The sequence below is a fragment of the Triticum urartu genome, chromosome 1 (assembly GCF_003073215.2).
Source record: "Triticum urartu cultivar G1812 chromosome 1, Tu2.1, whole genome shotgun sequence".
Taxonomy (NCBI): domain Eukaryota; kingdom Viridiplantae; phylum Streptophyta; class Magnoliopsida; order Poales; family Poaceae; genus Triticum; species Triticum urartu.
The window spans coordinates 484,257,439-484,329,527 of record NC_053022.1 but is presented as its reverse complement, the minus strand read 5'-3'; the positions used below and the strand labels follow the sequence as shown (position 1 = coordinate 484,329,527).

The 72,089-nt window shown below is 45.1% G+C and overlaps 1 protein-coding gene across 2 annotated transcripts; it reads left to right on the top strand.

The window, feature by feature from the left end:
- Positions 1 to 45,950: 45,950 nt before the first annotated feature.
- LOC125536033 (coiled-coil domain-containing protein 115-like) lies at positions 45,951 to 48,295 on the top strand. 2 transcript variants are annotated; one of them, XM_048699120.1, is made up of 6 exons: positions 45,951 to 46,226; positions 46,847 to 46,979; positions 47,113 to 47,238; positions 47,318 to 47,382; positions 47,896 to 47,983; positions 48,066 to 48,295. In XM_048699120.1, the coding sequence occupies exons 1-6, from the start codon at positions 45,960 to 45,962 to the stop codon at positions 48,143 to 48,145; spliced, it is 759 nt and encodes a 252-aa protein (XP_048555077.1). In that variant the 5' UTR covers positions 45,951 to 45,959; the 3' UTR covers positions 48,146 to 48,295. The 2 variants fall into 2 exon arrangements, with proteins under 2 accessions (XP_048555077.1, XP_048555067.1); XM_048699110.1 differs by having other exon boundaries at positions 45,952 to 46,226; positions 47,315 to 47,382.
- Positions 48,296 to 72,089: the final 23,794 nt, after the last annotated feature.

Sequence of the window (72,089 nt, the reverse complement as noted above, 5' to 3'; positions counted from 1 at the left end):
AGAAAGCAACCGTGAGTACTCATCCAAAGTACTCGCAAGCAAGGAGCTACACTACATATGTATGCATTGGTATCAACTAGAATAAGACTATTATATGTGGACTGAACTGCAGAAAGCCGGGATAAGGGGGGATAGCTAGTCCTTTCGAAGACTACGCTTCTGGCAGCCTCCGTCTTGCAGCATGTAGAAGAGAGTAGACTGAAGACCTCCAAGTAGCATCGTATAGCATAATCCTAACCGATGATCCTCCCCTCGTCGCCCTGTGAGAGAGCGATCACCGGTTGTATCTGGCACTTGGAAGGGTGTGTTTTATTAAGTATTCGATTCTAGTTGTCATAAGGTCAAGGTACAACTCCAAGTTATCCTGTTACCGAAGATCACGGCTATTCGAATAGATTAACTTCCCTGCAGGGGTGCACCACATATCCCAACACGCTCGATCCCATTTGGCCGGACACACTTTTCTGGGTCATGCCCGGCCTCGGAAGATCAACACGTCGCAGCCCTACCTAGGCACAACAGAGAGGTCAGCACGCTGGTCTAAATCCTATGGCGCAGGGGTCTGGGCCCATCGCCCTTTGCACACCTGCACGTTGCGAACGCGGCCGGAAGCAGAACTAGCCCCCTTAATACAAGAGCAGGCTTACGGTCCAATCCGGCGCGCGCCACTCAGTCGCTGACGTCACGAAGGCTTCGGCTGATACCACGACGTCGAGTGCCCATAATTGTCCCCGCGTAGATGGTTAGTGCGTATAGGCCAGTGGCCAGACTCAGATCAAATACCAAGATCTCGTTAAGCGTGTTATTTTGAAATAACCGCGAACGCCGACCAGGCCCAGGCCCACCTCTTTCCTAGGTGGTCTCAACCTGCCCTGTCACTTCGCCACAAAGATCCACACAGAGGGCCGTTGGGACAAAGGTCCTTTCAGCCCCCAATCCGTGAATCACTCGCGGGTGCTCCACAAGCCGACCCGTCTTTAGTCACCACATGTATCCTGTATAAAGTATATAGTATATACCCGTGATCACCTCCCGAGTGATCACGGCCCGATAATATAGCATGGCAGACGGACAAGAATGTATGGCCACTGATGATAAACTAGCATCCTATACTAAGCATTAGGATTGCAGGTAAAGGTATCAATAGTAGTGGCAAGGACAGGCTATGCATCAGAATAGGATTAACGGAAAGCAGTAACATGTTACACTACTCTAATGCAAGCAGTAGGGAGAAGAGTAGGCGATATCTGGTGATCAAAGGGGGGGCTTGCCTGGTTGCTCTGGCAAGAGAGAGGGGTCGTCAACACCGTAGTCGTACTGGGTAGCAGCGGCGTCGGTCTCGATGTCTAGCGAGAGAAGAGGGGGAAGAAACAATAAATATAATGCAAACAGAAGCATGACGATGCATGACATGACAAAGCGTGATGCTAGGTGTGTCCTAACGTGGTACGAGGTGGTACCGGTGAAGGGGAGGAACATCCGGGAAATTATCCCCGGTGTTTCGCGTTTTCGGGCAGAGGAGTCGGAGGGGGAAAGTTGCGTGTTCGCTATGCTAGGGATGCGTGGCGGACGAACAGACTGTGTATTCGGATTCGTCTCGTCATTCTGAGCAACTTTCATGTACAAAGTTTTTCCATCCGAGTTACGGATTATTTAATATTAATTTTCAAAGTTTTAATTCATTTTTAGAATTAACAGAATTAAGTTAATTAGGAAATGCCATTATGACGTCAGCATGACATCAGGGGGATGTCAGCAGTCAACAGTTAGTTGACTTGGTCAAACTGAAGCATGGGTCCCGGTTGTCATTTTCTAAGACTAACTAATCAGGTTTAGTTAGTCTAACTAAATTGATTAGGTTTATTAAATACAATTAATTAGGTTAACTAATTTAATTAATTAATTAAATTATTAATTAATTCTTTTTTATATTTTTTTATCTTCTTTTTTTCTAAAAGGTTCCAGGGGCGGGCCCCATGTGTCATAGGCACAGGGGCCATAGTGGATTCAGGCAGTGGTTAACGGGGCGGGCGCTGGTTGCGGGCGCTCGTGCCCGAGGGAGCGCGGCGGTGCAAGGCCAACGGGGCGCGGTGGCAGATCAAGGCCGCGGCGCAGCAGCGGCTGAGGCGGGACGGTGCGATAGTAGCGGCCAGAGGGAGCGGCGGGCACCCGCGGCAAGCTGCGTTGGGCGGCGCAGGGCCGACGAGCTAGGCGAGTAGCGCGGGGTGCGGGACGGCGAGGTCCGGCTGGCAAGCAGGGCAGCGGGGCAAGCGATGGGCGCATCGAGCGCCACAGGGGCGAGCAGCAAAGCGCACGGAAGATGGAGGGCGCACGCGCAGTCCGAGCGTGGCGGAGGTCGATCTGCAGCAGCACGCAAGGGGGAGAGAGGAGAGGAGCAGAGCTCACATTGGAGCGTGTAGGGGAGCCAGAGGGACCCCTGCCGGCGAGGTCCGGCGGTCGGACGGGCCGGTCATTCTCGAGGGCGATGCAGAGGTGCAGGTTGAGGGAGGCCTTCGCGTGGAGGAAGAGTCGCAGGGGCGGAGCTGATGAGGGGAGGCGCTGGAGGCAGGGAGCCGCGAGGAGGAGGCAAGGGGTGGCGGTGCTCGGCGCCGCTGGGTGGCGCCCTCTGAGAAGCGGCGGCTTGGGTGTCGGGTGCCCGCTTCACTGAGCGAGTGTGCGTGCGTGTGGCGGCGCGGGTGAGGGGACGAGGGGAACGGTGGGGGATCGAGAGAGAGATAGAGTGGATCGGGTTAGGGTTAGGTTGGGTGAGGCCATATAGGCTATGGGGTGGCCGGCTGGGTAGTTTGGCTGGGCCGCTTGGCCATCTGGCCAAGGCCCAGCGGGGAGGGGGGGCTTCTTTTCATTTGATTTTTTTGTTTTGTTTAATTACCTTTTGTCTTATTTTAATTTAGTTTTATAAAACTTAAACCTAGTCCCTAAATTAACGATTTAGTTTACTCTACTGCTACAAAGTGTTTGGTACACATTCAAAATAGTTTACATGTTTACAATTCTTAAAAGGGCATTTAATTTAATTGTTTCACCGATGTTTTATTTATTTTACAGCATCTTAGCATTTTCCTAAACATTTGTTTTCTTCACTATAATTACCTATGTAATATTTGGCACCATCCGAACATTTTTGTTTTAATGTTTCAAAAACCTTGTTGTTTGCCATATTTTGAATTTGAATTAGAATCGGTTTTGTACTAACGCTAGATTAGCAACAGTAATTGAGGTGACGTGGCATCATTAGCAGAGGTTCACTGTAGCTTAATTACCCGGGTGTCACAGCCCTAGAGGCAATAATAAAGTTATTATTTATTTCCTTATATCATGATAAATGTTTATTATTCATGCTAGAATTGTATTAACCAGAAACTTAGTACATGTGTGAATACATAGACAAACTAAGTGTTACTAGTATGCCTCTACTTGACTAGCTCGTTGAATCAAAGATGGTTAAGTTTCCTAGCCATAGACATGAGTTGTCATTTGATTAACGGGATCACATCATTAGAGAATGATGTGATTGACTTGACCCATTCCGTTATCTTAGCACTTGATCATTTTAGTTTACTGCTATTGCTTTCTTCATGACTTATACATGTTCCTATAACTATGAGATTATGCAACTCCCGATTACCGAAGGAACACTTTGTGTGCTACCAAACGTCACAACGTAACTGGGTGATTATAAAGGTGCTCTACAGGTGTCTCCGATGGTACTTGTTGAGTTGGCATGAATCGAGATTAGGATTTGTCACTCCGATTGTCGGAGAGGTATCTCTGGGCCCTCTCGGTAATGCACATCGCTATAAGCCTTGCAAGCAATGCAGCTAATGAGTTAGTTGCGGGATAGTGCATTACGGAATGAGTAAAGAGACTTGCCGGTAACGAGATTGAACTAGGTATTGAGATACCGACGATCGAATCTCGGGCAAGTAACATACCGATGACAAAGGGAACAACGTATGTTGTTATGCGGTTTGACCGATAAAGATCTTCATAGAATATGTAGGAGCCAATATGAATATCCAGGTTCCGCTATTGGTTATTGACCGGAGACGTGTATCTGTCATGTCTACATAGTTCTCGAACCCGTAGGGTCCGCACGCTTAACGTTCGGTGACGGTCGATATTATGAATTTATGCGATTTGATGTACCGAAGGTAGTTCGGAGTCTCGGATGAGATCAGGGACATGACGAGGAGTCTCGAAATGGTCAAGACGTAAAGATCGATATATTGGACAACTATATTTGGACATCGGAAAGGTTCCGAGTGATTCAGGTATTTTTCGGAGTACCGGGGAGTTATGGGAATACGGGGAAGAAGTATTGGGCCTCATGGGCCAAGTGGTGGAAGAGAGGAGGCAGGGTGCGCGGCCCCCCTAGCCCAAACCGAATTGGACTAGGGGGCCGGCCCCCTTTCCTCCTTTCCTCCCTCTCCTTCCTTCTCCCTTTCCCCCTTCCTTTCCTCCTCCTAGTAGGAGTAGGAAAGGGGAGTCCTACTCCTACTAGGAGGAGGACTCCTCCTCCTGGCGCGCCCTAGGAGGGCGGGCCGGCCTCCCCCCTTGCTCCTTTATATACGGGGGCAGGGGGGCACCCTAGAACACACAAGTTGATCATTGATCCCTTAGCCGTGTGCAGTGCCCCCCTCCATCATAATCCACCTCGATCATATCGTAGCGGTGCTTAGGCGAAGCCCTGAGTGGGTAGCAACATCATCACCGTCATCATGCAGTCGTGCTGACAGAACTCTTCCGTGAAGCTTTGCTGGATCGGAGTTCGTGGGACGTCATCGAGCTGAATGTGTGCTGAACTCGGAGGTGTCGTGCGTTCGGTACTTGGATCAGTCGGATCATGAAAACGTTCGACTACATCAGCCGCGTTCTCACAACGCTTCCGCTTATGGTCTACGAGGGTACGTGGACGATAGTCTTCCCTCTCGTTGCTATGCATCACCATGATCTTGCGTGTGCGTAGGAATTTTTTTGAAATTACTACGTTCCCCAACAGTGGCATCCGAGCCAGGTTTATGCGTAGATGTTATATGCACGAGTAGAACACAAGTGAGTTGTGGGCGATACAAGTCATACTGCTTACCAGCATGTCATACTTTGGTTCGGCGGTATTGTTGGATGAAGCGGCCCGGACCGACATTACGCGTACGCTTACGCGAGACTGGTTCTACCCACGTGCTTCGCACACAGGTGGCTGGCGGGTGTCAGTTTCTCCAACTTTCGTTGAACCGAGTGTGACTACGCCCGGTCCTTGTTGAAGGTTAAAACAACACTAACTTGACGAAATATCGTTGTGGTTTTGATGCGTAGGTAAGAAAGGTTCTTGCTCAGCCCGTAGCAGCCACGTAAAACTTGCAACAACAAAGTAGAGGATGTCTAACTTGTTTTTGCAGGGCATGTTGTGATGTGATATGGTCAAGACGAGATGAGATATAAATTGTTGCATGAGATAATCATGTTTGTTAAAGTTATCGGCAACTGGCTGAAGCCTTATGGTTGTCTCTTTATTGCATAAGATGCAAGCGTCATACAATTACTTTACTTTATCACTATGCGATAGCAATAGTTGCAAAAGCAATAGTTGGCGAGACGACCATATGACGACATGTTGATAGAGATCAAGATGATGGAGATCATGGTGTCATGCCGGTGATGATAGAGATCATGACAGTACTTTGGAGATGGAGATCAAAGGTGCAAGATGATCATGGCCATATCATGTCACATATATTGGTTGCATGTGATGTTTATCTTTTATGCATCTTATTCTACTTTGATTGACGGTAGCATTATAAGATGATCTCTCACTAAAAATTTCAAGGTACAAGTGTTCTCCCTGAGTATGCACCGTTGCAAAAGTTCGTCGTGCCGAGACACCACGTGATGATCGGGTGTGATAAGCTTGACGTTCTTATACAACAGGTGCAGGCTAGTTTTGCACATGTAGAATACTCGGGTTAAACTTCATATACAGATATGTCCTTGGAACACTGAGACCGAAAGGTCGAGCATGAATCATATAGTAGATATGATCAACATAGTGATGTTCACCATTGAAAACTACTCCATTTCACGTGATGATCGGTTATGGTTTAGTTGATTTGGATCACGTGATCATTTAGATGACTAGAGGGATGTCTATCTAAGTGGGAGTTCTTAAGTAATATGATTAATTGAACTTTAATTTATCATGAACTTAGTCCTGATAGTATTTGCATAACTATGTTGTAGATCAATAGCTCAAGATGTAGCTCCTAGTTTATTTTTGATATGTTCCTAGAGAAAAACTAAGTTGAAAGATGTTAGTAGCAATGATGCGGATTGGATCCGTGATCTGAGGATTATCCTCATTGCTGCACAGAAGAATTATGTCCTTGATGCACCTCTAGGTGACAGACCCATTGCAGGAGCAGATACAAACGTTATGAACGTTTGGCGAGCTCAATATGATGACTACTTGATAATTTAGTGCACAATGCTTTAGGTCTTAGAATCGGGGATTCAAAGACGTTTTGAATGCCACAGAGCATATGAGATGTTCCAAGAGTTGAAATTAGTATTTCAGACTCATGCCCATGTCGAAAGGTATGAGACCTTTGACAAGTACTTTGCCTACAAAGATGGAGGAGAATAGCTCAACCAGTGAGCATGTGCTCAGATTGTCTGGGTACTGCAATTGCTTGAATCAAGTGGGAGTTAATCTTCTAGATAAGATAGTAATTGACAAAGTTCTCTAGTCACTATCACCAAGTTACTAGAACTTAGTGATGAACTATAATATGCAAGGGATAACGGAAACGATTCCCAAGCTCTTCGTGATGCTGAAATTGACGAAGGTAGAAATCAAGAAAAGCATCAAGTGTTGATGGTTGACAAGACCACTAGTTTCAAGAAAAGGGAAAAGGGAAGAAGGGGAACTTCAAGAAGAACGACAAGCAAGTTGCTGCTGAAGTGAAGAAGCCCAAGTCTAGACCTAAGCCTGAGACTAAGTGCTTCTACTACAAAGGGACTGGTCACTGGAAGCAGAACTGCCCAAGTATTTGGCGGATAAGAAGGATGGCAAAGCGAACAAAGGTATATTTGATATACATGTTATTGATGTGTACTTTACTAGTGTTTATAGCAACCCCTTAGTATTTGATACTAGTTCAGTTGTTGAGATTAGTAACTCGAAACGGGAGTTGCAGAATGAATAGAGACTAGTTAAGGGTGAAGTGACGATGTGTGTTGGAAGTGGTTCCAAGATTGATATGATCATTGTAAGTGCATCTAGTGCCACCCCTAGTTGGTTTTGGAGTATTGACGATAAACCTGGTTGAGGGACTAATGTGTTTGTGAGAATTGCAGGATAACACAGGTAGAAGTCCCTCATTGATTCGGTTTTCCTACTAGAGATGACCCCTAAAAATGTATGAAGACATTGAAGTCAAAGGTGGTATGTAAAGACATTCACATTGAAGACTGTGACAAGAGAAGACATTGTGTGAAGACTATGGAGCGCGAAGACTTAGTTGTTTCGTCATTCTTTTTTCTTCTTTGTTGAGTCATAGGAACCACCGTACTGTTAAGTGGGGTCCAAGTGAACCAGTCAGAATGACTGAAGTGATGCTTAACTAAAATCCTATGTCTTCGAGCGAAGACAATGAGAGCAAATCTTATCCAGAGCTGGATAAGTCAACTTTGCTTGTAGCCCAAGTAAAGTTGCCGTGTGTGTTTGAAATCTGACCGTTGGAACATGTGTCAGTTCCTTAGTGACCCAGGGCCATTTTGGACAAATCAGGTTGGGTTGCCTAGTGGCTATAAATAGCCCACCCCCTACACCATAAATTGGTTGGCTGCTCAGAGTTAGTGTACGGCTTTTGTCGTTTGAGAGCAACCCACCTCGAAGCCTTTGAGAGAGAAATCCTTGCGAGGACAAAGCCCTAAACACCCAGAGCCAAATAGTGTTAGGCATCACTGAAGTCTTCTTGTCTGTGTGATCTGAAGACTTATTACACTTGAGGACTGTGAATCATCCAGCCGGTTAGGCGTCGCGTTCTAAGCATCCAAGAGTCATTGTGGATCGCCGGTGAACGAAGTCTTGAAGGTTTGGAAGCCTACCTTGAAGAATTACCAGAGTGATTGGGCGAGGACTGGGTGTCCTTAGCTCAAGGGGAATAAGGTGAAGACGAGGTCTTCTGAGTTGAATCTCAGCCTCCCTAACCAGACGTACAATTGTCACAACAACTGGAACTGGTCCAACAAATCATTGTCTTCAACGAGCCACTGTTCTATCCTTCCCATCTCTTTATTTGTAGATTGGTCCTTGTGAAGTCATTGCCTGTTTGCATTATCTATTTGTCTTCACTGTGTGACTGCTTGTTCTGATTGGCTTCATACTATCTTCCGTCCTGATCTATACTGCCTAGCTGCTATTAGTCCTTGTGCTTTCATTTCATTGAATACTTGACTATGGCTTGCTTAGTGCAGTCTACCTTCCGCTTCATGGTAATAGGTTTATTTCTATCGTTTGTCTTCGAAACTTCCATGTTTTGAAGACTTTCATAAAAATCGCCTATTCACCCCCCTCTAGCCGATCACTAGCACTTTCAATTGGTATCAGAGCAAGGTACTCCCTTGTTCTATGTGATTCGGTTTAACAACCTGGAGTTTTAGCTATGTCGACTGCAGGGATAATCAAAGTCTCCCATGCGTGCCCAGTCTTCGATGGAACTAAATATCCTACTGGATGAATAAGATGCGCATGCATCTGGAAGCCATTGATGTCGACCTCTGGTATGTCGTCAAGAATGGCGTTCCCAAGGCTGGTGAAGGTTTCACCGCTGCTGATGTCAAGAAGTTCGTTCAACTGGATTCCACTGCCAAGAACATCATCTGTGGTCATCTGACCAAAGGACAGTATGACCGTGTGAGTGCTCTGGAAACATCCAAGCTAGTCTGGGACTGGCTCTCCAAGGTCAACGAAGGCGTCTCAACCCAGAGAGGTCAAAGAATCAGTGTCCTTCGCAACCTCTTCAACCGCTTCAAGAGAAAAGACAATGAGAATGTTCAGCTCACGTTTGATCGACTCACTTACATCACAAATGAGCTTCAAGCCCTCGGCGCTACTGAGATCACCAAGCATGAAGTCGTCAAGACACTCCTGAGATCACTTGACAACTCGTTTGACACCCTAGCCCTGATGATACAAGAACGCCCTGACTTCAAGACACTCGATCCGTCTGACATACTTGAAAGGCTCAACACACATGAGTTTCAGCTTTCTGAGAAAAGAGACATCTACGGTCCCAACTATGGACGAACTCGTGCTTTGAAGGCAAAAGTTGTTTCCTCATCTGAAGAAGAATCTGATTGTAGTTCTGATGATCCTGAAGACATTGGAAAGGAGCTTGCTATGCTTGTGAAGAAGTTCCATAAATTCACCAAGAAGAAAGGCTTCAGAAAGTCCTCACGATCCAGCTCAAGGAATGATGAAGTTTCTGCTCATGACTACAAGAAGAGAACATGCCACAAGTGCAAGAAACCTGGTCACTACATCTCTGAGTGTCCGCAGTGGGACAATGAGAACAAGAAGAAGAAGAAGAAGAAGAGCAAGGAATATGATTCTGACGACAAGAAGAAGAAGAAATACTCAAAGTCTTCTTCCAAGTCTTCATCAAAGTCTTCATCACACAAGAAGAGCTCATCTGGCAAGGCTCGTGCGTTTGTTGGCAAGGAAATGGATTCAGAGGAGGAGTTTGCTTCTGAGGAGGCGGAGGTGGAGTCTGAGGAGGAGTCCGATTCTGGCGTTGCAAGTCTAGCTACAGCCTACGTTGTCAAGTCCATCTTCAACACTGAAGACAATGACTTCATCACCGACGCCGATGCTAATTACCAGGACAACTCTGCTCCCACCTACTGCTTCATGGCATGCGGTGCCAAGGTAAACTCACACACTACTCACTATCAAACATCCAGTGAAGATGACTCTGATTGTGGTTCCAAACCCAGCTATAAAACACTTGCTAAAATTGCAACTGAACAACAAAAAGCTATGGAACATATTCAAAAACTGTTAGACAAAAGCGATGACCTGTTAGACGCTGAAATGACTCGATCTCAGTCCTTAATTGAAGACATAAAAAATCTTCATGTTAAGTATGAGGAACTTGATAGTCGTCATGAAACGCTCTCAACAACTCATGAAAAGCTTTCCTATGATTATCTTCAAAGGAAGCAAGATCATGAGAAATTGAGAGCGGCTCATGAAGATCTTCAAAAGGAAAATGAGTCACTTTGCACCAAACAGATCAGTTCCGCTCAGGAAGGATTTGAATCACCATGTCTTAAATGCATTGAGTGTGACAATGCTACTTCTGTTGCTGGTTGTTCTACTGCTGCTACTGTTGCAATATCTTCAACTGTTGATGTGGTAACTAACCCCTCTACTGAGGATGCCACTGCTATTGCTGATGAAAATGCTAGGTTGAAGACATTGCTTGAAACAGGGATGTACAAAAGTCTCAAAGGGCATCAGACACTATGTGATGTCCTCAAAAGGCAGATCCTGAACCGAAACCCTAGGAAAGAGGGTGTTGGGTTCGGAAGGAAAATGAATGCTGATGGCTCTTACTGGAAACCTGAGCAGTACCCCAAAACCACATGGGTTGCTGCAAAGGAACCTTCAGTGGATCCATCCACCCTATCTGGCTTCACTTGTACTAATCCCATTGTCATTGATGAATCCTTTGATGCAAACTATAAACTGTTTAAGAATCAGAATGGTGAAGTGTTTGCTAGGTATATTGGTACTAACTGCAGGAATGGGCCACCTATGAAGAAAGTCTGGGTGCCGAAAAAGTGTCTAGAGAATCTTCCTGTGCATGTCGTCATGACACCACAAGTGAAGAAGACAAACCCCAGACCACAGGCTTCATATGGTCCAAAGGCTTCATACAGACAGAGGACTCACCTGAGTTGCACTAATGCAAATGTCTTGCTGGGAAACCATTCTCAGGCCTATGAATATGAGCGCGTTTCATCAAACCGCCATGTTCATAAGACCAAGAACTACTCTGCGTATTCTTATGAGTACTATTGTCCACCTGCAAGACTATTTGCTAGGGCTCCAAAGCCGAAGTTCTCAGATGCTGCACTTAGACTCATTGCTTCGAAGCCACCCTTGAAGATGTGGGTGGCTAAGAAAGCTTAACTTTTTTCTGCAGGGAAGGGTCTCCAGCCGAAAATCAAATGCGTCTGAAGCTATTGCTGGGGACCTTAAACATCTTGTAGGGCGCAAGATCAAATGCCCAAATGGTCTTATTATGTATTTTGTTCCTGAGTCGCTTGCTACTTGCCCTATCAGTCCTAACCTCGATCTAAGCTTTCATAATCCACTTGCTCGTCAAATGTTTATGCTTCACAATTCTCTTCGTGAAGCCTATCCCCCTAACTGCACTGTAGGGTAGGACACCAGCTGCTTCAGAATGGATTATTGATAGTGGATGTACTAATCACATGATTGGCAAGCGAAGTCTTCTCATGGACTCAACCTTACGTCCATCTGACAAGAGTCACATCACATTTGCTGATACTGGTAAAAGCAAGGTATTGGGTCTAGGTAGAGTTGCAATCTCAAGGGATCAACACATGGATAAAGTGATGCTTGTTGAATCCCTTGGTTTCAACTTAATGTCTGTCTCAATGCTTTGCGATTTAAACATGATTGTGATGTTTGGAAAATATCGTTGCCTTGTTCTAATGGAATCTAACAAGTCCCTAGTCTTTGAAGGGTATCGGAAAGATGATTTGTACATGGTAGATTTCTCAGCAGGACCACAACTTGCCGTATGTCTTCTTGCAAAAGCTTCAGAATGTTCGCTCTGGCATCGGAGGCTAGGGCATGCTGGCATGAGGAACTTGCACACTCTTGCAAAGAAGAAGCATATCATAGGCATCGAGGGCGTCAAGTTCAAGAAGGATCACTTATGCGGTGCCTGCGAAGCTGGAAAGATGACGAGGGCCAAGCATCCCTCGAAGACAATCATGACAGCGACTCAACCCTTCGAACTACTACACATGGACCTCTTCGGTCCCACTCACTACTCAACTCTTACTACTACTGCTTGTCTCTATGGCTTTGTCATTGTTGATGATTATTCAAGATATACATGGGTGCATATAATCCTCTACAAGACTGAAGTGCAGGATGTCTTCAGACGCTTCGCCAATCGAGCCATGGACAACTATGGCGTCAAGATCAAGCACATCAGAAGTGACAATGGCACTGAATTCAAAAACACTGGCCTCGACACTTATCTTGATACTTTGGGCATCACTCGTGAGTTCTCAGCTCCGTACACGCCGCAGCAGAATGGCATCGTGGAACGCAAGAACAGAACACTCATTGAGATGGCCCGGATGATGCTCGATGAATACAAGACTCTAAGAAAGTTCTATCCTGAAGCCATTGATACTGCATGCCATATCATCAATCGTGTTTATCTTTAGAAGCTTCTGAACAAAACATCCTATGAGCTCCTCACTGGTAAGAAGCCAAATGTTAGTTACTTCAGAGTATTTGGTTCCAGGTGCTGGATCAAGGATCCACATCACACTTCAAAATTTGCACCGAAAGCACATGAAGGTTTTATGCTTGGATACGGAAAGGATTCACACTCCTACAGAGTCTTCAACCTCTTTCACTATAAAGTGGTTGAAATTGTGGATGTGTGGTTCGATGAGACTAACGGCTCACAAAGAGAGCACCTGCCAAATGTGCTAGATGAAGTTACATCCAGTGAATCCATCAAGCTTATGGGAACTGGAGAGATCATACCGTCTGAAGCACAGCCCGAAGAGGAACTCATCATCTCTGCACCTGATCAACCTGAAGACTATACTCAGCCTGAAGACAATCCTTCTAAAGACGACAATGATCAGCAAGAGCAAAATCTTCGTCCTGTTCATCCTCGTGCTGCAAATGAAGTACAGATTGAGAGAATAATTGACAGCATCAATGCACCTGGTCCACTCACTCGTTCAAGGGCAACACAACTAGCAACTTTATGTGGGCACTTCGCATTCGTCTCAATATCTGAACCCAAGAAAGTTGATGAAGCCTTCATGGAACTTGAATGGATTCAAGCTATGCAAGAAGAGCTTCAACAGTTTGGGCTGAATAATGTATGGGAACTGGTCAAGCGTCCTGATCCTTGTAAGCACAATATCATAGGCACTAAATGGATATATCGCAACAAGCAAGATGAGCATGGTAAAGTTGTCAGAAACAAAGCTCGTCTTGTTTCTCAAGGATACACTCAAGTTGAAGGAATTGACTTCGATGAAACATTTGCTCATGTGGCTAGGCTTGAATCTATACACATACTGCTGGCCTATGCAAATTATCATAACATTCTTCTGTATCAAATGGATGTGAAGAGCGCTTTTCTCAATGGCAAGATTGAAGAAGAAGTGTATATTGCACAACCGCCCGGCTTTGAAGATCCAAAACATCCTGACATGGTGTATAAGCTCAACAAGGCACTGTATGGCCTCAAACAAGCCCCTCGTGCTTGGTATGACACACTCAAAGACTTCCTGAAGAGCAAAGGCTTCAAACCTGGTTCCCTAGATCCCACACTCTTCACGAAGACATATGATGGTGAACTGTTTGTGTGCCAAATATATGTGGATGACATTATCTTCGGCTGCACTAATCAGAAATACAGTGATGAGTTTGGATACATGATGCAAGAGCAATATTAGATGTCCATGATGGGAGAGTTGAAGTTATTCCTTGGTCTTCAAATACGACAGCAACACAATGGCATCTTCATATCTCAAGAGAAATACCTCAAAGATAGCCTGAAGAAGTTTGGAATGCAAGACTGCAAAGGTTACACGACGCCAGTGCCAGCTAAACACCATCTGGGTCCCAACGACAATGGTAAAGAGTTCGATCAAAAGGTATACCGCTCCATGATTGGTTCTTTGCTTTATTTATGTGCATCTAGGCCAGATATCATGCTTAGTGTTTGCATGTGTGCCCGATTCCAAGCGGCACCACAAGAATCGCATCACTTAGCTGTGAAGCGAATTCTTTGATATTTGGCTCACACCCCAACACTAGGATTATGGTATCCAAAGGGCTCAGAGTTTGATCTAGTTGGATTCTCGGATGCTGATTATGCTGGTGACAAGGTGGATCGCAAGTCTACATCAGGCACATGTCACTTTCTGGGACGATCACTTGTATGTTGGTCTTCAAAGAAGCAGAACTGTGTATCTCTCTCCACTGCTGAATCTGAATACATTGCCGCTGGATCTTGCTGCGCTCAGCTTCTATGGATGAAGAAAACACTCAAAGACTATGGCATTCATCTAAAGCAAGTGCCACTCTACTACGACAACGAAAGTGTCATCAAGATTGCTAACAACCCAGTTCAGCACTCGAAGACAAAGCACATTGAAATTCGTCATCACTTTCTCAGAGATCATGTCATGAAGGAAGATATTGATATCATACACGTCAACACTGAAGAGCAACTGGCAGATATCTTCACAAAGCCCATGGATGACAAAATGTTTTGCAAGTTACGGTGTGAGCTAAATATCTTGGAATCCTCAAATGTCTTGTGATCAGGCACACATCCTAACACTTATGCATGTTGATGACTTAGATGTGCAACACTCGAAGTAAAGTATATATTCAATCAATGAAGACTTACATTCTGAGTGTGAATACATTAACGTGGAGTTTGACTTCGGAGCGCCACGATAATTGTGCGTCGTGTCTGGGTCTAATACTTCCTATACGGTGGGTAACGCCACCACCAAATTCTTCCCTTAGAAGTGTTTTTCTCATGGCGTTACATTTGCAAGTATTCACATTTTGTTTGTCTTCAATGTTAACATGGCCTCATGTTTATCTTCAATGTACTGATTTGGTTTCTGCCCTCTACAGCATTCACTTATAGCTATGTCTTCACGTTGAATCTTTTAAACTAAGTGAATGTGATCGTGTTGGGGATTGTAGCAGAAATTTAAAATTTTCTACGCATCACCAAGATCAATCTATGGAGTCATCTAGCAATGAGGGGAAGAGGAGTGCATCTACATACCCTTGTAGATCGCGAGCGGAAGCGTTCAAGAGAACGGGGATGATGGAGTCGTACTCGTCGTGATCCGAATCACCGATGATCCTAGCGCCAAACGGATGACACCTCCGCATTCAACACACTACAGAGCGAGGACGTCTCCCGCGCCTTGATCCAGCAAGGACGAGGGACAGGTTGAGGAAGAGGGCTCCAACAGCAGCACGACGGCGTGGTGGTGGTGGAGCAGCAATACTCCGGCAGGGCTTCGCCAAGCTCTTGCAGAGGAGGAGAGGTGTTGGGGAGGGGAGGGGCTGCACCTTGGATGTTGTATGCAGCCCTCCCCTTTCCCCTCTATTTATAGGGGAAGGAGGAAGGGGGCCGGCCCCCTCTAGATGAGATCTAGAGGGGGGCGGAGGCCAAGGGGAGGGGGCTTGCCCCCAAAGCAAGGGGGCGCCCCCCTTAGGGTTCCCCCCCAACCCTAGGCGCATGGGCCCAAGGGGGGATGCGCCCAGCCCATGTAGGGCTGGTTCCCATTCCTCTACGGCCCATTAGGCCCTCCGAGAGAGGTGGCCCCTCCCAGTGGACCCTCGGAACCCCTCCGGTGGCCCCAGTACAATACCGATATGCCCCTGAACCTTTCCGGTGATCGTATGACAACTTCCTACATATAAATCCTCACCTCCGGACCATTCCGGAACTCCTCGTGACGTCCGGGATCTCATCCGGGACTCCGAACAACATTCGGTAATCACATACAAGTCTTCCTAATAACCCTAGCATCATCGAACCTTAAGTGTGTAGACCCTACGGGTTCGGGAACCATGCATACATGACCGAGACAACTCTCCGGCCAATAACCAACAGCGGGATCTGGATACCCATGTTGGCTCCCACATGTTCCACGATGATCTCATCGGATGAACCACGATGTCGAGGATTCAAGCAATCCCGTATACAATTCCCTTTGTCAATCGGTATGTTACTTGCCCGAGATTCGATCGTCGGTATCCCAATACCTCGTTCAATCTCGTTACCGGCAAGTCACTTTACTCGTTCCGTAATGCATGATCCCGTGACCAACTACTTAGTCACACTGAGCTCATTATGATGATGCATTACCGAGTGGGCCCAGAGATACCTCTTCGTCATACAGAGTGACAAATCCCAGTCTCGATTCATGCCAACCCAACAGACACTTTCGGAGATACCTATAGTGCACCTTTATAGCCACCTAGTTACGTTGTGACGTTTGGTACACCCAAAGCACTCCTATGGTATCCGGGAGTTGCACAATCTCATGGTCTAAGGAAATGATACTTGACATTTAGAAATGCTCTAGCAGACGAACTACACGATCTTGTGCTATGCTTAGGATTGGGTCTTGTCCATCACATCATTCTCCTAATGATGTGATCCCGTTATCAATGACATCCAATGTCCATGGTCAGGAAACCGTAACCATCTATTGATCAGCGAGCTAGTCAACTAGAGGCTCACTAGGGACATGTTGTGGTCTATGTATTCACACATGTATTACGATTTCCGGGTAACACAATTATAGCATGAACAATAGAAAATTATCATGAACAAGGAAATATAATAATAACCATTTTATTATTGCCTCTAGGGCATATTTCCAACAGTCTCCCACTTGCACTAGAGTCAATAATCTAGTTACACTGTGATGAACCGAACACTCATAGAGTTCTGGTGTTGATCATGTTTTGCTCGAGGAAGAGGTTTAGTCAACGGATCTGCGACATTCAGGTCCGTATGCACTTTACAAATATCTATGTCTCCATTTTGAACATTTTCACGAATGGAGTTGAAGCGACGCTTGATATGCCTAGTCTTCCTGTGAAACCTGGGCTCCTTGGCAAGGGCAATAGCTCCAGTGTTGTCACAGAAGAGAGTCATCGGGCTCGACGCATTGGGAATAACTCCTAGGTTGGTAATGAACTCCTTCACCCAGATTGCTTCTTGTGCTGCCTCTGAGGCTGCCATGTACTCCGCTTCACATGTAGATCCCGCCACGACGCTTTGCTTGCAACTGCACCAGCTGACTGCCCCACCATTCAAAATATACACGTATCCGGTTTGTGACTTAGAGTCATCCAGATCTGTGTCGAAGCTAGCATCGACGTAACCCTTTACGACGAGCTCTTCGTCACCTCCATAAACGAGAAACATATCCTTAGTCCTTTTCAGGTACTTCAGGATATTCTTGACCGCTGTACAGTGTTCCATGTCGGGATTACTTTGGTACCTTCCTACCAAACTTACGGCAAGGTTTACATCAGGCCTGGTACACAACATGGCATACATAATAGACCCTATGGCCGAGGCATAGGGGACGACACTCATCTTTTCTCTATCTTTTGTCGTGGTCGGGCATTGAGCCGTGCTCAATCTCGTACCTTGCAACACAAGCAAGAACCCCTTCTTAGACTGATCCATATTGAACTTCTTCAATATTTTGTCAAGGTACGTACTCTGTGAAGGACCAATGAGGCGTCTCGATCTATATCTATAGATCTTGATGCCTAATATATAAGCAGCTTCTCCAAGATCCTTCATTGAAAAACACTTGTTCAAGTAGGCCTTTATGCTTTCCAAGAATTCTATATCATTTCCCATCAATAGTATGTCATCCACATATAATATGAGAAATGCTACAGAGCTCCCACTCACTTTCTTGTAAACACAGGCTTCTCCATAAGTCTGTGTAAACCCAAACGCTTTGATCATCTCATCAAATCGAATGTTCCAACTCCGATATGCTTGCACCAGCCCATAGATTGAGCGTTGGAGCTTGCACACCTTGTCAGCATTCTTAGGATCGACAAAACCTTCCGGCTGCATCATATACAATTCTTCCTTAAGGAAACCATTAAGGAATGTCGTTTTGACGTCCATTTGCCATATTTCATAATTATAGAATGCGGCAATTGCTAACATGATTCGGACGGACTTCAGCTTCGCTATGGGTAAGAAAGTCTCATCGTAGTCAACCCCTTGAACTTGTCGATAACCCTTAGCGACAAGCCGAGCCTTATAGATGGTCACATTACCATCCGCGTCTGTCTTCTTCTTAAAGATCCATTTATTTTCTATGGCTCACCGATCAACGGGCAAGTCAGTCAAAGTCCATACTTCGTTTTCATACATGGATCCTATCTCGGATTTCATGGCTTCTAGCTATTTGTCGGAATCTGGGCCTGCCATCGCTTCTTCATAGTTCGAAGGTTCACCATTGTCCAACAACATGATTTCCAGGACAGGGTTGCTGTACCACTCTGGTGCGGAACGTGTCCTTGTGGACCTACGAAGTTCAGTAGCAACTTGATCTGAAGTTTCATGATCATCATCATTAACTTCCTCTCTAGTCGGTGCAGGCACCTCAGGAACATTTTCCTGAGCTGCGCCACTCTCGGGTTCAAGAGGCAATACTTCATCAAGTTCTACTTTCCTCCCACTTACTTCTTTTGAGAGAAACTCTTTCTCTAGAAAGGATCCATTCTTGGCAACAAAGATCTTGCCTTTGGATCTGAGGTAGAAGGTATACCCAATAGTTTCTTTAGGGTATACTATGAAGACACATTTTTCCGATTTGGGTTTGAGCTTTTCAGGTTGAAGTTTCTTCACATAAGCATCGCATCCCCAAACTTTTAGAAACGACAGCTTAGGTTTCTTCCCAAACCATAATTCATACGGTGTCGTCTCAACGGATTTTGGCGGAGCCCTATTTAAAGTGAATGCGGAAGTCTCTAAAGCATAGCCCCAAAATGACAGCAGTAGATCGGTAAGAGACATCATAGATCGCACCATATCTAATAGAGTGCGATTACGACGTTCAGACACACCATTACGCTGAGGTGTTCCAGGCGGCATGAGTTGTGAAACTATTCCACATTTACTTAAGTGCATGCCAAATTCGTGACTCAAATATTCTCCCCCACGATCTGATCACAAGAACTTGATTTTCCTGTCACGTTGATTCTCAACCTCACTCTGAAATTCCTTGAACTTTTCAAAGGTCTCAGACTTGTGTTTCATTAAGTAGACATACCCATATCTACTCAAGTCATCAGTGAGGGTGAGAACATAACGATAGCCACCGCGAGCCTCAACACTCATTGGACCGCACACATCAGTATGTATGATTTCCAATAGGTTGGTTGCTCGCTCCCTTGTTCTAGAGAATGGAGTCTTGGTCATTTTGCCCATGAGGCATGGTTCGCACGTGTGAAATGATTCATAATCAAGAGACTCCAAAAGTCCATATGCATGGAGTTTCTTCATGCGTTTGACACCAATGTGACCAAGGTGGCAGTGCCACAAGTATGTGGGACTATCATTATCAACCTTACATCTTTTGGTATTCACACTATGAATATGTGTAACATCACATTTGAGATTAAATAAGAATAACCATTGACCAGCGGGGCATGACCATAAAACATATCTCTCATATAAATAGAACAACCATTATTCTCGGATTTAAATGAGTAGCCATCTCGTATTAAACGAGATCCTGATACAATGTTCATGCTCAAAGCTGGCACTAAATAACAATTATTGAGGTTTAAAACTAATCCCGTAGGTAAATGTAGAGGTAGCGTGCCGACGGCGATCACATCGACCTTGGAACCATTCCCGACGCGCATCGTCACCTCATCCTTCGCCAGTCTCCGCTTATTCCGCAGCTCCTGTTTTGAGTTACAAATATGAGCAACCGCACCGGTATCAAATACCCAGGAGCTACTACGAGTACTGGTAAGGTACACATCAATAACATGTATATCACATATATCGTTGGTGTTGCTGGCCTTCTTATCCGCTAAGTACTTGGGGCAGTTCCGCTTCCAATGACCACTTCCCTTGCAATAAAAACACTCAAGTCTCGGGCTTGGGTCCATTCTTTGGCTTCTTCCCGATAGCTTGCTTACCGGGCGCGGCAACTCCCTTGCCGTCCTTCTTGAAGTACTTTTTACCCTTGACTTTCTTGAACTTAGTGGTTTTATTCACCATCAACACTTGATGTTCCTTTTTGATTTCCACCTCCGCTGATTTCAGCATTGAATATACCTCAGGAATGGTCTTTTCCATCCCCTGCATATTGAAGTTCATCACAAAGCTCTTGTAGCTAGGTGGGAGCGACTGAAGGATTCTATCAACGACCGCATCATCCGGGAGATTAACTCCCAGTTGAGACAAGCGGTTCTGCAACCCAGACATTTTGAGTATGTGCTCGCTGACAGAACTATTCTCCTCCATCTTACAACTGTAGAACTTGTTGGAGACTTCATATCTCTCGACCCGGGCATGAGCTTGGAAAACCATTTTGAGCTCTTGGAACATCTCATATGCTTCGTGTTGCTTAAAACGCTTCTGGAGCCCCGGTTCTAAGCTGTAAAGCATGCTGCACTGAACCAGGGAGTAATCATCAACACGGGACTGCCAAGCGTTCATAACGTCTTGGTTTGCTGGGGGTGGTGCTTCACCTAGCGGTGCTTCAAGGACATATGGTTTCTTGGCAGCTATGAGGATGATCCTCAAGTTCCGGACCCCGTCCGTATAGTTGCTACCATCGTCTTTCAGCTTGGTTTTCTCTAGGAACGCGTTGAAGTTGAGGACAACATTAGCGTGGGCCATTTGACCTACAAGACATATTGTAAAGATTTTAGACTAAGTTCATGATAATTAAGTTCATCTAATCAAATTATTTAATGAACTCCCACTCAGATAGACATCCCTCTAGTCATCTAAGTGATACATGATCCGATTCAACTAGGCCGTGTCTGATCATCATGTGAGACGGACTAGTCATCATTGGTGAACATCTTCATGTTGATCGTATCTTCTATACGACTCATGTTCGACCTTTCGGTCTTCCGTGTTCCGAGGCCATGTCTGTACATGCTAGGCTCATCAAGTTAACCTAAGTGTTTTGCGTGTGTAAATCTGGCTTACACCCATTGTATGCAAACGTTAGATCCTATCACACCGATCATCACGTGGTGCTTCGGAACAACGGACCTTAGCAACGGTGCACAGTTAGGGAGAACACTTTCTTGAAATTATTGCGAGGGATCATCTTATTTATGCTACCGTCGTTCTAAGCAAATAAGATGTAAAACATGATAAACATCACATGCAATCAAATAGTGACATGATATGGCCAATATCATTTTGCTCCTTTTGATCTCCATCTTCGGGGCGCCATGATCATCGTCGTCACCGGCATGACACCATGATCTCCATCATCATGATCTCCATCATCGTGTCTTCATGAAGTTGTCTCGTCAACTATTACTTCTACTACTATGGCTAACGGTTAGCGATAAAGTAAAGTAATTACATGACGTATAAGTTGACACGCAGGACATAAATAAATTAAGACAACTCCTATGGCTCCTGTCGGTTGTCATACTCATCGACATGCAAGTCGTGATTCCTATTACAAGAACGTGATCAATCTCATACATCACATATATCATTCATCACATCCATTTGGTCATATCACATCACACGGCATATGCTGCAAAAACAAGTTAGACGTCCTCTAATTGTTGTTGCAAGTTTTTACGTGGCTGCTATAGGTTTCTAGCAAGAACGTTTCTTACCTACGCCAAAACCACAACGTGATATGCCAATTTCTATTTACCCTTCATAAGGACCCTTTTCATCGAATCCGATCCGACTAAAGTGGGAGAGACAGACACCCGCTAGCCACCTTATGCAACTAGTGCATGTCAGTCGGTGGAACCAGTCTCACGTAAGCATACGTGTAAGGTCGGTCCGGGCCGCTTCATCCCACGATGCCGCCGAATCAAGATAAGACTAGTAACGGCAAGTAAATTGACAAAATCGACGCCCACAACAACCTGTGTTCTACTCGTGCATAGAAACTACGCATAGACCTAGCTCTGATACCACTGTTGGGGATCGTAGCAGAAATTTAAAATTCTCTACGCATCACCAAGATCAATCTATGGAGTCATCTAGCAACGAGGGAAGAGGAGTGCATCTACATACCCTTGTAGATCGTGAGCGGAAGCATTCAAGAGAACGGGGATTATGGAGTCGTACTCGTCGTGATCCAAATCACCGATGATCCTAGCGCTGAACGGACGGCACCTCCGCGTTCAACACACGTACGGAGCGAGGACGTCTCCCGCGTCTTGATCCAGCAAGGAGGAGGGAGAGATTGAGGAAGAGGGCTCCAACAGCAGCACGACGGCGTGGTGGTGGTGGAGCAGTAGTGCTCTGGCAGGGCTTCGCCAAGCTCTTGCGGAGGTGGAGAGGTGTTGGGGAGGGGAGGGGCTGCGCCTTGAATGTTGTATGCAGCCCTTCCCTTGCCCCTCTATTTATAGGGGAAGGAGGAAGGGGGCCGGCCCCCTCTAGATGAGATCTAGAGGGGGGGCGGCGGCCAAGGGGAGGGGGCTTGCCCCCCAAGCAAGGGGGGCGCCCCCCTTAGGGTTTCCCTCCCAACTCTAGGCGTATGGGCCCAAGGTGGGGGATGCGCCCAGCCCATGTAGGGCTGGTTCCCTTTCCTCTACGGCCCATTAGGCCCTCCGAGAGAGGTGGCCCCTCCCGGTGGACCCCCGGAACCCCTCCGGTGGCCCCGGTACAATACCGATATGCCCCCGAACCTTTCCGGTGACCGTATGACAACTTCCTACATATAAATCTTCACCTCCGGGACCATTCCGGAACTCCTCGTGACGCCCGGGATCTCATCCTGGACTCCGAACAACATTCGGTAATACAAGTCTTCGTAATAACCCTAGCGTCATCGAACCTTAAGTGTATAGACCCTACGGGTTCAGGAACCATGCAGACATGACCGAGACAACTCTCCGGCCAATAACCAACAACGGGATCTGGATACCCATGTTGGCTCCCACATGTTCCACGATGATCTCATCGGATGAACCATGATGTCGAGGATTCAAGCAATCCCGTATACAATTCCCTTTGTTAATCGGTACGTTACTTGCCCGAGATTCGATCGTCGATATCCCAATACCTCGTTCAATCTCGTTACCGGCAAGTCACTTTACTCGTTCCGTAATGCACGATCCCGTGACCAACTACTTAGTCACACTGAGCTCATTATGATGATGCATTACCGAGTGGGCCCAGAGATACCTCTCCATCATACGGAGTGACAAATCCCAGTCTTGATTCATGCCAACCCAACAGACACTTTCGGAGATACCTGTAGTGCACCTTTATAGCCACCCAGTTACGTTGTGACGTTTGGTACACCCAAAGCACTCCTACGGTATCCGGGAGTTGCATAATCTCATGGTCTAAGGAAATGATACTTGACATTTAGAAATGCTCTAGCAGACGAACTACACGATCTTGTGCTATGCTTAGGATTGGGTCTTGTCCATCACATCATTCTCCTAATGATGTGATCCCGTTATCAATGACATCCAATGTCCATGGTCAGTAAACCGTAACCATTATTGATCAGCGAGCTAGTCAACTAGAGGCTCACTAGGGACATGTTGTGGTCTATGTATTCACACATGTATTACGATTTCCGGGTAACACAATTATAGCATGAACAATAGACAATTATCATGAACAAGGAAATATAATAATAACCATTTTATTATTGCCTCTAGGGCATATTTCCAACAGATCGGACCCTAACCTTTCTATGCTCCTGTCTCAAGTCTATCTCTCCAAATCATATGCATTCTATTGAAACTGTCGAATGTCTTCGTTGTGTCCTTGTCAGCAGGAGATACAGAGATAAACATTAAATTCGTTTTTAAATGCTCAATCCTTTTGCCTGAAACCCGGAGAAGCGGGAACGACCACCCGACAATCCAGGCGTGCGTGGGAACGTGGAACAACCTCCAATGTGTTGCATGATCGCCACATGTCCTTCAGATGTGAACCGCCAGGGGCACCTGCGTAATAACGATGTGCCGTCCCTGTCTCTATAAATACACGCCTCACCCCAGTCATTATCTCTTCTTCCACTCTCGCACAAACCCTAGCGCCACCGCTAGCCCTCGGCGACGCCGGCGACGAAGCGCTTAGCTGCCGCGACCTCACCGACACCATCCTCACGCCGGCCGCGGACATCGTCTTCTCCGCCGTCGCCGTAGGTGTCCGACTTCGCCAAGTTAGGGCACGGAAGATCGAACTGCTCGGCCTTCTCTCCCACTCCGTCTAGCAGTTCCTCGTGTGATAAATAAAACCTCTTTTTACAGTCTTTTTGATCTGATAGATTCATCCTTTTCAACCACAAGTGGTTTCTGTTCCCACAAGTTGGATCTATCTCATTCTGCATCTCATAGCATGCCTAGTATGTTCACTTATGCTTCACAAAGTAGTTAGATTCCTCACATGTACTTATTCGTGGATTCATACAAATCTAGAACCAACTCTCTACATATGAGTGAATGTCTTCGCACTATGAGGTCAATGTCTTCTAAACTGATTTATCTTCAAAATCTTCTAAGAATGCATATGACCTCTTCCCCTTCCCTCGCACCTTTAATGCTGTCACAGGTACATGTCCGTGAGAGAATCCCTTGGTTCTCATAGTCTGCATTCATTTGCAGAGTTCTTACAGCATCATATAAACTCTCCTGAAGCCAGCTCTTGTCTGACCAGTAGATGGAAGACTTTGACAGTGTTGAAGCCTTTCAGTCTAAACTTCATGGCAACGGAAAAATCAGTCAGGAAGGGCGGCAGACAGCGCCGTGGAAACACTGCTAAGGACCTGCCACCAGATCTCTATGAGCTATACAAGTCAGATCCAGAAGAGACCTATGGAGAACGCAAGAACCGAATCCAATGGATTCGAAGACATTAGGCAGAGGAATGGTTCAAGTACAGATTCGTCACCGACGAATATGCTGAGAAGAGTGCCATCAAGGGCCCCTGGGGAGATATCATATACAAAGGTCTTCAGCCCAAGTCGAAGTCCGAAGCTATTGCTCAAGGCTTCTACCCCTGCATGATCCGTGGACCTCAGCCTGCAAATGCCGACCCATCCTCTCTGTTATGGTGTCATGAAGATAATCTCTTCAAGCGCAACTATCAGTTTGCAAAGAACTCAGGAAAGGAAAACAATAAGTCTTTGGGATTAGACTTCAACCCAGGCCCCTCTGTGCCACGTGTCGATGGCACACGAGAAGCTGAACCCAATCTTGTTGGGCCCTTCTACAACTTAGAAGGTCTCATCACTCACATAATGGTTCAAGGGGCAGACGTGGATCAACCTACAGACGACGCTGATTCTGACGAAGCACCTGCACCATCGAAGCCTGTGAAGCAAATGAAACCCAAGGCTTCAAAGCCCTCATCTGCAGCAAAGGTCTCAAGGGCGAAGTCTCTGGCCACTGCACCTCCTGAAGCCAGTGTGCAGTCTGAAGATCTCTCATGCATCTCCAAGTCTGCCAAGTCAAAAAAGCCCATGCAACCCACTGGCCAAGCACTGACCCCTGCTGCTGTCTTGATAAACGAGAATGACGCCATTGATCTGTCTAGCGACGACGATCTTGGTGATGACCCTCTTGAGCAGTTGATTAATAGCAAGCAAGAGGCGGAAATCTTCAATGATCTTCCTCTCTTTGATGTGGAAATCTTAAACAAGTTTATTGATGAGTGGTTTGACAGCCCATTTGTCAACTTTGATGATGTCCAGCTTCCCATTGGCCTCAGCGTCGCCTTCCACGGAGCCATTGCTCCTGAGCTAGCTCTAGCTTAGAAAATTGTTGAGCTGAAGCATAAGATCGATTATGAAAAGGCTCAGTTCAAGAAGCACATGGCCAAGCTTAATGTTGAAGACATTCAAAACTTCAAGGTCATGATGCATGAGCTCAAGGAGGCATTCCACAAGAAACGAGAGGAAGCAAAAGGTTCTCGTGAGCGCATGAAGAATCTTGCTGCCAGATGTGTTCAAGGCTACAATGAAGCTGAAAAGCACAAGGCCTTGGGGCGACCAGGTATCGACCCCCGAATGGCTGCCAAGAAGAAGAAGAAGCCAGCTGTGGCAGAACCAGAAGCATCAAGGCAGGAAGAACCTCGCATTGTCTTCCCAGCTAGTATGCCAGGCACGAAACCTAAGGTCCCCACAGTGGCTTCAGAATTCAAGAAAACTAGAGCAGCTGAAGCCGAAGCCAGAAAGCGCAAGACCAAAGCCACCACTGATGATGCTCCCCCAACCAAGAAAAGGAAAACAAAGAAGAGAGACCGGGCTGCTCCCACAGAGCCCCTTCTTGTCGAGACAATTTCTGTTGCTCATCCTGCGTCTGAACATCGAGAGCGCCAGTTGATAATTCATGAGCCTGCTTCCACAGAGGCTCCTGAAGCTGAAGACAATTCAACTGTTGACCCCACCGCAGCTGAAGACATTAGTCCTCACGACAATGTTGAAGATGATGAAGTCCTTCCTCAGATCGAGCACAATTTGGTATCATCGCCTGTGCTCACGCACAGCGAGCTCATCAGCATTGGTCGTCCTCTGACGCCAACTGCTCAGGATGCATCGTGGGCTGATCACCCACAACAACAAGACACCCCAAGTTCTCCCCAACCACAAGTCACCTCACCAGTGCAAGATGAAGATGACTTTGAGGCCTAGCCAACTCCATCTCCACAGGCGTCGCCAGCGTTACGCAGGCTTCGCAAAGGACCAAGGCCCCAAGTCACTCTTCCGAGTGTTCCAGAAGGAGAAGTGCCCCACCAATTTGTTGCACGTCAAGTGTTTCCAGAAGCCACTCCAACTATGAACGCCTCTAAGTCTGAAGCCAAAACGGCTGAAGATATTCCGGCTGCATCAGCCGATGAAGAAGAAGCACCACGTGATGAAGAAAGAGTTGCTACACAACAAACCATTCCTGAAGCTGTTCTCGAGGAGAACGTGTCCGACCATCCAGCTCCTGAAGTGGAGGTTACCAATACTGAGGCGGCCACCAACATCAACACTGAAGCCAATGACGTTGTCATGGCTGAAGCTAATGTGGCGCCTGAAGCTAACGTCACCGCCACCAACAACACTGCTGACGACACTGTTGTCGTCATGCCCGAAGCCAACAATGAAGCACCTGAAGCCAATGCGGCACCAGACGTAATCATTACTCCTAAAGCTATTGTGCCACTTGCAGCCCATGTCAACGAAAATGCCAATGCTCCTATACCCCCTCCAAGACCTCATACTGTTGAGCTAGCATTTGTTCGTGGCCAGCCTGTTATGGTCCGATGGCCCATTCTGGTTCCTCCACCTGCTGCGGGTCCACAATTTGACTATCATGTTGAGCACAGGCCTCAAGTCCAGAAGCCCAAGCCAAGACTTCCAAGATTCCCAGGCACTGCAACCTCACCTGGGGTCTTCAATGTGAATGGCTTCGTGGCACATAACACCTTCTTCAACAGCGCCAAGAACCCTTACTCCAAACCTCGCATTTCATCGGATTGGTTCTGGAGCTATCAGCAGCGCAGCTACTATTCATGCGTCTTATACAATCAAGGGAGCATATTTCCACATATGCGTCTCGACACTGAAGCTATAGCTGGCCTGCCCTGTCTAGAAGAAGCGTTGGATTGCTTCAGAGACGCTGGACTCCTACAATTTGTCACAAACAAGGAACACTAGAATGAAGAGCTTCTATTACAATTTTATGCAACCCTTCACATTCGAGGATACAACAGGGATCCAAAGACTTGGGTCCTTGAGTGGATGACAGGCAATGTCCATCATGAAGCCAAAGCTCTTGATATCATTGAGCTCACAGCCCTGCCCACTCCTGGTGAATACTATGAACCAGGTTGTCAACAACACCAGAATGCTTTGGAGAGCATTTTTTAGAAGCCAGAACCCAACATGAGCCAAATGCTGAGCATGATGAAGCCTTTGCCTCACAACGCTGAATACCCGTCTGAATTATTTGTTGAATACCTAGAGTATCTGCCTCGCACCATTTACCATATTATCAGAAAAACTCTATGGCCTGTCAAAGGACATTCATCTACAGCGAAGCTTGAAGGAGCAATGAAGACTTTGGTTTTCTATATCTTCAATGGCATCAGCTTCAATGCTCAAGACTTCTTCATCAGGCAGTTGGCTGCATCTGGCTCCGACATTTTTGGTCTGAAGTTCTATGCTACATGGGTAATGCGTCTTATCAAGCTTCACTCTGCTTTCAACTATCAGCCGTCTGCGCGCAATCATCTTGTATTCTTGCCAGAGGTTGATCTGTCGGTTGAAGCTATTTACCCAGAGCCTGCTAAGGATCCGATTTATCTTCACAATGCTGATCGTTAAAACTTCACCCAGCCCATTGAAGGAGTTCAGGCAGTCTCTCATGTTTATCCCTTGGCTGGTAACACACGTGCTCCTTGCGCTCAAACTGACGCCACTGGAAGCACCATTGCCCAAAGGCCTCGGAAGCTATCTTGTGTTCTCAATGGCCGAGAGCTTCTTGTTGCGCTACATCAGAAACAGGATAAGCATCATGACTGGCTTAAGCGTCAGATGCAAAGCCTCTTGGTGGACGTCAATCGCATTCGCAATCTTGCCACCAAGAATATCTTTGTTACACATGAAACCTATCGGAGGTCTTGGAAGAGTTTGACATTGCTTAGTGCTGAAGCTGATCTGCAAGACGATGGCTTCACAGAAAGATTCAAGTTTGACTCAACTCCTCCAAGGAATGCTCACTTGCGTCAAACTCCCTCACTTGAAGACTCTGACTATTCGTCCTCAGCTGCGATGGTGAATGCCAGAGTCATCGATGACCAAGATGATGCCACTTCACCTCCTCCAACTACAGCGCGTGTCGACACTGCACCGAGATCTTCTGCACCACCGGACCTCAACAACGACCCTGCTGCCTCGCCTGCATCTCATGGGAACGAGTAGAAGCTCTATGTCTTCAAACCTTTTTGGTCATTACTGACAAAAGGGGGAGAAGCATACGAGTTGATAGTCTTCAAGCGGGTCCATATGGGTGGTCACTTTACTTTTTGCTACTTTTGCTAAGTGCTTACAACTCTCGCTTTTTGATACATTTGGTTCTTTGAGTTGTAACACTTAAACTCAATGGTCGTCTGCTACTTATTTGCTATACTGTGATGCGATGATAAATTCCTCATGTGCGGTGATAACTTCCGCACTTAGGTCATTTTGTAGACGTCCATTTTTCATTATGCATGTCATTATCTTCGTAATATCAAATCATGCATGATGAATTGTCATCATAAGTTGAAGAGGATCTCCACAAGTACAACCTGTCATGTGCATTTGCATTCCAAAAGAAAATTACTTATATGCACATCTTCAGGGGAGCCTTTGCCACTTATGAAGACAATACCCTATCCTTTACAATTTCACATATTTTATTCCCCGTTGAAAACTTCAACTAGTTTGTCATCAATCACCAAAAAGGGGGAGATTGTAAGTGCATCTAGTGCCACTCCTAGTTGGTTTTGGAGTATTGATGATAAACCTGGTTGAGGGACTAACGTGTTTGTGAGAATTGCAGGATAACACAGGTAGAAGTCCCTCATTGATTCGGTTTTCTTACCAGAGATGACCCCTAAAAATGTATGAAGACATTGAAGTCAAAGGTGGTATGTGAAGACATTCTCATTGAAGACTGTGACAAGAGAAGACATTGCGTGAAGACTATGGAGCGCGAAGACTTAGTTGTTTCGTCGTTCTTTTTCTTCTTTGTTGAGTCACAGGAACCACCGTACTGTTAAGTGGGGTCCAAGTGAACCAGTCAGAATGACTGAAGTGATGCTTAACTAAAATCCTATGTCTTTGAGCGAAGACAATGAGAGCAAATCTTATCCAGAGCTGGATAAGTCAGCTTTGCTTGTAGCCCAAGTAAAGTTGTCGTGTGTGTTTGAAATCTGATCATTGGAACATGTGTCAGTTCCTTAGTGACCCAGGGTCATTTCGGACAAATCAGGTCGGGTTGCCTAGTGGCTATAAATAGCCCACCCCCTACACCATAAATTGGTTGGCTGCTCAGAGTTAGTGTACGGCTTTTGTCGTTTGAGAGCAACCCACCTCGAAGCCTTTGAGAGAGAAATCCTTGCGAGGACAAAGCCCTAAACACCCAGAGCCAAAGAGTGTTAGGCATCACTGAAGTCTTCCTGTCTGTGTGATCTGAAGACTTATTACACTTGAGGACTGTGAATCCTCCAGCCGGTTAGGCGTCGCATTCTGAGCATCCAAGAGTCATTGTGGATCGCCAGTGAACAAAGTCTTGAAGGTTTGGAAGTCTACCTTGAAGACTTACCAGAGTGATTGGGCGAGGACTGGGTGTCCTTAGCTCAAGGGGAATAAGGTGAAGACGCGGTCTTCTGAGTTGAATCTCAGCCTCCCTAACCAGACGTACAATTGTCACAGCAACTGGAACTGGTCCAATAAATCGTTGTCTTCAACGAGCCACTGGTTCTATCCTTCCCATCTCTTTAGTTGCAGATTGGTCCTTGTGAAGTCATTGCCTGTTTGCATTATCTATTTGTCTTCACTGTGTGACTGCTTGTTCTGATTGGCTTCATACTATCTTCCGTCCTGATCTATACTGCCTAGCTGCTATTAGTCCTTGTGCTTTCATTTCATTGAATACTTGACTATGGCTTGCTTAGTGCAGTCTACCTTCCGCTGCATGGTAATAGGTTTATTTCTATCGTTTGTCTTCAAAACTTCCATGTTTTGAAGACTTTCATAAAAATCGCCTATTCACCCCCCTCTAGTCGATCACTAGCACTTTCAATCATCATCGCACACTCCCTATACTTTTGGGATTAGTGTTGAACCTACATAAATGTTATTTGGTGTTTGCATTAAGCATGAATGTGATTTGATCATGTTTATTACAATACTGTTATTCATTTAAAGTCGGAGAATAATTGTTGTTCTGTTTACATGAATAAAACCTTCAATGGTCATACACCCAAGGTGAATGGTTTATTGAATCTCGATCGTAGTGATACACATATTCATAATATTGAAGCCAAAAGATGCAAAGTTAATAATGATAATGTAACTTATTTGTGGCACTGCCGTTTAGGTTATATTGGTGTAAAGCGTATGAACAAAATCCATGCTGATGGGCTTTTGGAATCACTTGATTATGAATCAGTTGATGCTTGTGAACCATGCCTCATGGGCAAGATGACTAAGACTCCGTTCTTCGGAACAATGGAGCGAGCAACGGACTTGTTGGAAATAATACATACTGATGTATGCAGTCCGATGAGTGTTGAGGCTCGCGACAGGTATCGTTATTTTCTGACCTTCACAGATGATTTGAGTAAGATATGGGTATATCTTCTTGATGAAACATAAATCTGAAACATTTGGAAAGTTCAAATAATTTCAGAGTGAAGTGGAAAATCATCGTAACAAGAAAATAAAGTTTCTACGATCTGATCATGGAGGAGAATATTTGAGTTACGAGTTTGGTCTTCATTTGAAACAATGCGGAATAATTTCGCAACTCACGCCACCTGGAACACCACAGCGTAATGGTGTGTCCGCACATCGTAACCGTACTTTATTAGATATGGTGCAATCTATGATGTCTCTTACCGATTTACCACTATCGTTTTGGGGTTATGCATTAGAGACAACTGCATTCACGTTAAATAGGGCACCATCTAAATCCGTTGAGATGACGCCATATGAACTGTGGTTTGGCAAGAAACCAAAGTTGTCGTTTCTTAAAGTTTGGGGTTGCAATGCTTATGTGAAAAAGTTTTATCCTGATAAGCTCAAACCCAAATCGGAGAAGTGTGTCTTTATAGGATACCCAAAGGAGATAGTTGGGTACACCTTCTATCACAGATCCGAAGGAAATACATTCGTTGCTAAGAACGAATCCTTTCTAGAGAAGGAGTTTCTCTTGAAAGAAGTGAGTGGGAGGAAAATAGAATTTGTTGAGGTAACTTTACCTGCTCCCTTATTGGAAAGTAGTTCATCACAAAAATATGTTCCTGTGACTCCTACACCAATTAGTGAGGAAGCTAATGATGATGATCATGTAACTTCAGTTCAAGTTTCTACCGAACCTCGTAGGTCAACCATAGTGAGATCCACACCAGAGTGGCATGGTAATCCTGTTCTGGATGTCATGTTACTTGACCATGACGAACCTACGAACTATGAGGAAGCGATGATGAGCCCAGATTCCACGAAATGGCTTGAGGCCATGAAATCTGAGATGGGATCCATGTATGAGAACAAAAAATGGACTTTGATTGACTTGCCCGATGATCAGTGAGTCATTAAGAATAAATGGATCTTCAAGAGGAAGATGGACGCTGATAGTAGTGTTACTATCTACAAAGCTCAAATTGTCGCAAAATGTTTTCGACAAGTTCAAGGTGTTGACTACGATGAGATTTTCTCACTCGTATCGATGCTTAAAAGTCTGTCCGAATCATGTTAGCAGTTGCCGCATTTTATGAAATCTGGCAAATGGATGTCAAAACTATATTCCTTCATGGATTTCTTAAAGAAGAGTTGTATATGATGCAACCAAAAGGTTTTGTCGATCCTAAAATGTGCTAACAAAGTGAGCAAGCTCGAGCGATCCATCTATGGACTAGTGCAAGCATCTTGGAGTTGGAATATATGCTTTGATAAAGTGATCAAAGCATATGGTTTTATATAGACTTGCGGTGAAGCCTGTATTTACAAGACAGTGAGTGGGAGCACTACAACATTTTTGATAAGTATATGTGAATGACATATTGTTGATCGGAAATAATGTAGAATTTTCTGGAAAGCATAAAGGAGTGTTTGAAAAGAGTTTTTCAACGAAAGACCTCGATGAAGCTGCTTACACATTGAGCATCAAGATCTATAGAGATAGATCAAGACGCTTGATAAGTTTATTCAATGAGTACATACCTTGACAAGATTTTGAAGTAGTTCAAAATCGAACAGTCAAAGGAGTTCTTGCCTGTGTTGCAAGGTGTGAAGTTGAGTAAAGACTCAAAACCCGACCACAGCAAAAAATAGAAAGAAAATGAAAAGTCATTCCCTATGTCTCAGTCATAGGTTCTATAAAGTATGCTATGCTGTTTACCAGTCCTATTGTATACCTTAGCATCATTATGACAAGGGAGTACAATAGTGATCTAGGAGTAGATCACTAGATAGCTGTCAAAATATCCTTAGAGGACTAAGGAAATATTTCTCGGTTATGGAGGTGATAAAAGAGTTTGTCCTAAAGAGTTATGTCGATGCAAGCTTTTTACATCGATCTAGATGACTCTAAGTCTCGATCTGGATACATATCAAAAGTGGGAGCAATTAGCTAGAGTAGCTCTGTGCAGAGCATTGTAGACATAGAAATTTGTGAAATACATACGGATATGAATGTTGCAGACCCGTAGACTAAACTTCTCTCACAAGCAAAACATGATCACTCTTTGGGTGTTAATCACATAGCGATGTGAACTAGATTATTGACTCTAGTAAACCCTTTGGGTATTAGTCACATGGAGATGTGAACTAATCACATAAAGATGTGAACTAGATTATTGACTCTAGTGCAAGTGGGAGACTGAAGGAAATATGCCCTAGAGGCAATAATAAAGTTATTATTTATTTCCTTATATCATGATAAATGTTTATTATTCATGCTAGAATTGTATTAACCAGAAACTTAGTACATGTGTGAATACATAGACAAACAAAGTGTCACTAGTATGCATCTACTTGACTAGCTCGTTGAATCAAAGATGGTTAAGTTTCCTAGCCATAGACATGAGTTGTCATTTGATTAACGGGATCACATCATTAGAGAATGATGTGATTTACTTGACCCATTCCGTTAGCTTATAACTTGATCATTTTAGTTTACTGCTATTGCTTTCTTCATGACTTATACATGTTCCTATGACTATGAGATTATGCAACTCCCGATTACCGGAGGAACACTTTGTGTGCTACCAAACGTCACACCGTAACTGGGTGATTATAAAGGTGCTCTACAGGTGTCTCCGATGGTACTTGTTGAGTTGGCATGAATCGAGATTAGGATTTGTCACTCCGATTGTCGGAGAGGTATCTCTGGGCCCTCTCGGTAATGCACATCACTATAAGCCTTGCAAGCAATGCAACTATTGAGTTAGTTGCGGGATAGTGCATTACGGAACGAGTAAAGAGACTTGCCAGTAACGAGATTGATCTAGGTATTGAGATACCGATGATCGAATCCCGGGCAAGTAACATACCGATGACAAAGGGAACAACGTATGTTGTTATGCGGTTTGACCGATAAAGATCTTCGTAGAATATGTAGGAGCCAATATGAATATCCAGGTTCCGCTATTGGTTATTGACCGGAGACGTGTCTCGGTCATGTCTACATAGTTCTCGAACCTGTAGGGTCCGCACGCTTAACGTTTGGTGACGATCGGTATTATGAGTTTATGTGATTTGATGTACCGAAGGAAGTTCGGAGTCCCGGATGAGATTGGGGACATGATGAGGAGTCTCGAAATGGTCGAGATGTAAAGATCTATATATTGGACGACTATATTCGGACATCGGAAAGGTTCCGAGTGATTCGGGTATTTTTCGGAGTACTGGGGAGTTACGGGAATACGGGGAAGAAGTATTGGGCCTCATGGGCCAAGTGGTGGAAGAGAGGAGGTAGGGCGCGCGGCCCCCCTAGCCCAAACCGAATTGGACTAGGGGGGCGGCCCCCCTTTCCTCCCTCTCCTTCCTTCTCCCCTCCCCCCTTCCTTTCCTCCTCCTAGTAGGAGTAGGAAAGGGGAGTCCTACTCCTACTAGGAGGAGGAAGCCTCCTCCTGGCGCGCCCTAGGAGGGCCGGCCGGCCTCCCCCTTGCTCCTTTATATACGGGGGCAGGGGACACCCTAGAACACACAAGTTGATCATTGATCCCTTAGCCTTGTGCGGTGCCCCCCTCCACCATAATCCACCTCGATCATATCGTAGCGGTGCTTAGGCGAAGCCCTGAGTCGGTAGCAACATCATCACCATCATCACGCAGTTGATACGTCTCCAACGTATCTATAATTTTTGATTGCTCCATGCTATTATATACTCTCTTTTGGTTGTTTAATGGGCTTATTTATACACCTTTATATTATTTTGGGACTAACCTATTAACCGGAGGCCCAACCCAAATTGCTGTTTTTTTGCCTATTTCAGTGTTTCGCGGAAAAGGAATATCAAACAGAGTCCAAACGGAATGAAACCTTCGGGAGCGTGATTTTTGGAACAAACGTGATCCAGAGGACTTGGAGTGGACGTCAAGCAATCAATGAGGAGGCCACGAGGCAGGGGGCGCGCCTACCCCCTGGGCACGCCCTCCACCCTCGTGGGCCCCTCGTGGCTCAACGGGCCTACTTCTTCCTCCTATATATGTTCACATACCCCGAAAACATCCAGGAGCACCACAAAACCCTATTTCCACCGCCGCAACCTTCTGTACCCAAGAGATCCCATCTTGGGGCTTTTCCCGGAACTCCGCCGGAGGGGGCATTGATCATGGAGGGCCTCTACATCAACTCCATGGCCCCTCCGATGATGTGTGAGTAGTTTACCTCAGACCTTCGGGTCCACAGTTATTAGCTAGATGGCTTCTTCTCTCTCTTTGGATCTCAATACAAAGTTTCCTCGATTCTCTTGGAGATCTATTCGATGTAACTCTTTTTGCGGTGTGTTTGTCGAGATCCGATGAATTGTGGGTTTATGAACAATATTTGAATCTTCTCTGAATTCTTTTATGTATGATTGGTTATCTTTGCAAGTCTCTTCGAATTATCAGTTTGGTTTGGCCTACTAGATTGATCTTTCTTGCAATGGGAGAAGTGCTTAGCTTTGGGTTCAATCTTGCGGTGCTCGATCCCAGTGACAGAAAGGGAAATGACACGTATTGTACTGTTGCCATCGAGGATAAAAAGATGGGGTTTATATCATATTGCATGAGTTTATCCCTCTACATTAGTCCTGGCCATGAGTAGCCCGGCCCGAACGGCCCAGTCCGACCCGGCCCGAAAAAGCCCGACCCGGCCCGGCCCGACGCTGCTCCCGGGATGGGCTCGGGCTGGGCTGAGCCCGGGCCCATCATTTTTGCGTTTTCCTGAGGGACGGGCCGGGCCGGCCCGAAGCCTGACGGGCTTTTACATGTTCGGGCCGGGCTTGGGCCCAGAAAACAGGCCTGACGGCCGGGCCAGGCTCGGGCTTGGGTTTTTTGCATCGGGCTTGGCTAGGCCCGGCCCGGCCCGAGGTATGGCCAGGTATACTCTACATCATGTCATCTTGCTTAAAGCGTTACTCTGTTCTTATGAACTTAATACTCTAGATGCATGCTGGATAGCGGTCGATGTGTGGAGTAATAGTAGTAGATGCAGGCAGGAGTCGGTCTACTTGTCACGGACGTGATGCCTATATACATGATCATACCTAGATATTCTCATAATTATTCGCTTTTCTATCAATTGCTCGACAGTAATTTGTTCACCCACCGTAATACTTATCCTATCTTGAGAGAAGCCACTAGTGAAACCTATGCCCCCTGTGTCTATTCTCCATCATATAAGTTTCCAATCTATTTTATTTTGCAATCTTTACTTTCAATCTATATCATAAAAATACCAGAAATATTTATCTTATTATCATTATGTCTATCAGATCTCACTCTTGCAAGTGGTCGTGAAGGGATTGACAACCCCTTTATCGCGTTGGTTGCGAGGTTCTTATTTGTTTGTGTAGGTACGAGGTGACTCGCGCGTGGTCTCCTACTAGATTGATACCTTGGTTCTCAAAAACTGAGGGAAATACTTACGCTGCTTTGCTGCATCACCCTTTCCTCTTCAAGGGAAAACCAACGCATGCTCAAGAGGTAGCAGCAGTCGTGCTAACGGAACTCTCCCGTGAAGCTCTGCTGGATCGGAGTTCGTGGGACGTCATCGAGCTGAACGTGTGCTGAACTCGGAGGTGCCGTGCGTTCGGTACTTGGATCGGTCGGATTGTGAAGATGTTCGACTACATCAACCGCGCTGTCATAATGCTTCCGCTTACGGTCTACGAGGGTACATGGATGATACTCTTCCCTCTCGTTGCTATGCAATACCATGATCTTGCGTGTGCGTAGGATTTTTTTGAAATTACTATGTTCCCCAACATATGGAAGCCGTGAGAAGCAACCTAGAAAGATACAGTGCAGTGGGAGATGTCTTGGATCACAGATGGACGCTGAAAATTAGGACAGAGTTCAGATCCTGCATTTCTGGTGGAGTGGTGGAATGAGCGGAACAGGGCTAGGAAGAATGAGAAGAGAATGCGGCCAGAGGAGCTCATGCATAGGACCAAGCTTGCCACCTTGGAATACTGGGATGTTGTGGGTAAGCAGAAACAACAAAATCCTAAAGAGACGGCTAAATGGCGGCCACCAGAGGACGGGACCCTTAAGTTCAATATCGATGGAGCACATATGCTGGGGAGCACCCATTCTGCCTGGGGGATCATTGCCCGGGACCATACCGGGGATGTGGTAGCTTTCATGGCTGGGAAGAGTGAGCATGTCTATGATGCCTTCGCAGCTGAACTGCAAGCAGCCACAGTCGCGGTGGAGCTAGCCACACATCTTGGAGCGATCAGGATATGCATAGAAACGGACTCACAGCTGCTGCAGGCTGCACTCGTGCAGACGGAGCCAAGCTTCACGACATATGCATCGGTCCTGGAAGACCTCAAGGTCCAAATGAGGCTATGGTTCTCAAAATGTGAAGTTCTTGCATGTAGAAGCGACGCCAACTGTGTTGTGCACGAACTAGCTAAATTTGGCTATGAATGTAATGTTAACAAACCCACTGTGTTGGAGGTTGATGTCCCGCCGTCTGTGGTCGGACCTGTTTTAGGCGATATGCCTAGCATGGTTGAGTAATAAAGCAATTGCTTTGACCCTCAAAAAAAGTTTTGATCCCAATTTCAGTAGGATCCCCAGGCCTCATTAGCCCATACAGATCCACAAAAAATACCTACGTTAAAGAATAATACTCCCTCTGCTTACTTATATAAAACCTTGAAAACATTAGACAATGTGCAAAACAGCCTATTTTGAGTTGTCTGAAATGACTTACAAAAGTGAACGGAGGGAGTACTACACCTACGAACTCTTACGTAACTTTCCTTCGCCACATCCCCCCTGATTTCTAGGAGGGTGGGCCCCTCCTCCCATCTACTTCCAAATGGAGATTTACGTAAAACTTAACGTAAGGCTTCGTAGGTGTAGCATTGCTCTATGTTAAAAGGGCAAATCCTAGGTTAGTGACACGATAACTCCAAGAATCCAAACACTTCATTAATTAATATTTGTAATAATTTGAAAGCTTTTTTCCACTGATGTAGGATTATATTAATATCAATTACACCCAACCAACAATATATAATCAAGAGTGCACACGTCAAATTATTCAAAAACAATAATTATGTGATCTACGACAAGCAGCAGCCGGTGGATGAGCTTGGGACAACTTCGACCGGCAGGGGTGTTGGGGAGGAGTGAGGCAGTGCGACAAATTGGCACTAGGCAGTGGGGTCAAATAGAGGCGGTGCAGGGGATGCCGTATGCCATGGCGCTGGGGGTGGGGGTGGGGGGGCAACCGATTTGAAGACCTCTAAAGAAAAAAGCAACCAATTAGAAGATGTTTAGGAACGAGGGATAATCCTCTATGTTGAGTAAAAACAACATGAAGAACTATTCAGATACCCGTGAGTTAAGCTTTGGATCATGTTGTAAATGCTCTGGCTAAACCTATTGATGAAAAGACGAAGTTATAGCTTTCGAATCTCATTTGTCGGTTGTTTCTCGAGAAGGCGTGATTTATATTCTAGTTAATAGTCTCGTGTGTTTCTAAACTTAACCTTTCAAACCTTCTCCCTATCGCAAGAAGTCAATTTTTTTTGAGGGATTAACTTGTCTTCAGCTAAAAGATCCCCTAAACTTAATCTCCTAAAAATATTCATACACAAATTTTTGTACATAAACTCATTTAAAGCACTAATTTAAACTACTTAATTACACAATTCGACAAAATTTCCGCATTAGTACCGTACATAAAATAATTAAGCAGTTCATGCCTACTACATTTGCATCACACATAGCATAATTTCTAGCTAGTCCAAACATTGATATTAAACATATGCAACTACATAAGTTTTCGGCGAAAATCCCGGTAGACCCCTCAATAGAGTGCTGCGACTAGCTGGAAGAAACATAGGGGTAATAGGAGAATGGTTTACCTAGGTTTATGCCTTCACGGTGGAGGTACAACCCTACTTCTTCTCACTTTATATTGCAATGATGTGGTGTACCTGGCACAACGATGAATCAAGGGATAGATTGTAGGATGTCTATTGACTAGCCCTCCCCCGGCTTATAAAAGGGTGTCAAGGGTCTAGGGTTTACATGAGTCCTAACCGACCTAGGCAGTATGTAGAGCCCTCCTCGGACCCGGTCTCTTCATCTCGAACGACAAGTCTTCCGGATCCTTCCTTCTTGAGAGCTCATGGTCCGGACTGATAGTCAGGTTATGTCATGCCCAAGGAGGCCCGCGGCCGGTGATGACCTGCAACTGCACATGACCGTTGCAATTTGTTATAAGTAAAATTGTCAGGTAACTACTAATCCCGCCACTAAGTTGTCACATACACAACTATGTTTGCACGTAGACCATAGTCTGGAAATAGTCTATTCTATTACTAAGGGAATGGTAATAAAAATGGGTTTAATTGAACTACGAACATAAAGGTAAAATAGGAACAAAAGGGAAATAAAATAGATGAAGTGGCGCTTGAGTGATAAATCGTTTTCAGGGGTTCAGATTCATGACTACTAGTACATAGTGTACACGATCGTACAAGTAGACAACCTAGTCTGAGACGTAATGCATGTTATATGTTTTTATAAATGGGAGAAAGCAAAGCAAGTACATATACATGCATATATGCAATAATCATGCATTACATACACCACGCAGTTTCTTCTCACATTCAGGTTTTGGCAACGGTGATTAAGGGTCTACTCATGGATGCAATTTAATGGTTGATAATTCCCCTACCAATAGATCAAGGAAGGAGGGAAATAAGCACTGTCACCACAATACCTCCTCAACCTACTATCACAATGATAGTAATAACATTTCATCCATGAAGGCAAATGTTGAGTGGTCGACTTCATCCAACATTAAGAAGATAACTAACATAAACATATTTTAAAGATCGTATATCATTGGCATTAAAATAAGATACTAGAATCCATCCATATTTCCCCAAGAACGAATGCAAATACTCAAACATTTGGATGGAGACCATAGAGGGGGGAGACAAGTTAAAACCTAACATGGTGTTGAGGAAGAAGAGAGGCATGACGATGGCGATGGAGATGGCAGGTGCTAGGCGTCGGTGGAGCCTCATCCTTCCTTCTTCATTGTTGGGTTTCGTAGTAATTTCAAAAAAATTCCTACGCACACGCAAGATCATGGTGATGCATAGCAACGAGAGGAGAAGAGTGTGATCTACGTACCCTTGTAGATCGACAACGGAAGCGTTAACTTGGTTGATGTAGTCGTACGTCTTCACGGCCCGACCGATCAAGCACCGAAACTACGGCACCTCCGAGTTCTAGCACACGTTCAGCTTGATGACGATCCCTGGATTCCGATCCAGCAAAGTGTCGGGGAAGAGTTCCGTCAGCACGACGGCGTGGTGACGATCTTGATGTACTACTGTCGCAGGGCTTCGCCTAAGCACCGCTACAATATTATCGAGGACTATGGTGAAAGGGGGCACCGCACACGGCTAAGAATATGATCACGTGGATCAACTTGTGTCTCTAGGGGTGCCCCTTGCCTCCGTATATAAAGGATCCAAGGGGGGGTGCGGCCGGCCCTAGTAGGAGGCGCGCAGGAGGAGTCCTACTCCTACCGGGAGTAAGACTCCCCTCCCTTTCCTTGTCCAAGTAGGAGAGGGGGAAGGAGAGAAGGAAAAGGGGGGCGCCGCCCCTCCCTCCTTGTCCAATTCGGACTAGGGGGAGAGGGGGCGCGCGGCCTGCCCTGGCAGCCCCTCCTCTTCTCCACTTTAGGCCCATGAGGCCCATTAACCCCCCGGGGGGTTCTGGTAATCCCCCGGTGCTCCGGTTTTATCCGAAACTTCCCCGGAACACTTCCGGTATCCGAATATAGCCGTCCAATATATCAATCTTTATGTCTCGACCATTTCGAGACTCCTCGCCATGTCCGTGATCACATCCGGGACTCCGAACTAACTTCGGTATATCAAAACTCATAAACTCATAATATAACTGTCATCGAAACCTTAAGCGTGCAGACCCTACGGGTTCGAGAACAATGTAGACATGACCGAGACACGTCTCCGGTCAATAACCAATAGCGGAACCTGGATGCTCATATTGGCTCCTACATATTCTACGAAGATCTTTTATCGGTCAGACCGCATAACAACATACATTGTTCCCTTTGTCATCGGTATGTTACTTGCCCGAGATTCGATCGTCGGTATCCCATACATAGTTCAATCTCGTTACTGGCAAGTCTCTTTACTCGTTCCGTAATACATCATCTCACAACTAACTCATTAGTTGCAATGCTTGCAAGGCTTATGTGATGTGTATTACCGAGAGGGCCCAGAGATACCTCTCTGACAATCAGAGTGACAAATCCTAATCTTGAAATACGCCAACCCAACATGTACCTTTGGAGACACCTGTAGAGCACCTTTATAATCACCCATTTACGTTGTGACGTTTGGTAGCACACAAAGTGTTCCTCCGGCAAACGGGTGTTGCATAATCTCATAGTCATAGGAACATATATAAGTCATGAAGAAAGCAATAGCAACATACTAAACGATCGGGTGCTAAGCTAATGGAATGGGTCATGTCAATCAGATCATTCACCTAATGATGTGATCCCGTTAATCAAATAATAACTCTTTGTTTATGGTTAGGAAACATAACCATCTTTGATTAACGAGCTAGTCAAGTAGAGGCATACTAGTGACACTCTGTTTGTCTATGTATTCACACATGTATTATGTTTCTGGTTAATACAATTCTAGCATGAATAATAAACATTTATCATGATATAAGGAAATAAATAATAACTTTATTATTGCTTCTAGGGCATATTTCCTTCATTCATTGCCTTGGCCCTTCCTCTATAGTGGAGATAACTCTTCTACAACAATGGAGGTGTGGTGGCACGTGATGGAGTTGTTGACGATTGATGCCGGTGACTAGGGTTGAGGTGAATATATAGTAGGCCTTCATAGGTCTCCTTTGTAGATATGACTTCATCCCTTTCATCCAAGGGCTCTAAGTGAGCCAAATCCTCTCCCAATAGCTCCCTAGGGTCGCGTAGGAACAAATCATGATGAAATCGATGGAATATCACAGAAGTTATGTCTCACTTCGTAGCCTCCAAGGGTTGATACGAGCGCTGTATGACCAGCTAGACGCGCATGCAGTTTCACGTTTTGGTTGTCATTTCTTCCTGCAAACTTTGATTTAGGCGCTTTTGTGCTAGTTGAATTCATCTTGAAATTCTAGTATTGGATATTCAATTTGGACACTTAAAAAAATGTTGAAGTATCAAATTCTCCATAGGAAAAGCCTACATCGATCTTTCTCCGCCCGCACCTCCCGTGGAGAAATTTGATCTTTTGCCCCACTTTTCTTCTAACTTTGCAAATCATCAATCCCCAATGTAAAGTGAGGCAAAAGATCCAACCCCCTCCCATGATGCCCTGATCAGATCCCTTTGTGGCAGCAGAGCCGACGGCAACAGGCGGGGGCAAAGTAGCTTGCCTACTCGCTGGCACCAGGATCCTGCTCTCCCCAACTCCCTATCCCGGCCACTGGGTTTCAAGTATGCGGTCGTTCTCGCCCGTCGATAGTTAAAAATCCCGCTCGCCCTCACAAGAGATAATTGCATCTATAGTCCTCGTACTCGCTGGCGACGTCCAGTTCAGTCCTGAAACTTGCGTATTGATTCAATACGGTCCCAGTACATGAAAATACGTGATCAATATGGTCCCTGAGGTTGAAACGTCAGTCCCGGCTCTACATGTCACATACGTATCTCGTATTTCCGTAGTAAAGGCCACATCCATATGCGGTCCATATGTGAGTGGGCCGAGAAATAAAATGAAAAAAAAAAGACACAGCTCGGATTCGAACCGACAAGCTCTGCCCAACCACTTCCCGAGCCGACCACTAGAAGAAGTGTGTAATCCTGTTTAATCCGGGGATGCACGGAATGTTATACGCATATCACTGTTTCTTTAAAAAAAATACACGTGAATTTTAAAATATTCATGAGTTTAAAAAACGTTCATCGATTCACAAAATGTTCATGAGTAAAAAGGAAAATTTTGTGTCTACAACAAATGTCCGTAAAGTTTTTAAAATATTCAAAAAAATGCTTGGGAATTTTTTAAAAAGATAATGCCCAAATTTTAAAAAATGTTCACTGATTCAAAAATATATTGATGAATAAAAAATGTTCATCACAAAAAAAAGTTTCTGAATTTCAAAAGATTTTCACAAATTTCACGAAATTTTTGCCTATGCACAAAAAAAGTTGTTGACGAGTTCCAAAAAACATGTACGCAGTTTCAGAAAATATTCGTGAATTCAAAAAATATTCACTAACATGTAAAAAGTTTATGAATTTAGAAAATGTTCGCAAATTCAAAAATATGGTGAACATTTTGGGAGTGCATCTCCTCACATATTTATATGGAGTGCAACTTACAAAATTCCAAAAAAAATCTCAACTTAGAAAATGTTCACAACTTGTAAAAAATACTAAATATATAGGGCATGCTTCTCCTCACACACACACACACTTGGTATTCAAGAATTGATTTTTTTTATGTTCATTGATTCAAACAGTGCTCATGATTTAAAAGTAAAAGTTTGTGTATACAAAAATTGTCCTTCAATTTATGAAAATATCCAAGAAAATGCTTGGTATTTAGAAAAATATATTTCCTAAATTTTGAAAAAATATTGTTCACTGATTCAAAAAAATATTGATGAATTCAAAAAATATTCATCACAAACAAAATGTTTCTGCATTTCAAAAGTTATTCACGAATTAAACAAAAATGTTTGCGTATGCAAAACAAAACTTGTTTACGAGTTCCAAAAAACATGTACGCCATTTCAAAAAGTACCATGAATTTTGTAAAAAGTTCATTAATTAGGAAAAAAATTGCAACTTCAAAAATATGGTGAACATTTTTTCAATTTGATGGCCAAAAATCATGAACTAAGGAATATTCGCAATTTCAAAAATTCTGTATGCAGTGGGCGCAACAAAAAACCAGAACACACGGAAGACAGATGGGCCGTAGCTATAAAACAAAATAAACAAGCCCGTACAGCCCAAATAAAGACTGTGAATACCTAATTACATTTCTTTCCCCGAGTTTTCCCTTTTTTCGTAGATCCGTTTATTCAAAACGTTTTATCTTTTAAACCGTGCGTCTAAATCTTGAACCGTTTTCATTATTGGATTCCTTGCGTCGAGATCTTCAAAACTAGATCCCATATTGATAGATTTTGACAAACTTTTTTTATAAAAAAAACCAGGCGAAAAAACCGAACCGGGAGCACGGTTTTTTCCCTTTCTGAAAGAGACACGCCCGTGCCTCTCGCGAAATCACACCCGTGCCTGTTGTGGAAGCAAAACCGTGACTCTCGTGGAAGAAAAAAAATAGAAAACGCGTTTTTTTTCGTTTTCGATAGGCACGACCGTGACTCTCGCGAAAGCACAACCGTGCCTCTCGCGGAAGTAAAACCATGACTCTCGCGAAAAAAGAACAGAAAACGCGTATTTTTTCTCTTTCTGAGAGGCACGACCGTGACTCTCACGAAAGCACAACTGTGCCTCTCGCGGAAATAAAACCGTGACTCTCGTGAAAGAAAAAAAACAGAAAACACGTTTTGTTTTTCCCTTTTCGAGAGGCACGGCCGTGACTCTCGCGAAAGCACAACCGTGCCTCTCGCAGAAGCAAAATCGTGACTCACGAAAGAAAAAAAAAGAAAACGTGTTTTTTTCCGTTTCTGAAAGGCACGGTTGTGACTCTCGCTAAAGCACAACCGTGCCTCTTGTGAAAAAAACCCGTGACTTTCGTAAAAGGAAAAAAAAGAAAACATGTTTTTTTTCATGCAAAAAAAAATTCGAATTTTTTTTGTTGAAAAGCTAAGGAAGACCGGGAGAAAACCAAAATGTCGAAAAAACCTGGGAAAAAAACCGTTTAAAAAGCCGAAAACGCATGCAGAAAAAAAATCCGGAGGGAGCGTCCAGAGCACGATACGTGGCGAATATCTGAGAGCGTGTCAAGTGGCGCTGATCGTTGCGAGGCTCCCGATGAAGCGCTCGTTAACTAGTTGCTCCACATTTCTTTTCACTCAAAGAAACCTAAATAAAATTTTCTTATTCTTATAAAAAGGACTAAATATATAGGCCGTGCATCTTTTCAAGTATTGCGTGCGACGCTTGGCCCGCTGGCTAGCGAGCGCTTCCCCGGCCGCAGGTTGAGGGTTCGAGCCACCCGCCCGTGCCAATTCTCTTTGAATTTTTTTTTATTTCTCAATATCCCACGGACATATGGGTACAGCCTGATGAGCGGGGCCTGTCTGACGTGGCATACGGCGGGATACACAATACGTATGCAGCGTGTAGAGTGCGTTTCAACTTTAGGGACCGTATTGACAATGTATTTTCATGTACTGGGATCGTATTGAAGCAATAGGCAAGTTCCAGTACATCGCCAGCAAGTGCGAAGACTATAGATGCAATTATCTCCCCTCACAATTTCTGGTTCCCTGCCCCCAATCCCCTCGGCATTCGGGCGCGTCAGGTTCGGGCTGATGGCGACGGGGGCGGAGGTGCTGCGGCACATGGGACCCGACCGTCGAGTGGAACAAGTTGAAGATATCACCAATGCGGCGGCGGCGGTGGAAGAACTTGGGGGAGACGACGAGGAGATCCTGCGGTTCATGGACTCGGCGGATGGCTACCTCCTCCTCATGGATTCGCTTTCCGCCGCTCTTCGCCAGGTAGGTCACGCCGGCCGCTGCCCTCTGTGCACTAATCTCTCAACCCCCTGCACAGTACTCCCTTCATTCCACAATATAATGGTTCCTCTATCTCCGTGCTTCAACTTTAACCGTAAATTTAACTACCAAGACCGATTGCGGCGGGAGCAAAAATTATATCAGTGAATTCGTATTCGAAAGAAGTTTTTAATTATATAATTTTTTCTCCCGCCGCAGTTGGTCTCGTTGGTTAAATTTATGATCAAAGTTGAAGCACGGAGATAGAGAAACCATTATATTGTGGAATGAAGGGAGTACTGCGCAGAGGGTTGAGAGATTAGTGCACAGAGGGCAGCTTCTTTGCTCGGATGATTTTATCTATTTTGGAACGGAGGAAGTACATGAGAAGAACTAGTATCTGAGCGCAAGCTTCTTTGCTCGGATGATTTTATTTTTGTTTCAATGGTACCTACGGTTGTGCAGTACCCTGAAATTTATCTTGCTCTGGGTTGCATCTAGTTCCGACAATGTCGAGCAACTATATACGAGTGCTTTTGGAAGACTTATGCGGGAAACTGTTTTGCTATTGTAGTGCTACCGCAGTTCACAAGGATATATGAGTGGCATTCTTTGTTTTCCAGGGTTGGCTTGATCTGGCAAGTGCTCGTCACTCGATGGGCGCATCACGTGTTTCGAGTGTGCTGTTTGATCATAAGGAGCAATCTGCAGCTACTATGCTGCAAGTGGATTATTCTGCAGATTTGCAACCATCAGGTAACCATTATTTGAGTTCACAATCTTAATCAACAGTGCATAGCTGCTATGGCAACCATCCTTGTTTTTTTCGAAATCCTTAGATTGATAGTTCCATGTGCATGCCATGAGTTGTTCTTTAATTATGTTTCAGAATCAAAGCCGCATTTTGCTCTGTCGAAGTGGTGCTTGCAAGAAGAATCAAGCTCCGGTGGTGTTATCTGTGTACAAGATGGTACTAAACCAAAACTAAGGTACCGAGGATCAGAAGCTACCCCAGGTATTTGCACAAGTGATCAGGGACACTGTTTCTATTCTAGTAGTGTTTCTACCTGAAATCCTCTTCTTTTGTTAAGGAGATGGTAGCAGGGAATCAGATGCAAGTGCTGCAAAGTCTTCTACTGGTGTTGACATTAGCAACCAGGTAAGTGTGATATAAAAACATGTCATCTTTTGCAAACATGGCAGGTAAAAGCAACATATACAACTCTTAAAAATAGAGCACATTTGGTGGTGGATAATGGTTTAAAAGTGACAAAAACCAGAGCACTGCTGTAATTCAGCAAAACCAAGTTTTATCTGCTTGAGTCGTTAATTTGGCCAGGTCACCTGGATATGCTGGATGCCAGACCTGTTGATAGTTCAAAATGAAGTATCAAGACAACAAAACAAAATATTGCAGTATAGGAGTTCTACTCAAGTTTGAGAGCTTTATCTCAAGCTAGTCTGGCTTGTGACTGTTCTATCCAAATTTTGTTCTTGCTAGTAAACACATAATTTCACATTCACATATGTAACGCTGAAGAGTGACAGATTTACTCAGATGCAAAATACAGGTGTGCTACAGCACACCTATGCATTTGTGTCGTGAATAAGACAGCTGTGTAATTATGGGACGCTTAGATTCTATTGATTGTTCCTTTCCTATGCACTTTAGGTTCAAAGTGCAAGATCAAAGGAATTGTCAGTCTTTGGAAAGTTGGTGTCTCCAAAACTACGAACAACCCAAGTTTCCTTCGAAACAGGTTTTGTTTCTAGTCAGAACAGTAGAGAACCCACTGTCCTTTAGCCTTATATTGATCTAACTTATATCTTTGTTTCATGTAGCACTTGAACTAATTGTGGAGCTAGCCAATTCAAGATCAACCATGCTCTCTGGTTTCTCACAGATAAAGCGCAGATCATGAACCGCTTACCTGATTTGAGGTTCTGTACCCTTGCACACCATATATTCTCGTTGTAGTATCAGTGATATGCAGTCGGCAGCACTTAGAAAATATCTTAATCCTATTTGAAATGTTGATGTACGTGGATATGAAATGGCTACAAGTGCATGAGAGGCTTGCTTTGCGTCTCATTATCTTGCGTTGAGGCAAGCACTATTTCTGCTATCGGCGGTTTCCTTAGTGGAAATCGACGGGGAAACTTGTTGTTCCAAGTAAAATCAGACTCTGAGCAAGAACGATCAGTCGGCCCTGAGCCTTGAGCGTTGCATCTCTTCTTTGTACTAATAACAGAGTAATACTGCATCACATAGGAAAATTTACATAACCTCTCTATTCCTTCTTACACGACCCAAAACAACACTCAAAAATCCTAGTATTAAGCGGTCTCTAAGCTAGTTGGAAACCAAGGAAGGCCTGAAGGAAAGGGGGAAGTTAACACAGTAACATGTACAGTAGCTAGAAGCATTCTTCTTGTACCCGGTCTAGAGCCTTGACTGACTGACGACGGATGTGGTTTGGAGAGGTTCAGTTGTAGGTGCCGAGGCTGGTGCGACCCGATGCTCGCTTCTCCGCGGCCATGCCGTCGCTCCTCGGCAGCACGAGGTTGCTGATGGTCCTGACGATCTGCCGCTTCAGCTGCCCCCTCTTCAGTGGAGGCCTCTTCTCCTTTGCGCCGCCGTAGTTGCTGATGCCGCTGTTGCTGTACGAGTGCTCCATGAGAAGGTCCTCCTTCTTCTTCTTTTTCTTCTTGTGTGTGTGTGTGTGTGTGAAGAGGACATGAGACGGTGAAAAGTATTTATAGGCGAGCAAAATCATCCGTGCTGTGTTAATACCGGCGTCTCGCCGCACATGTTAGTTTGTTTGGCGGAATAATTTGACCACTTCTAGGCCATGATGTTTTTTATACAGTGAAGGCACTAACTAGGGAACTTATGCCCTTACTTAACCACAAGAGTGCCACTGTGCTAGCTCCCAAAAACTTCTGACCAGTCAATCCAGAATGAATCCAAGCCAATGGAAAATGGAGTAGATATTTAGGGTGTGGGTGTCATATGGAGACCTCTGTCAAAAAATATAAGAGCGGTTGGATCATGAGCCGAGTGTTGATTAAGATTAAGCAGCACGTGGCGGAGTGCTGCCCATTGACTGTTTCCGTCCTCGGAGAGATTCACGTGACCGTGACTGACGGCTCACTCTGGTTTGTTTGTAGCTAGCCCCAAGGTTCAGTGCATCTCTAGCCACTAGCCTTGCTGCCACCGGCGGCCGGCGGCATGCTTGCTTGAGGTGGCAGCGTGGCTGCCTCCGGCGGCTCGCGCATGGACACCTGACCTGCAGCGATCGATCGGGCGGGCACGACCAGCCGCCGGCCGTGACCTTATCCTGACCCGATCACTGCGTACCTCTTCTTAGTTAATTCTGACAAGATATACAGTCACGTGATATGCATGATTACTACGTGAGACGATGCATGGGGCTTTCAGTTTTCAGCTGCATTATCTTGTCAGTGGCACATAGCAAAAAAGAGACAACCCACACTCACTGCCGGTACTATCTGGAAAGAGAAGACACCGGAGCATCTCAGGGGTTAGCAGATGCAGATATGCTGGTACGTGGATTGATTTCCTACCTGCCGTAGGTGAAAGCTGGTGCCCCATGTTACTGGCGGTCATTGGCCCGTCCATCCCATGGAGGCTTCAGAGATGCTCAAAATCCTTCTCTGATCAACACGTGCAGTTTATACGCTTCTAGTAGTAGTAGTATAGTAAATAAATTCAGCGAAAATTCAGGGCCTACCTCTGTTTCTTTTTTACAGCTAGAGTAGCATAAATTCCCTACTTAGTGCCTTGATCTGATCCACACTCCACCTGACATCTCGTAAGAGCCAATCTTACCTAGAAAGCAGCCAGTTTATTCTTGCAAAAGATGTATAGAAAAATAGATAAACACATGCATGAACTAGTGGTGAAAAACTGAAACATCCAAAAATGAGGCTCACCTATTAATTCTCTCCATCTTCAGTTTTTCTTCTTCACCCACCACATCCTTGGTCCACTGGTTCACCTGGGCCCAAAAGTCATGAGAAGAGAGCTCGACTTCCATGGAAATATCTTCCAAGAATGCGTATGTGTTCACTGAAATATGTTGAAAGCTGTTTACTGAAATATTTACCTAGTATGTTTTCCACCTTTAGCAATTGTACTCTGTCAGATGGAAATTTGTCAAATCTTTTAACACGAGAGAATGTGTATCAAGTATGCGTGTATCTCTGAGATAGGTAGAAGGTGAAAGCGCAGGTGTCTGAAACCTTTTTCTACCACTTTGGCACCGTGGCATCCATATCCATTCAGACATCGTAACGGCACAAATATTCCATGTGCGGATGTGCTCCACTTGGATGCGCGGTTGATTGGAGTCACTGTAAATGTGAACGTGAAAAATATTTTGCGACATTACTAAAAGAAGGAAAAAGAAAACAACTACCGCCGCCGCCATCTAATTTTAGCAACATTTTGCATGCAAAATATGAATAAATGAACCATTAGCTCCATCCTCCTTCTTCCGCCGCCGGCGGCGGTCCGCCCCACATGCTACGAACCATTTCATGAACACTTATATTCGTGAGCTTGATGAGTCCAGACTAAAAAAGAAACCGACCATTTCTTCTACGGCCAGCACGCATATTGGGCGACATTCGAAGCCTTGGCGTGTAGAGAAGCTCTCTTCCTTGTCCTCGACCTCTCACTATCTCATGCGTTTGTAGCCTCTGATTGCGGTTGTCACCGACATACACAAGGGAACATGCAGGCTTTACGCGAGCATTGTTAAACAGATCATCTCCGAGGCTTGCAGTTTTCGGCATGCTCCTTCAACTTTGAGGGGCGTGAGATGAACTTTGAGGCGCATAGCCTCGCCAAACACACTTTAAGACTCTCTCGGAGGCATCATCTTTGGCTCCTTAATCCCCTGGATTTATCTTGTATTCCATTGTATTTCGATATTGATCAATAAATGAGAGTGTGTTTGGACTCAAAAAATAAATAATCCAAAACCTCTTTCCCCTCCCGGCGCGCTTCCAGTCAGCGCCACTCCAGAGCGTTAGCACCCGCATTCATGCTCGATCAGAGTGGACGCGACCGCTCACTGACGCCGGTATTGAAGTGGCGTGCCAGCCGAGAGAGCGTCGCCCGCGCCGCTTCTCAAAGCAGGCGCTGCTGCGCATTCAAACGACACAATGGCCGCCCGTCCTTCTGTCTGCCTCCCACATTTATGGCACACGGTTGCCGAGGTGTCTCCTCTGGTGCCACCCGCCCATCCCTCTGCCAACTGTCATTGCTATATAATCGTTGCCCCGTCTATAACGCAGTTATCCGCCTCCGGTCTCTCTCTGTACCACTCTCACCATGAATCCCCCACCCCACCCGCCAAAGCTCTCTGGTATGGGCTGGCATCGGACCAGAAGAAGGATATGGCCGCCATTGTTACCAGCTGGCTGGCCGGCAGGCGGCCAGAGGAGGACGACGTCCCAATGGAGGACGCTGCCGACAACGAGCCGGCGCGACCCTCCTTCTCCACGCCACCCTCGCCGGTGCATTGCACCATGACCATCGGCGAGGCCCATGCCCATTATATGGGCATGATGTGGGAGGAGCTGTTTCGGGAGGCGCATGTTGACACCGCCTACAACCACCGCCTCCTCCAAAAGCACATGCAGGCGGTGGAGCAGCTCGTCACGCCGATCCGCGGACCTTGCGAAGCAGGAGGCACTGCTCGAGTCCTACCGCTCCGCCCGGGAGATCCGCCTTGCCCGCTGGCGGTGGGGGAGGTGGCGGCCGCCTACAAGGAGTGTGGTGATGTTCGACGAGACCGACGAGGAGGAGGACATCGCCGAGGCCACGACCACAAAGCCGACACATCCGCGGGGTGTCGCCGGCATCGAGGAAGAGTAGTGCACGGTAGATCGCCGCCGCTCAGGTCCCAGGAAGACTATCGACCCTCCCCTCCTGTCGACGCCAAACTTGGCACGCTCAACATCGGCGGCCGATTAGTCGCTTTGGTGGCGTCGTGGAGGCAGACAGCTTCACTCTCGGGTCTCCGGAGGTGGAGGCTAAAGAGGCGGAGCTGGAGAAGGAAAAAACTTCAGTTCTCAGGGCTCATGGCCGGACACGGAGAACGGATGCCGACAACCATTTCGATTAGGTATTATTATATCTGCAGAGCCGGACTAGCACCACTTTGTTAATGTAAATGTAATGAAATCCGTCATGTTTATATGAAATCTGGCCGTGTTTAAATGAATTATGTCCGATTGATTTGAATTAAATATACACAACTACGGTTGAATGGCGGCCTCCTGTATCCATATTCATGGACTGCCCCCTATCCGTGGAGAAAATTTACCGCCACATTATTCATCCAAGAGCAGAGCCAAGAGTGGATTAAGCTTAAGCAGCACGTGGCGGAGTGCTGCCCATTGACTGTTTCCGGCCTCGGAGAGATGCACATGACCGTGACGCCTCAGTCTGATGTCTTTGTAGCTAAGCTAGCTTCAAGGTTCAGTGGATCTCTAGCCACTTGCCCTGCTGCCGGTGGCGTGGCCGTATTCTAGCTTGAGGTGTCAGCGTGGCTGCCATCGGCGGCTCACGCATGGACACCGTGCCTCGACCGATCGATCGATCGGCCGGCCATGACCAGCCGCCGGACCTGACCCGACCACGACGTGCCTCTTCTTAATTCTGACAATGTATACAGTCACGTGGTACGCCACCGATTACCACGTTCATTAGTTTGATTGCGCAGGTACGACACGATGCATGGCGCTTTTCTTTCTTCATGAGTTGCATTATCTTGTCAGTGCCTAGCACAAAAGAGACAACCCACTGCTGGTAGTGGCACTCTCTGGAAAGAGAAGACACCTGAGCATCAAGGTACGTTGATTTGATTTCCTAACTGCCGTAGGTGAAAGCTGGTGCCGATGTTACCGGCGGTCATTGGCCGGTCCATCCATGGAGGCTTCAGAGACAGGGAAAATATCCTGTGATACCAAGTATCACATGATACCATGATACCAACTTTGAAAACTCAAAATTTTGTGGTTCAAAAAATTTCGAGAAAAATCATGAGTGTTCCATAAGACACATGTCTACTAACCCTAAAAAATTCAGATCCAAAATCAAAACACACGCTGAGAAATAAAAAAGACAAATTCTGCATCAATAGTGTTACAAAAGACAAAAAGCAAAGTTGGCACTATTCACACGTAGATTTGTCTTTTTTGTTTCTTCATGTATATTTCGAATTTGAATTTGATTTTTTTAGGGATGGTAGACAAATGTCTTTTGAACATCTCTAAAAGAATTCGAAATTTTTTGAAGCACAAATTTTGAGTTTTTAGATGTGGTATCATGGTATCATGTGATGCTTGGCTTCAGAGATACTCAAACTCTTGCCTCATCCACACGTCTAGTTTATACACTTCTAGTAGTAGTGGTGGTAGTAGGCAAATTCATCGAATTTTCAGGGCCTACCTCTGTTTCTTTTTTATTTACAGCTAGCATAAATTCCCTGCTTCGTGCCTTGATCAGATCCACACCCCACCTGACACCTCATATAAGAGCCAGTTATTCCCAGAAAGTAGTCAGTGCATGAGCCGAGAGCTCGACTTGCATGGAAATATCTTCGAATAATTTGTTCACAGAAAAATGTTCTTTAAGTTGAAAGTTGTCATTTACAGGTATGTTTTTCACCTACAGCCAATTATACTCTGGTCGATGGGAATTTGTCCCTCTTTTTTTACAAGAGAGAATATATAGCAAGTATGCGTGTATCTTTCAGATAGGGAGAAGGTGAAAGCGCAGAGTTTTTTCTTTTCTTTTCACTTTGGCATGGTGGCATCCATATCCATTCAGATATTGTAACGACGCAAATATTCCACGCGCAGATGTTCTCCACTTGGATGCGCGGTTGATTTGAGTCGCTGTAAAGGTGGACGTGGAATATATTTTGCAACATTACTAGTAGTAAAAAAATAAAGCAGGTACTTATCTAGAGCCACGCCTACTATGCTCATGGAGTGCCCAAAAGATTTGAATCGTAAGATAAAAGTATCATGCATTTCGTCTCATGTTATTTAACTAGGTTAGTTTAGCTACCATCTAATTTTAGTGGAGTTTTGCATGTAAAATAAAAATAAATGAATCATTATCTCCATTATGTGAACATGGTTTCGATTCCGCACTTTCAGGACCTGTGTAGCTCGCTTAACTTGGGTTTTTCAGATCCAGGGTTGAGCAAGAAGCTAGTTGTAGAGTAAGATTGAGAACATTATGTTTTGAGGTCATATTAAGCCGTTTGAGCAAGAAACTTGTTGCGGTCACATGGATCATTAGGGCAACTCCAACGCAGATCACCTACTGAACACCACCGACCTAATGTCCACAGACATGTCCGCAGACAACCGAACAGTTGAAGGCATTCAATCATATCTATCAAGTGTTTGCCCCTTCTCCAATGAAGATAGAAGAGAGAAGGGAGGAAGGGTGAAAGTGGGGTTGTGGTGTGATCCGAGGCTGAGTTGGCGGCGGTCGTGCATTCCCGAACACCTCCAAAGCTCCCCTAATTTGAGGATGATTTGTGAGATTTTAGACATCTGGACTGGCCCAAACGGATTCAGTGAGTTGCGTTGGATGGCTAAAAGTGCTTGGACCGTCTGCTTTGGACATTTGCTAGGGGTTTGGTGATCTGTGTTGGAGTTGCCCTTAGTTTTACATAATATAATGTCTTTGGTGATGTCATATGAACTCCATGTAGTCAAGTCTAGGTTATGTCATATTTCCTTCAGTCGGGTTTACAAGACTTATTTGGTTTGTCTTAAGATAAACTTGTTTAAATTTATAGAGGAAAATGGTAACATCTACAGCTTCATATAAATTATTTCTTCTTCTTTGAAAGTGAGGTTGAAACAGAATCCTTCGTCATTGTGATGCACGCAACCATGAGACAAGGCAACGAGCTCAAATACAACAAGTACACTATAAAACATGGAAATTTAACACCGGAAATTCGTAGGGGCACGTGAGTGCGGGGCACTCACCTGCCAAGGCCTGTCGCCCGCTCGATTTGCCTCCCGAGTTGCGAAGTAGTTGAATCTCGCACGAGGGCACAGTAAAAAAGAAAATCTCTCAAAAAATATTTAAGTTTCAGTGATAAAACTTACAGTTTTTCCATCTATAAATGCCAAGTTTCAACAAGTTCCAGAGACATAATTTTAAGCAATTTTTCTGTCAGCCGTAGACACAAAATAATTGATTTTTATCGGTCACTCATACTAAGTTTCAACATTGAAATTTCACATACTTTTTTAAAAGTCGTCCAAATATATTCAAAATGGATCTTATTTCAACACATTGGTCACGAGAAACACGAATATGAAAAAAAAACTTAATTTAATTTTTTTGTTTAAATGATATAGAACTTTGCAAATCGAAAGCCAAAATAAAAAGCCGGCACCAATGACCTGAGTGCACCCGCACGTGCGTGCCGCAAATCCTCGTCCAAATTAACACCAGCGACTAAGTTGACTTCTTGCACAACAACACCTTTAAGAAGGGATAAACGTCCTTGCGCCTATTTTTTGCATTGATCTTTCACGTATTTTCTAGCATTGCCAGCCTCTGAATTCCCTTCAGTCTGTACTATCAAAGGGCCTGTGCGTTGCAACGGGATAAAATAATAACACACGCTTTTAATTTACAAAAAATGGTCTATAATCTGAGTACTTATAGCTATGGCCCAAACAAATATGGTCTTTGCCTACAAAAGAGCAAGTTCAAGGTTCCACATGTCTTCTATTTAAACACGGCTTGCATGTAGATTTAATACGTACAAAGAAACAGGCAAGTGATCTTTCATTTTGTCTCCAATCCTGAGTTTGCTGACATGTTTATCCACAATCCGGATCAGTACCGATATGAAAGAAAGACATATAATGCACTGTAGATTAAGATTGCACCCTAGATACTATTTTTTTAAAATGGTTAACAGGTAAAATAACATCATATTCAGATTCTATATATTTTTCTAATCAAATTCCATATATAATATGTTAAATTTGGAGTTACGGTTTAAAAGATATACGTATTTTAATAAAACATTAGAATTTGATATGTACTGCGGGTTTAATATCAGAAAGACCAAGGAGTTTTTAAAAAATAACATGATGGACTAAGAATACTTATGAAAGTGCTAGTGATCGACTAGAGGGGGGTGAATAGGCGATTTTTATGAAAGTCTTCAAAACATGAAAGTTTCGAAGACAAACGATAGAAATAAACCTATTACCATGCAGCGGAAGGTAGACTACACTAGGAAAACCATAGTCAAGTATTCAATGAAGTGAAACCGCAATGACTAATAGCAGCTAGGCAGTAAGGATCCGGTAGGAAGATATTGTGAAGCCAATCAGAACAAGTAATCACTCAGTGAAGCCAAATGGTGATGCAATCGTACAATGACTTCACAAGGACCAACAGTAAGTAAAGGGAAGGGAAGGATGAAACCAGTGACTCGTTGAAGACAATGATTTGTTGGACCAGTTCCAGTTGCTGTGAAAACTGTACGTCTGGTTAGGGAGGCTGAGATTCAACTCAGAAGACCTCGTCTTCACCTTATTCCCCTTGAGCTAAGGACACCTAGTCCTCGCCCAATCACTCTGGTAAGTCTTCAAGGTAGACTTCCAAACCTTCACAGACTTCGTTCACTGGCGATCCACAATGACTCTTGGATGCTCAGAACGAGACGCCTAACTGACTGGAGGATTCACAGTCCTCAAGTGTAATAAGTCTTCAGATCACACAGACAGCAAGACTTAAGTGATGCCTAACACTCTTTGGCTCTGGGTGGTTAGGGCTTTATCCTCGCAAGGAATTCTCTCTCAAAAGCTTCGAGGTGGATTTCTCTCAAATGACAAAAGCCGTACTCTAACTCTGAGCAGCCAACCGTTTATGGTTGTAGGGGTGGGCTATTTATAGCCACTAGGCAACCCGACCTGATTTGTCCGAAATGACCCTCGGTCACTAAGGAACTGACACGTGTTCCAACGGTCAGATTTCAAACACACACGGCAACTTTACTTGGGCTACAAGCAAAGCTGACTTATCTAACTCTGGACAAGATTTGCTCTCATAGTCTTCACTCGAAGACATACGATTTTGGTTAAGCATCACTTCAGTCATTCTGACTGGTTCACTTGGACCCCACTTAACAGTACGGTGGTTCCTATGACTCAACAAAGAAGAAAAAGAACGACGAAAGAACTAAGTCTTCGCGCTCCATAGTCTTCATGCGATGTCTTCTCTTGTCATAGTCTTCAATGTGAATGTCTTCACATACCACCTTTGACTTCAATGTCTTCTTACATTTTTAGGGGTCATCTCTGGTAGGAAAACCGAATCAATGAGGGACTTTTACCTGTGTTATCCTGCAATTCTCACAAACACATTAGTCCCTCAACTAGGTTTGTCGTTAATACTCCAAAACCAACTAGGGGTGGCACTAGATGCACTTACAATCTCCCCCTTTTTTGGTGATTGATGACAAACTAGTTGAAGTTTTCAACGGGGAATAAAATATGTGAAATTGTAAAGGATAGGGGATTGTCATCATAAGTGGCAAAGGCTCCCCCTGAAGATGTGCATATAAGTAATTTGCTTTTGGTATGCAAATGCACATGGCAGGTTGTACTTGTGGAGATCCTCTTCAACTTATGATGACAATTCATCATGCAAGAAAAGTATGTGAAGATAATGACATGCATAATGAAAAATGGACGTCTGCAAAATGATCTAAGTGCAGAATTTATCGTCGCACATGCGGAATTTATCATCGCATCACAGAATAGAAAATAAGTAGCAGACGACCATCGAGTTTAAGTGTTACAACTCAAAGAACCAAATGTATCGAAAATGAGAGTTGTAAGCACTTGGCAAAAGTAGCAAAAAGTAAAGCAACCACCCATATGGACCCGCTTGAAGACTATCAACTCATATGCTTCTCCCCCTTTTGTCAGTGAGGACCAAAAAGGTTTGAAGACATAGAGCGCCTACTCGTTCCCATGAGGTGCAGGCAAGGCAGCAGGGTCGTCGGTGAGATCCGGTGGTGCAGAGGAACTTGGTGCAGTGTCGTCACGCGCTGAAGTTGGAGGAGGTGAAGTTGCATCATCTTGGTCATCGATGACTCTGGCATTTACGGTCACAGCTGAGGACGAGTATTCCGAGTCTTCAAGTGAGGGAGTCCGACGCAAGTGAGCATTTCTGGGAGGAGTTGAGTCAAACTTGAAGCGTTCGGTGAAGCCATCGTCGTGCAGATCAGCTTCAGCACTCGGTAGGGTCAAACTCTTCCACGACCTCCGACAGGTTTCATGAGTGACAAAGGCATTCTTGGTGGCAAGATTGCGAATGCGGTTGACATCCACCAAGAGGCTTTGCATCTGACGCTTAAGCCAGTCGTGATGTTTGTCCTGTTTCTGATGCAGCGCGATGAGAAGCTCTCGGTCATTGAGGACACGAGATTATCTTTGAGGCCTTTGCGCAATGGTGCTACCAGTGGCATCAGTTTGAGCACGAGGGGCACGTGTGTTTCCAGCAAGGGGATAAACACGAGAGACTGCTGAATTCCTTCAATGGGCTGGGTGAAGCTTTGGTGATCAGCATTGTGAAGATAAATGGGATCCTTAGCAGGCTCTGGGTAAATGGCTTCAACTGATAGATCAACCTCGGGCAAGAATATAAGATGATTGCGCGCAGATGGCTGATAGTTGAAGGCTGAGTGACGCTTGATCAGACGCATGACCCATGGAGCATAGAATTTCAACCCAAAGATGTCGGAGCCAGACGCAGCCAACTACCTGATGAAGAAGTCTTGAGCATTGAAGCTGATGCCATTGAAGATATAGAAAACCAAAGTCTTCATTGCTCCTTCAAGTTTCGCTGCAGATGAGTGTCCTTTGACAGGCCATAGAGTCTTCCTGATGATGTGGTAAATGGTGCGAGGCAGGTACTCTAGGTCTTCAACAAAGAACTCAGATGGGTATTCAGCATCGTGAGGCAGAGGCTTCATCATGCTCAGCATTCGACTCATGTTGGGTTCTGACTTCTGAAAGATGCTTTCCAAGGCATTTTGATGTTGTTGACAACCTGGTTCATAGTATTCACAAGGAGTGTGCAGGCCTGTGAGCTCAATGATATCAAGAGCTTTAGCTTCATGATGGACATTGCCTGTCATCCACTCAAGGACCCAAGTCTTCGGATCCCTGTTGTAGCCTCGAATATGAAGAGTGGCATAGAATTGAAGCAGCAATTCTTCATTCCATTGCTCCTTGTTAGTGATGAACTGCAACAGACCAGCATCTCTGAAACAGTCCAATGCTTCTTCGAGGCAGGGCAGACCAGCTATAGCTTCAGAGTCGAGGCGCATATGTGGAAATATGCGCCCTTGATTGTATAGGACACATGAATAGTAGCTGCGCTGCTAATAGCTCCAGAACCGATCTAAGGAAATGTGTGGTCCGGTATAAGGGTTCTTGGAGCTGTTGAAGAAGGTATTATGTGCCACGAAGCCATTCGCAATGAAGACCCCAGGTGAAGTGGCAGTTCCTGGGAAACGTGGAAGTCTTGGCTTGGGCTTTTGGACTTGAGGCATGTACTCGACGTGGTACTCAAATTGTGGACCAGTAGTAGGCGGAGGAGTCAGAATAGGCCATCAAACCATAACTGGCTGACCATGATCAAATGCTAGCTCCATTGTGTGAGGTCTTGGAGGGGGAACAGGGGCATTGGCATTGTCTTCATGGGCTTCAGGGGCCACATGTGCTTCAGGTACTTGGACCTCAGGTGTTGCAGCATTGACTTCAGGTGTTGCAGCATTGACTTCTGGTGCCTCATTGGCTTCTGGTGCCTCATTGGCTTCCGGCGCCATATTGGCGTCAACCATGATAACGTCATTGGCGTCAGCAATGATGTTGGTGGTTACTTCAGGGTTGTTAACCTCCACTTCAGAAGCTGGAGGGTCGGTCACGTTCTCCTCGAGAACAACATCTTGGTGAGACGGGGGTGTAGCAATTCTTGTGTCTCTTGGGGCTTCTTCTTCTTCATCTTCTTCTTCATAGGCTGATGCAGCCGGAATGTCTTCAGCCATTTTGGCTTCGGGTTCAGACATGTGCATTGTGGGAGTGACTTGGGGCCTTGGTCCTTTGCGAAGCCTGCATAATGCGGGCAACGCTTGTGGAGATGGAGTGTGTTGGGCCACAAAGTCATCATCATCTTGCACTGTTGGGGTAGCTTGCGGTTGGGGAGAGCTTGGAGTGTATTGTCTCTGTGGGTGATCAGCCCATGATGCATCCTGAGCAGTTGGCGTCAGAGGACGACCAATGCTGATGAGTTCGCTATGCGTAAGCATAGGCGATGATACCAATTGGTGCTCGATCTGAGGAAGGACTTCATCATCTTCAACATTGTTATGGTGACCAATGTCTTCAGCAGCAGAGGGGTCAACTGCTGGAATGTCTTCAGCTTCAGGAGCCTCTGTGGAAGCAGGCTCATGAATTACCATCCATCATTTTTGATGCGAAGAGGCAGGACAAGCAACCGAGATGGGCTCAACAATAAGGGGCTCTGTGGGAGCAACCCGATCTTTCTTGGTTTTGTGCTTCTTCTTGGAGGGAGCGACATCAGAAGCTTCAGGATGTTTCCTCTTTCTGGCTTCAGCCTCGGTAGCCCTTGTCTTCTTTAATTCTGAAGCCATTGTGGGGACCTTAGGCTTCGAGCCTGTCATACTGACTGGGAATACAATGGGATGTGCTTCCTGCCTTGTTGCTTCGGGTTCGGCCATAACTGGCTTCTTCTTCTTCTTTGTAGCCATCCTGGGATCGATGCCAGGACGCCCAAGAGCCATGCGCTTTTCAGCTTCATTGTAGGCTTGCACACACTTGTCAGCCAGACTCTTCATGTGCCTACGAGAACCTTTAGCTTCTTTGCGTTTCTTGAGAAAGGCTTCCTTGAACTCGTGCAGCATAGTCTTGAAGTTCTTGACATCTTGCACGTTGAGCTTTGCCATGTGCTGCTTGAACTGAGCTTTCTCATAGTCGATCTTTTGCTTCAGTTCAACGATGCGCTGAGCTAGAGCTAGCTCAGAAGTAATGGCGCTAGTGAAAGTGACGCTGAGGCCAATTGGAAGTTGCAGATCATCAAAGTTGAGATTGGGGGTTTCAAACCACTCATCAGTGAAGTTGTGAAGGATTGCCACGTCAAAGAGAGGCAAATCATTGAAGATTTCTGCTTCTTCTTTGCTCTTGATCAGTTGCTCAAGAGCGTCATCTGCAAGATCTTCATCGCTGGACAGATCAATGGCGTCGTTGCGCAGAATAGCAACAACAGTCAGTTCTTGGCTGGTGGGTTGCAAGGGCATCTTTACTCTCGAGGGCTTGGAGATGCGTGACAAATCTTCAGACTGCACACTATGTTCAGGAGGTGCAGTGGCTAGAGGCTTCGCCTGTAAGACCTTTGGTGCAGGAGCAGGCTTTGAAGCTTTAGGCTTCTTCAGTTTCTTTGACTTCGGCGGTGCAAGCGCTTCATCAGATTCAGCGTCATCTGCAGGCTCATCCACGGCTATCCCTTGAACCATGATATGAGTGATGAGACCTTCCAGGTTGTAGAAGGGCCCAACAAGATTGGGTTCAGCTTCGCGCGTGCCATCAGCACGAGGAGCAGAGGGGCCTAGATTGAAGTCTAAGCCTCGTGACTTCTTGTTCTCTTTGGCCGAGTTCCTGGCAAACTGAAGGTTGCGCTTGAACAGATTATCATCGCGGCACCACAGTAATGAAGATAGGTCTGCATCCAAAGGCTGCGATCTACGGACCATGCAAGGATAGAAGTCTTGTTCAATGGCTTCAGCTCTGGACTTGGGTTGAAGATTTCTGTATAGAATGTCTCTCCATGGTCGTTTGATGGCATTCTTCTCATCATACTCCTGGGTCACGAACCTGTACTTGAACCACTGTTCTGCCCAATATCTTCGAATCCATTGGATTCGAGTTTTTCGCTGATTGTAGTCCTCCTCTGGATCTGTCTTGTACAGCTCATAGAGGTTAGGAGGCAAATCTCTTGAGGTGTTCAATGGCTTTTGTAAGTGCATCTAGTGCCACCCCTAGTTGGTTTTGGAGTATTGACGACAAACCTAGTTGAGGGACTAATGTGTTTGTGAGAATTGTAGGATAACACAGGTAGAAGTCCCTCATTGATTCGGTGTTCCTACCAGAGATGATCCCTAAAAATGAATGAAGACATTGAAGTCAAAGGTGGTATGTGAAGACATTCACATTGAAGACTATGACAAGAGAAGACATCGCATGAAGACTATGGAGCGTGAAGACTTAGTTCTTTCATTGTTCTTTTTCTTCTTTGTTGAGTCATAGGAACCACCGTACTATTAAGTGGGGTCCAAGAGAGCCAGTCAGAATGACTGAAGTGATGCTTAACCAAAATCCTATGTCTTCGAGTGAAGACTATGAGAGCAAATCTTGTCCAGAGTTGGATAAGTCAGCTTTGCTTGTAGCCCAAGTAAAGTTGCCGTGTGTGTTTGAAATCTGACCGTTGGAACACGTGTCAGTTCCTTAGTGACCGAGGGTCATTTCGGACAAATCAGGTCGGGTTGCCTAGTGGCTATAAATAGCCCACCCCCTACAACCATAAACGGTTGGCTTCTCTATAGTTAGAGTACGGCTTTTGTCGTTTGAGAGAAACCTACCTCGAAGCTTTTGAGAGAGAATTCCTTGCGAGGATAAAGCCCTAACCACCCAGAGCCAAAGAGTGTTAGGCATCACTTAAGTCTTCCTATCTGTGTGATCTGAAGACTTATTACACTTGAGGACTGTGAATCCTCCAGTCGGTTAGGCGTCTCGTTCTGAGCATCCAAGAGTCATTGTGGATCGCCAGTGAACGAAGTCTGTGAAGGTTTGGAAATCTACCTTGAAGACTGACCAGAGTGATTGGGCGAGGACTGGGTGTCCTTAGCTCAAGGGGAATAAGGTGAAGACGAGGTCTTCTGAGTTGAATCTCAGCCTCCCTAACCAGACGTACAATTTTCACAGCAACTGGAACTGGTCCAACAAATCATTGTCTTCAACGAGTCACTAGTTTCATCCTTCCCTTCCCTTTACTTACTGTTGGTCCTTGTGAAGTCATTGTACGATTGCATCACCATTTGGCTTCCCTGAGTGATTACTTGTTCTGATTGGCTTCACAATATCTTCCTACCGGATCCTTACTGCCTAGCTGCTATTAGTCATTGCGGTTTCACTTCATTGAATACTTGACTATGGTTTTCCTAGTGTAGTCTACCTTCTGCTGCATGGTAATAGGTTTATTTCTATCATTTGTCTTCGAAACTTTCATGTTTTGAAGACTTTCATAAAAATCGCCTATTCACCCCCCTCTAGTCGATCACTAGCACTTTCAATTGGTATCAGAGCAAGGTACTCCCTTGTTCTGTATGATTCGGTTTAACCACCTGGTGTTTTAGCTATGTCGACTGCAGGGATAATTAAAGTCTCCGCTGCGTGCCCCGTCTTCGATGGAACTGAATATCCCTACTGGAAGAATAAGATGTGCATGCATCTTGAAGCCATTGATGTCGACCTATGGTATGTCGTCAAGAATGGCGTTCCCAAGGCTGGAGAAGGTGTCACCGCTGCTGATGTCAAGAAGTTCGTTCAACTGGACACTACTGCCAAGAACATCATCTGTGGTCATCTGACCAATGGACAGTATGGCCGCGTGAGTGCTTTGGAAACATCTAAGCTAGTCTGGGACTGGCTCTCCAAGGTCAACGAAGGCGTCTCAACCCAGAGAGATCAGAGAATCAGTGTCCTTCGCAACCTCTTCAAGAGAAATGACAATGAGAATGTCCAGCTCACGTTTGATCGACTCACTGACATCACAAATGAGCTTCAAGCCCTCGGCGCTACTGAGATCACCAAGCATGAAGTCGTCAAGACACTCCTGAGATCACTTGACAGCTCGTTTGACACCCTAGCCCTGATGATTCAAGAACGTCCTGACTTAAAGACACTCGATCCGTCTGACATACTTGAGAGGCTCAACACACACGAGTTTTAGCTTTCTGAGAAAAGAGACATCTACGGTCCCAACTATGGGCGAACTCATGCCTTGAAGGCAAAAGTTGTCTCCTCATCTGAAGAAGAGTCTGACAGCAGTTCTGATGATCCTGAAGACATTGGAAAGGAGCTTGCTATGCTTGAGAAGAAGTTCCAAAAATTCACCAAGAAGAAAGGCTTCAGAAAGTCCTTACGATCAAGCTCGAGGAATGATGAAGGTTCTGCTCATGACTACAAGAAGAGAACATGCCACAAGTGCAAGAAACCTGGCCACTACATCTCTGAGTGTCCGCAGTGGGACAATGAGAACAAGAAGAAGAAGAAGAGCAAGGAGTATGACTCTGACGACAAGAAGAAGAAGAAACACTCAAAGTCTTCTTCCAAGTCTTCCTCAAAGTCTTCATCACACAAGAAGAGCTCATCTGGCAAGGCACGTGCGTTTGTTGGCAAGGAAATGGATTCAGAGGAGGAGTCCGCTTCTGAGGAGGCGGAGGTGGAGTCTGAGGAGGAGTCTGATTCTGGCGTTGCGAGTCTGGCTACAGCATACCTTGCCAAGTCCATCTTCAACACTGAAGACAATGACTTCATCACCGACACCGATGCAAATGACAAGGACTACTCCGCTCCTTCCTACTGCTTCATGGCACGCGGTGCCAAGGTAAACACATGCACTACTCACTATCAAACATCTAGTGATGATGACTCTGATTGTGGTTCCAAACCCAGCTACAAAACACTTGCTAAAATTGCAACTGAACAACAGAAAGCTATGGAACATATTCAAAAACTGTTAGACAAAAGCGATGATCTGTTAGACGCTGAAATGACTCGATCTTAGTCCTTAATTGAAGACATAAAAAATCTTCACGTTAAGTATGAGGAACTTGAAAGTCGTCATGAAACGCTCTCAACAACTCATGAAAAGCTTTCCTATGATTATCTTCAAAGGAAGCAAGATCTTGAGAAATTGAGAGCGGCTCATGAAGATCTTCAAAAGGAAAACGAGTCACTTCGCGCCGAACAGATCAGTTCAGCTCAGGAAGGATTTGAACCACCATGTATTAAACGCACTGAGCGTGATAACGCTACTTCTATTGCTGAATGTTCTACTGTTGCTAATATTGCAATATCTTCAACTGTTGATGTGGTAACTAACCCCTCTGCTGAGGATACCACTGCTATTGCTGATGAGAATGCTAGGTTGAAGACACTGCTTGAAACAGGGATGTACAAAAGTCTCAAAGGGCATCAGACAGTGTGTGATGTCCTCAAAAGGCAGATCCTGAACCGAAACCCTAGGAAAGAGGGTGTTGGGTTCGAAAGGAAGATGAATGCTGATGGCTCTTACTGGAAACCTGAGCAGTACCCCAAAACCACATGGGTTGCTGCAAAGGGACCTTTAGTGGATCCATCCACTCTATCTGGCTTCACTTGTGCTAATCCCATTGTTATTGATGAATCCTTTGATGCAAACTATAAACTGTTTAAGAATCAGAATGGTGAAGTGTTTGCCAGGTATATTGGTACTAACTGCAGGAATGGGCCGCCTATGAAGAAGGTCTGGGTGCCGAAAAGGTGTTTGGAGAATCTTCCTGTGAATGTCGTCATGACACCACAAGTGAAGAAGACAAAACCCAGACCACAGGCTTCATACGGCCCAAAGGCTTCATATAAACAGAGGACTCACCTGAGTCGCACTAATGCAAATGTTTTGCAGGGAAGCCATACTCAGGCCTATGAATATGAGCGCGGTTCATCAAACCGCCATGTTCATAAGACCAAGAACTATTCTGCTTATTCTTATGAGTACTATTGTCCACCTGCAAGACTTTTTGCTAGGGCTCCAAAGCCAAAGTTCTCAGATGCTGCACTTAGACTCATTGCTTCGAAGCCACCCTTGAAGATGTGGGTGGCTAAGAAAGCTTAACTCTCTTTTGCAGCGAAAGGTCTCCAGGCGAAAACCAAAATCGTCCGACGCTATTGCTGGGGACCTTAAACATCTTGTAGGGTGCAAGATCAAATGCCCAAATGGTCTTATTATGTACTTTGTTCCTGAGTCGCTTGCTACTTGCCCTATCAGTCCTAATCTCGATCTAAGCTTTCATAATCCACTGGCTTGTCAAATGTTTTTGCTTCACAATTCTCTTCGTGAAGCCTATCCCCCTAACTGCACTATAGGGTACGACACCAGCTGCTTCAGAATGGATTATTGATAGTGGGTGTACCAATCACATGACTGGCAAGCGAAGCCTTCTCATGGACTCAACCTTACGTCCATCTGACAAAAGTCACATCACATTTGCTGACACTGGTAAAAGCAAGGTATTGGGTCTAGCTAGAGTTGCAATCTTAAAGGATCAACACATGGATAAAGTCATGCTTGTTGAATCCCTTGGTTTCAACTTAATGTGTGTCTCAATGCTTTGCGATTTAAACATGATTGTGATGTTTGGAAAATATCGTTGCCTTGTTCTAATGGAATCTGACAAGTCTCTAGTGTTTGAAGGGTATCGGAAAGATGATTTGTACGTGGTAGATTTCTCAGCAGGACCACAACTTGCAGTATGTCTTCTAGCAAAAGCTTCTGAATGTTGGCCCTGGCATCAGAGGCTAGGGCATGCTGGCATGAGGAATCTCCACACCCTTGCAAGGAAGAAGCATGTCATAGGCATCGAGGGCGTCAAGTTCAAGAAGGATCACTTATGCGGTGCCTGTGAAGCAGGAAAGATGACGAGGGCCAAGCATCCCTCGAAGACAATCATGACAACGACTCAACCCTTCGAACTGCTCCACATGGACCTTTTTGGTCCCACTCATTACTCAACTCTTACTACTACTGCTTGTCTCTATGGCTTTGTCATTGTTGATGATTATTCAAGATATACTTGGGTGCATATAATCCTCTACAAGACTGAAGTGCAGGATGCCTTCAGACGCTTCGCCAATCGAGCAATGAACAACTATGGCGTCAAGATAAAGCACATCAGAAGTGACAATGGCAACTGAATTCAAGAACACTGGCCTGGATACATATCTTGATACTTTGGGCATCACACATGAATTCTCAGCTCCGTACACGCCACAGCAGAATGGCGTCGTCGAACGCAAGAACAGAACACTCATTGAGATGGCCGAACGATGCTTTGATGAATACAAGACTCCAAGAAAATTCTGGCCTGAAGCCATTGATACTGCATGCCATACAATCAATCGTGTTTATCTTCACAAGCTTCTGAACAAGACATCTTATGAGCTCCTTACTGGCAAGAAGCCAAATGTCAGTTACTTCAGAGTATTTGGAGCCAGGTGCTGGATCAAGGATCCACATCACACTTCAAAATTTGCACCAAAAGCACATGAGGGTTTTATGCTTGGATATGGAAAGGATTCGCACTCCTACAGAGTCTTCAATCTCTTTCACTATAAAGTGGTTGAAACAGTGGATGTGCGTTCGATGAGACTAACGGCTCAAAGAGAGCACCTGCCAAATGTGCTAGATGAAGTTCCATCCAGTGAATCAATCAAACTTATGGGAACTGGAGAAATCATACCTTTGAAGCTCAGCCTGAAGAGGAACTTATCATCTCCGTACCTGATCAACCTGAAGACAATGATAACCTGACAATGCTCAGCCTGAAGACAATCCTTCCTAACGATGACAATGATCAGCAAGAGCAAAATCTTCGTCCTGTACATCCTCGTGTTGCAAATGAAGTACAGATTGAGAGAATAATTGATAGCATCAATGCACCAGGTCCACTCACTCGTTCAAGGGCAACACAGCTAGCAAATTTCTGTGGGCACTTCGCATTCGTCTCAATAAAGAACCCAAGAAAGTTGAAGAAGCCTTCATGGAACCTGAATGGATTCAAGCTATGCAAGAAGAGCTTCAACAGTTTGAGCTGAATAATGTATGGGAACTGGTTAAGCGTCCTGATCCTCGAAGCACAATATAATAGGCACCAAATGGATATGCAACAAGCAAGATGAGCATGGTCAAGTTGTCAGAAACAAAGCTCGTCTCGTTGCTCAAGGATACATCAAGTTGAAGGGATTGACTTCGATGAAACATTTGCTCCTGTGGCTAGACTTGAAGCCATACGCATACTACTGGCCTATGCAAATCATCATAACATTCTTCTATATCAAATGGATGTGAAGAGTTTCTCAATGGCAAGATTGAAGAAGTGTATGTTGCACAACCGCCTGGCTTTGAAGATCCAAAACATCCTGACATGGTACAAGCTCAACAAGGCACTGTATGGCCTCAAACAAGCCCCTCGGGCTTGGTATGACACACTCAAATACTTCCTGAAGAGCAAAGGCTTCAACATGGTTCCTCGACCCCACTCTCTTCACGAAGACATATGATGGTGAACTGTTTGTGTGCCAAATATATGTGGATGACATTATCTTCGGCTGCACCAATCAGAAATACAGTGAAGAGTTTGGATATATGATGCAAGAGCAATATCAGATGTCCATGATGGGTGAGCTGAAGTTCTTCCTTGGTCTTCAAATACGTCAGCAACGCAACGGCATCTTCATATCTCAAGAGAAGTACCTCAAAGATTGCCTGAAGAAATTTGGGATGCAAGACTGCAAAGGCTTCACGACGCCAATGCCAGCCAAACATCATCTGGGTCCCGACGACAATGGTAAAGAGTTCGATCAAAAGGTATACCGCTCCATGATTGGTTCTTTACTTTATCTATGTGCATCTAGGCCAGATATTATGCTTAGTGTTTGCATGTGTGCTCGATTCCAAGCGGCACCAAAGGAATCGCATCACTTAGCTGTGAAGTGAATTCTTCGATATTTGGCTCACACCCCAACTCTAGGATTATGGTATCCAAAGGGCTCAGAGTTTGATCTGGTTGGATTCTCGGATGCTGATTATGCTGGAAGGTGGATCGCAAGTCTACATCAGGCACATGTCATTTTCTGGGACGATCACTTGTATGTTGGTCTTCAAAGAAGCAGAACTGTGTATCTCTCTCCACTACTGAATCTGAATACATTGCTGCTGGATCTTGCTGCGCTCAGCTTCTGTGGATGCAAACACTCAAGGACTATGGCATTCATCTGAAGCAAGTGCCACTCTACTGCGACAACGAAAGCGCCATCAAGATTGCCAACAACCCAGTTCAGCACTCGAAGACAAAGCACATTGAAATTCGTCATCACTTTCTCAGAGATCATGTTGTGAAGGAAGACATTGATATCATACACGTCAACACTGAAGAGCAATTGGCAGATATCTTCACCAAGCCCTTGGATGAGAAGAGGTTTTGCAAGTTACGGTGTGAGCTAAATATCTTGGAATCCTCAAATGTCCTGTGATCAGGCACACATCCTAACACTTATGCATATTGATGACTTAGATGTGCAACACACGAAGTAAAGTATATCTTCAATCAATGAAGACTTACATTCTGTGTGAATACATTAATGTGGAATTTGACTTCGGAGCGCCACGATAATTGTGCGCCGTGTCTGGGTCTAATACTTCCTATACGGTGGGTAACGCCACCACCAAATTCTTCTGTTTGAAGTGTTTTCACTCATGGCGTTACATTTGCTATGTCTTCACATTTGTTGTCTTCAATTTTAACTTGTCTTCATGATTATCTTCACTATGTTTGATTATCTTCTATAATATATATATATATATATACTAGTGTTCTGTCCTCTACAACATTCACTTATAGCTATGTCTTCTTGTTGAATCTTTTGAACTAAGTGAATGTGATCGGACCCTAACCTCTCTATGCTTTCTATCTCAAACTCTATCTCTCCAAATCATATGCATTCTCTTGAAACTGTCGAATGTCTTCTCTGCGTCCTTGTCAGCAGAAGATACAGAGACAAACATTAAGTCCGTTTCAATGCTAATTCCTTCACCTGAAACCCGGAGAAGTGGGAACGACCACCCGACAATCCAGGCGTGCGTGGGACGTGGAACAACCTCCGATATGTTGCATGATGGCCACGTGTTCCTCAGATGTGAATCGCCAGGGGCACCTGTGTAATAACACTGAGCCGTCCCTGTCCCTATAAATACACGCCTCACCTCAGTCATTATCTTTCTTCCACTCTCGCACGAACCCTAGCGCCACCGCTAGCCCTCGACGACGCCGACGAAGCGCTTAGCTGCCGCAACCTCTCCGACGCCGTCTTCACGGCCGTGGACATCGTCTTCTCCGCCGTCGCCGTAGGTGTCCTCCGTCGCCAAGTTAGGGCACGGACGATCGAACTGCTCGGCCTCCTCTTCCACTCCGTCTAGCAGTTCTTCGTGTGGTAAATAAAACTTCCTTTTTACGGCCCCTTTGATCCTATAGATTCATCACTTTCTACCACAAGAAGTTTCTATTCACACAAGTTGGATCTATTTCATACTGCATCTCATAATATGCCTAGTATGTTCACTTATGCTTCACAAAGTAGTTAGATTCCTCACTTGTACTGATCCGTGGATTCGTACAAATCTGGAACCAACTCCTTTATCTATGAGTGAATGTCTTCGCACGATGAGGTCAATGTCTTCTAAACTGATTTATCTTCAAAATCTTCTGAGAATGCATATGACCTCTTCCCCTTCCCTCGCACCTTAATGCTGTCACAGGTACATGTCCGTGGGAGAATCCCTTGGTTCTCATAGTCTGCATTCATTTGCAGAATTCTTACAGCATCATATAAATTCTCCCGAAGCCAGTTCCTGTTTGACCCGCAGCGGAAGCCTTTGAAACCTTTGAACGTGTTGAAGCCATTCAGTTTGAAGTTCATGGCTACAGAGAAATCTACAAGGAAGGGAGGCAGACAGCGCCGTGGAAACACTGCTAAGGACCTGCCACCAGATCTCTATGAGCTATACAAGTCAGATCCAGAAGAAACCTATGGAGAACGCAAGAACCGAATCCAATGGATTCGAAGACATTGGGCAGAGGAATGGTTCAAGTACAGATTCGTCACCGACGAATATGCTGAGAAGAGTGCCATCAAGGGCCCATGGGGAGATATCATATACAAAGGTCTTCAGCCCAAATCACAGTCCGAAGCTATTGCTCAAGGCTTTTACCCCTGCATGCTTCGTGGACCTCAGCCTGCTAATGCCGACCCATCCTCTCTGTTATGGTGTCGAAGACAATCTCTTCAAGCGCAACTATCAGTTTGCACAGAACTCTGCCAAGGAAAACAAGAAGTCATTGGGATTAGACTTCAACCCAGGCCCCTCTGCGCCACGTGCTGATGGCACACGAGAAGCTGAACCCAATCTGGTTGGGCCCTTCTACAACCTAGAAGGTCTCATCACTCATATTATGGTTCAAGGGGCAGTCGTGGATCAACCTGCAGATGATGCTGAATCTGACGAGCACCTGCACCACCGAAGCCGCAAGCAAAGATGTTGGTCGCTGTCAAAACCGGCGGATCTCGGGTAGGGGGTCCCGAACTGTGCGTCTAGCCGGATGGTAACAGGAGAGGGACACGAAGTTTTACCCAGGTTCGGGCCCTCTCGATGGAGGTAAAACCCTACGTCCTGCTTGATTAATATTGATGATATGGGTAGTACAAGAGTAGATCTACCACGAGATCGGAGAGGCTAAACCCTAGAAGCTAGCCTATGGTATGATTGTTGTTGTGTATGTTGTCCTACGGACTAAAACCCTCCGGTTTATATAGACACCGGAGAGGGTTAGGGTTACACAAAGTCGGTTACAATGGTAGGAGATCTGCATATCC

Bases quoted from the DNA above. Each gene is read 5' to 3' on its own strand.
- LOC125536033 (XM_048699110.1), top strand. From the start codon at position 45,960: ATGCAATTATCTCCCCTCACAATTTCTGGTTCCCTGCCCCCAATCCCC. The intron at 46,980-47,112 runs GTAACCATTATT...ATTATGTTTCAG, and splicing joins TGCAGATTTGCAACCATCAG to AATCAAAGCCGCATTTTGCT. The intron at 47,383-47,895 runs GTAAGTGTGATA...TATGCACTTTAG, and splicing joins GTGTTGACATTAGCAACCAG to GTTCAAAGTGCAAGATCAAA.